Source organism: Zea mays, chromosome 9, assembly GCF_902167145.1.
Source record: "Zea mays cultivar B73 chromosome 9, Zm-B73-REFERENCE-NAM-5.0, whole genome shotgun sequence".
NCBI classification, from domain to species: Eukaryota; Viridiplantae; Streptophyta; class Magnoliopsida; order Poales; family Poaceae; genus Zea; species Zea mays.
The window spans coordinates 13,216,708-13,288,225 of record NC_050104.1 but is presented as its reverse complement, the minus strand read 5'-3'; the positions used below and the strand labels follow the sequence as shown (position 1 = coordinate 13,288,225).

The window sequence follows — 71,518 nt, the reverse complement described above, 5'->3', positions numbered from 1 at the left end:
AGGAAACTCCGCTCCGCCCGACCCAGGGCTTGGACTCGGGCTAAGTCCCGGAAGACGGCGAACTCCGCTCCGCCCGACCCAGGGCTCGGACTCGGGCTAAGTCCCGGAAGACGGCAAACTCCGCTCCGCTCGACCCAGGGCTCGGACTCGGGCTAAGTCCCGGAAGACGGCGAACTCCGCTCCGCCCGACCCAGGGCTCGGACTCGGGCTAAGTCCCGGAAGACGGCGAACTTCGCTCCGCCCGACCCAGGGCTCGGACTCGGGCTAAGTCCCGGAAGACGGCGAACTCCGCTCCGCCCGACCAAGGGCTCGGACTCGGGCTAAGTCCCGGAAGACGGCGAACTCCGCTCCGCCCGACCCAGGGCTCGGACTCGGGCTAAGTCCCGGAAGACGGCGAACTCCGCTCCGCCCGACCCAGGGCTCGGACTCCGCCCTGGCCTCAGACGACGACCTCCGCCTCGCCCGACCAGGGGCTCGGACTCGGCCTCGGCCACGGAAGACAGACTCGACCTCAGCTTCGGAGGAGCTTCCACCTCGCCCAGCCTAGGGCGCAGACCAGCCACGTCAACGGGAGGCGCCATCATCACCCTGCCTCGAGCTGACTCGGGCCGCAGGGAACAAGACCGGCGTCCCATCTGGCTAGCTCCGCCGGATAGGCAATGATGGTGTCCCGCATGCTCTGTGACGATGGCAGCTCTCAGCCCCCTTACGGAAGCAAGAGGACGTCAGCAAGGACCCAACCGCTCCGACAGCTGTCCCTCCGCCAGGCTCCATCGCTCCTCCGATGGCCACGACATCACACCAGCTGGGTGCCAAAACCTCTCCGGCTGCCACGACGGCATGTACTCAGGGCGCTAGCTCTCCCCCGCTAGACACGTAGCACTCTGCTACACTCCCATTGTACGCCCGGATCCTCTCCTTACGACTATAAAAGGAAGGACCAGGGCCCTCTTAGAGAGGGTTGGCCGCGCGGGGACGAGGACAAGACAGGCGCTCTCTTGGGGCCGCTCGCTTCCCTCTCCCGCGTGGACGCTTGTAACCCCCTACTGCAAGCGCACCCGACCTGGGTGCGGGACGAACACGAAGGCCGCGGGATTCCCACCTCTCTCACGCCGGTCTCCGGCCGCCTCGCTCGTCCCCCCTTCGCGCTCGCCCTCGCGCTCGACCCATCTGGGCTGGGGCACGCGGCGACACTCACTCGTCGGCCTGAGGGACCCCCCGGTCTCGAAACGCCGACAGTTGGCGCGCCAGGTAGGGGGCTGCTGCGTGTTGACGAACAGCTTCCCGTCAAGCTCCAGATGGGCAGTCTCCAGCAACCTCTCCAGCCTGGGACGGTGCTCCGTTTCGGGAGTCTTGAGTTCATGTCCTTCGACGGCAGCTACGACATGATACTCCTTCCACCGCCGTGCGACAACGACAATGGCGGCCGACAGCCCGCCCGCCGGCGGCGGAATCGACGACGTCTTCCCTGCGTGGTGGGAGAACAACATTCGAGCTCACCCCGTCCTCTCCCCCATCGACGGAGGAGGAGGCGGGGCAACCAAGGCCAAGCAGGAGGCAGCGCCTCGTCGGCTGTCGAGCGAGTCGACAGCGCTGGCACCCCAACGAGGGGCGCACCAGACATCGACCTCGCGTTTGAGACGAAGACGAGCACCGTCTCCCCGCGACACGCCAATCCCGAGCAAGCGGACGACGCCAGCGCGCTCGCGGAGAGCTTGCTGGACGTCACCCTCGTACCTGAGACGACGGCGCAGTCAGTCCCCGACGTGACTTCATCGCCGCTCGTCGACCAAAAGGTACCGACCGATTCCCATCCTACGCCATTTGGATTCAGCCTCAACCCGCCTAGCGATCTCGCTTTGGCGGACGCTCTCGTAGGGGCGAGTCCAAACCCTCTGGGGTTTCGCATGCGGTCTCCTTGGGACCGGCTGACGGACGTCTCGACCTACGGGCCCTCTGGGTCCGAGGAAGACGACGAGCCCAGCATCTGTTGGGATTTCTCTAGACTTGGCAACCCCAGCTCCATGCGGGACTTTATGACCGCATGTGACTACTGCCTCTCCGGCCGTTCCGACGGTAGCCGCAGCCTCGACGACGAGGACTGCGGCCCAAGCCGTGAATGTTTCCACGTCGATCTAGGGGGTCCCTCCGAAGGCAATCTTCTCGGCATGCCGGAGGACAGTGATCCCCCTAGGCCGGTGCCCCGCGTTGACATCCCACGGGAGCTAGCTGTGGTCCCCGTTCCGGCGGGGGGTCACGGCCCACAGCTCGAGCAAATCCGCGGGGTGCAGGCCAGGCTCGACGAGGGAGCAGGAGCGCTTGAGCCGATCCGCCGGGACATCGGGCAGGCATGGGCGAACCAACCCCCGGCCGGAGAAATACCTCATCTGCCCCAGGGTCTCCAGCACCGCGTCGCCGACGACGTCAGAGTCAGGCCACCACCCGCGTCTAGTGGGGTCGGCCAGAACCTGGCTGCAGCAGCGATGCTCCTCCGCGCGATGCCGGAGCCATCCACCACCGAGGGTCGGCGAATCCAGGGGGAGCTCAAGAATCTCCTGGAAGGCGCCCCGGTCCGACGGGCCGAGAGCTCTGCCTCCCGAAGGCAGGGATACCCCTCGGAACCCCATGCCGCGACTTCCCGATTCATGCGGGAAACTTCGGTCTACACCGGGCGCACGCGCAACACCGCGCCTGCGGCCCCGGGCTGCCTCGGCAACGAGCACCATCATCGCGACCGTCGAGCCCACCTCGACGAGAGGGTGCGCCAAGGCTATCACCCGAGGCGTGGGGGACGCTACGACAGCGGGGAGGATCGGAGTCCCTCGCCCGAACCGCCCGGTCCGCAGGCCTTCAGCCGGGCCGTCTGACGGGCACCATTCCCGACTCGGTTCCGACCCCCGACTACTATCACAAAGTACTCGGGGGAGACGAGACCGGAACTGTGGCTCGCGGATTACCGCCTGGCCTGCTGATAGTCGCCTAGAGGGGGGGTGAATAGGACGAAACTGAAATTTACAAATATAAACACAACTACAAGCCGGGTTAGCGTTAGAAATATAATCAAGTCCACGAGAGAGGGCGGAAAGCAAATCGCAAGCGAATAATGAAGTGAGACACACGGATTTGTTTTACCGAGGTTCGGTTCTCTCAAACCTACTCCCCGTTGAGGAGGCCACAAAGGCCGGGTCTCTTTCAACCCTTCCCTCTCTCAAACGATCCCTCGGACCGAGTGAGCTTCTCTTCTCAAATCACTTGGGAATCAAACTTCCCGCAAGGGCCACCACACGATTGGTGCCTCTTGCCTCAATTACAAGTGAGTGTTTGATCACAAGAAAGAATGTGAAAGAAAAGAAGCGATCCAAGCGCAAGAGCTCAAATGAACACTACAAATCACTCTCTCTAATCACTAGTGCTTTGTGTGGAGTTGGGAGAGGATTTGATCTCTTTTGGTGTGCTTTGCAATGAATGCTAGCTCTTGTATAGTGGTTGGAAGCTGGAAAACTTGGATGCAATGAATGGTGGGGTGGTTGGGGTATTTATAGCCCCAACCACCAAACATGACCGTTGGTGGAGGCCGTCTGTTCGATGGCGCACCGGACAGTCCGGTGCACACCGGACAGTCCGGTGCCCCAGCCACGTCACCAGTGCCGTTGGAAATTGACCGTTGGAGTTCTGACTTCTGGGCCCGCCTTGATGTCCGGTGGCGCACCGGACATGCACTGTTCACTGTCCGGTGCGCCGGCATGGGCGTCTCTAACTTCTGCGCGCGCTGCGCGCGCATTAAATGCCGTCGCAGGTAGCCGTTGGCGCGAAGTAGCCGTTGCTCCGAGGATGCACCGGACAGTCCGGTGTACACCGGACAGTCCGGTGATTTTTAGCGGAGCAGCTGAAGTAAAAACCCGAGGCTGGCGAGTTCCGGAGGCCGCCCTTCCTTGGAGCACCGGACATGTCCGGTGTACACCGGACAGTCCGGTGAATTATAGCGGAGTTGCCTCTAGAAATTCCCGAAGGTGACGAGTTCGAGTTGGAGTCCTCTGGTGCACCGGACCGGTGCCCCCAGACCAGAGGTGCCTTCGGTTGCCTTTAGCTCTCTATTTGAACCCAACTTTGGTCTTTTTAATTGGCTTGATGTGAACCTTTTGCACCTGTATAACTTATACACTAGAACAAACTAGTTAGTCCAATTATTTGTGTTGGGCAATTCAACCACCAAAATTATATAGGAACTAGGTGTAAGCCTAATTCCCTTTCAATCTCCCCCTTTTTGGTGATTGATGCCAACACAAACCAAAGCAAATATAGAAGTGCATAATTGAACTAGTTTGTATGATGTAAGTGTAAAGGTTGCTTGGAATTGAGCCAATTTCAATACTTACAAGATATGCATGGATTGTTTCTTCATTTTTAACATTTTGGACCACGTTTGCACCACATGTTTTGTTTTTGCAAAAATCTTTTGTAAATCTTTTCAAAGTTCTTTTGCAAATAGTCAAAGGTAAATGAATAAGAGTTTGCAAGGCATTTTCAAGTTTTGAAATTTTCTCCCCCTGTTTCAAATGCCTTTCCTTTGACTAAACAAAACTCCCCCTAAATGAAATCATCCTCTTAGTGTTCAAGAGGGTTTTGATGATTAAAGTTGAAAAACTATTTTCTCCCCCTTTTGAACTCAATAAGATACCAATTGAAAAAATGCTCTTGGAAAATACTAAGTTTTTGAAATTGGTGGTGGTGCGGTCCTTTTGCTTTGGGCTCAACCTTTCTCCCCCTTTGGCACGAATCGCCAAAAACGGAATCATTAGAGCCCTTCGAAGTATTTTCTCCTCCTTTGGTCATAAAATAAATGAATGAAGAGTATACCAAAGTTGGAGAGATTCTCGGAGTGACGGCGAAGGATGAGTAGTGGAGTGGAGTGGAAGCCTTTGTCTTCGCCGAAGACTCCAATTCCCTTTCAATATACCTATGACTTGGTTTGAAATACTCTTAAAAACACATTAGTCATAGCATATACAAAAGAGATATGATCAAAGGTATACTTGTGTGCTATGTGTGTAAACTAGCAAAAGAAATTTCTAGAATCAAGAATATTGAGCTCATGCCTAAGTTTGGTAAAAGTTTGTTCGTCAAGAGGCTTGGTAAAGATATCGGCTAATTGATCTTTAGTGTTAATGTATGAAATCTCGATATCCCCCTTTTGTTGGTGATCCCTAAGAAAATGATACCGAATGGCTATGTGTTTAGTGCGGCTATGCTCGACAGGATTGTCGACCATTTTAATTGCGCTCTCATTATCACATAGCAAAGGGACTTTGGTTAATTTGTAACCGTAGTCCCGCAGAGTTTGCCTCATCCAAAGCAATTGCGCGCAACAATGACCTGCGGCAATATACTCGGCTTCGGCGGTTGAAAGAGCGACCGAATTTTGCTTCTTTGAAGCCCAAGACACCAAGGATCTTCCCAAGAACTGGCAAGTCCCCGATGTGCTCTTTCTATTAATCTTACACCCTGCCCAATCAGCATCCGAATAACCAATCAAATCAAATGTGGATCCCCGAGGGTACCAAAGCCCAAACTTAGGTGTATAAGCCAAATATCTCAAGATTCGTTTTACGGCCGTAAGGTGTGATTCCTTAGGGTCGGCTTGGAATCTTGCACACATGCAAACGGAAAGCATAATGTCCGGTCGAGATGCACATAAATAAAGCAATGAACCAATCATCGACCGGTATACCTTTTGATCCACGGTCTTACCTCCCGTGTCGAGGTCGAGATGCCCATTGGTTCCCATGGGAGTCTTGATGGGCTTGGCATCCTTCATTCCAAACTTGCTTAGAATGTCTTGAGTATACTTCGTTTGGCTAATGAAAGTGCCCTCTTGGAGTTGCTTGACTTGAAATCCTAAGAAATATTTCAACTCCCCCATCATCGACATCTCGAATTTCTTTGTCATGATCCTACTAAACTCTTCACATGTAGACTTGTTAGTAGACCCAAATATAATATCATCAACATAAATTTGGCAAACAAACAAGTCATTTTCAAGAGTTTTAGTAAAGAGTGTAGGATCGGCTTTTCCGACTTTGAAACCATTAGCAATAAGGAAGTCTCTAAGGCATTCATACCATGCTCTTGGGGCTTGCTTGAGCCCATAAAGCGCCTTAGAGAGCTTATAGACATGGTTAGGGTACTTACTGTCTTCAAAGCCGGGAGGTTGCTCAACATAGACCTCTTCCTTGATTGGTCCATTGAGGAAGGCACTTTTCACGTCCATTTGATAAAGCTTAATGCCATGGTAAGTAGCATAGGCTAATAATATACGAATTGACTCAAGCCTAGCTACGGGTGCATAGGTTTCACCAAAATCCAAACCTTCGACTTGTGAATACCCCTTGGCCACGAGTCGAGCTTTGTTCCTAGTCACCACACCATGCTCATCTTGCTTGTTGCGGAAGACCCATTTTGTTCCTACAACATTTTGATTAGGACGTGGAACTAAATGTCATACCTCATTCCTAGTGAAGTTATTGAGCTCCTCTTGCATTGCCATCACCCAATCCGCATCTTGGAGTGCTTCCTCTACCCTGTGTGGCTCAATAGAGGAAACAAAAGAGTAATGTTCACAAAAATGTGCAACCCGAGATCGAGTGGTTACCCCCTTATGAATGTCGCCGAGGATGGTGTCGACGGGGTGATCTCGTTGGATTGCTTGGTGGACTCTTGGGTGTGGCGGCCTTTGCTCTTCATCCTCCTTGTCTTGATCATTTGCATCTCCCCCTTGATCATTGTCGTCATCTTGAGGTGGCTCATTTGCTTGATCTTCTACTTCATCAACTTGAGCTTCATCCTCATTTTGAGTCGGTGGAGATGCTAGCGTGGAGGAGGATGTTTGATCTTGTGCATGTGGAGACTCTTCGGATTCTTTAGGACACACATCCCCAATGGACATGTTCCTTAGCGCTATGCATGGAGCCTGTTCTTCACCTATCTCATCAAGATCAACTTGCTCTACTTGAGAGCCGTTAGTTTCATCAAACACAACGTCACAAGAAACTTCAACTAGTCCTGAGGACTTGTTAAAGACTCTATATGCCCTTGTGTTTGAATCATATCCTAATAAAAAGCCTTCTACAGTTTTAGGAGCAAATTTAGATTTTCTACCTCTCTTAACAAGAATAAAGCATTTGCTACCAAAAACTCTAAAATATGAAATGTTGGGCTTTTTACCGGTTAGGAGTTCATAGGATGTCTTCTTGAGGATTCGGTGAAGGTATAACCGGTTGATGGCGTAGCAAGCGGTGTTGACCGCTTCGGCCCAAAACCGATCCGGTGTCTTGTACTCATTAAGCATGGTTCTTGCCATGTCCAATAGAGTTCGATTCTTCCTCTCCACTACACCATTTTGTTGTGGAGTGTAGGGAGAAGAGAACTCATGCTTGATGCCCTCCTCCTCAAGGAAGCCTTCAACTTGAGAGTTCTTGAACTCCGTCCCGTTGTCGCTTCTAATTTTCTTGATCCTTAAGGCGAACTCATTTTGAGCCCATCTCAAGAATCCCTTCAAGGTCTCTTGGGTTTGAGATTTTTCCTGCAAAAAGAACACCCAAGTGAAGCGAGAATAATCATCCACTATTACAAGACAATACTTACTCCCGTCGATGCTTATGTAAGCAATCGGGCCGAATAGATCCATGTGGAGTAGTTCAAGCGGCCTGTCGGTCGTCATGATGTTCTTGTGTGGATGTTGAGTTCCAACTTGCTTCCCGGCTTGACATGCGCTACAAATCCTGTCTTTCTCAAAATGAACATTTGTTAATCCTAAAATGTGTTCTCCCTTTAGAAGCTTATGAAGATTCTTCATCCCAACATGGGCTAGTCGGCAGTGCCAGAGCCAACCCATGTTAGTCTTAGCAATTAAGCAAGTGTCGAGTTCAGCTCTATCAAAATCTACCAAGTATAGTTGACCCTCTAACACTCCCTTAAATGCTATTGAATCATCACTTCTTCTAAAGACAGTGACACCTACATCAGTGAATAGACAATTGTAGCCCATTTGACATAATTGAGAAACGGAAAGCAAATTGTAATCTAATGAATCAACAAGAAAAACATTGGAAATGGAATGGTCAGGTGAAATAGCAATTTTACCCAAACCTTTGACCAAACCTTGATTTCCATCCCCGAATGTGATAGCTCGTTGGGGATCTTGGTTTTTCTCATATGAGGAGAACATCTTTTTCTCCCCTGTCATGTGGTTTGTGCACCCGCTGTCGAGTATCCAACTTGAGCCCCCGGATGCATAAACCTACAAAACAATTTTAGTTCTTGACTTTAGGTACCCAAACGGTTTTGGGTCCTTTGGCATTAGACACAAGAACTTTGGGTACCCAAACACAAGTCTTTGACCCCTTGTGTTTGCCCCCAACAAATTTGGCAACTACCTTGCCGGATTTGCTAGTAAGCACATAAGAAGCATCAAAAGTTTTAAATGAAATAGCATGATCATTTGATGCATTAGGAGTTTTCTTTCTAGGCAACTTGGCATGGGTTGGTTGCCTAGAGCTAGATGTCTCACCCTTATACATAAAAGCATGGTTAGGGCCAGAGTGAGACTTCCTAGAATGAGTTCTCCTAATTTTGTTCTCAGGATAGCCGGCAGGGTATAAAATGTAACCCTCGTTATCCTGAGGCATGGGAGCCTTGCCCTTAACAAAGTTGGATAAGTTCTTTGGAGGGGCATTAAGTTTGACATTGTCTCCCCTTTGGAAGCCAATGCCATCCTTGATGCCAGGGCGTCTCCCATTATAGAGCATACTTCTAGCAAATTTAAACTTTTCATTTTCCAAGTTATGCTCGGCAATTTTTGCATCTAATAATGCTATATGATCATTTTGTTGTTTGATTAAAGACATGTGATCATGAATAGCATTGATATCAACATCTCTACATCTAGTACAAATAGAAATATGCTCAACATTAGATGTAGAGGGTTTGCAAGATTTTAATTCAACAACCTTAGCATGTAACATATCATTCTCAGTTCTAAGGTCGGAAACAATAGAATTGCAAACATCAAAATCTTTAGCCTTAGCAATCAAATTTTCATTTTCTACTCTAAGGCTAGCAAGAGAATCATTCAATTCCTTAATCTTAGCAAGCAAGTCATCATTATTATTTCTAAGATTTGGAATTGAAGCATCACAAACATGAGACTCAACCTTAGCAATTAAACTAGCATTTTCATTTCTAAGGTTGACAATGGTGTCATGGCAAGTGCTTAGCTCACTAGATAGTTTTTGACATTTTTCTACTTCTAGAGCATAAGCATTTTTAACCTTAACATGTTTCTTGTTTTCTTTAATTAGAAAATCCTCTTGGGAATCCAAAAGGTCATCTTTTTCATGAATAGCACTAATCAATTCATTTAACTTTTCTTTTTGTTCCATGTTAAGGTTGGCAAAAAGAATGCGCAAGTTATCCTCCTCATTGCTAGCATCATCCTCATCACTAGAGGTTTCATATTTAGTGGAGGATCTTGATTTTACCTTCTTCCTTTTGCCGTCCTTTGCCATGAGGCACTTGTGGCCGACGTTGGGGAAGAGGAGTCCCTTGGTGACGTCGATGTTGGCGGCGTCCTCGTCGGAGGAGGAGTCGGTGGAGCTCTCGTCCGAGTCCCACTCCTGGCAAACATGGGCATCGCCGCCCTTCTTCTTGTGGTACCTCTTCTTTTCTCTCCTCTTTCCCTTCTTGTCGTTATCCCTGTCACTGTCACTTGATAATGGACATTTAGCGATAAAGTGACCGGGCTTACCACACTTGTAGCAAAACTTCTTGGAACGGGATTTGTAGTCCTTCCCCTTCCGTTGCTTGAGGATTTGGCAAAAGCTTTTGATGATTAAAGCCATCTCCTCATTGTCGAGCTTGGAGGCGTCAATTGGTTGTCTACTTGGTGTAGACTCCTCCTTCTTTTCCTCCGTCGCCTTAAATGCCACTGGTTGTGCTTCGGACGTGGAGGTTTCATCAAGCTCGTTGATCTTCTTGGAGCCTTTGATCATGCATTCAAAGCTCACAAAATTCCCGATAACTTCCTCGGGGGTCATTTGAGTATATCTAGGATTACCACGAATTAATTGAACTTGAGTGGGGTTAAGGAAGATGAGTGATCTAAGAATAACCTTAACCACCTCGTGGTCATCCCACTTCTTGCTCCCGAGGTTGCGCACTTGGTTCACCAAAGTCTTGAGCCGGTTGTACATGTCTTGTGGCTCTTCCCCTTGGCGAAGTCGAAAGCGATCGAGCTCTCCCTCGATCGTTTCCCGCTTGGTGATCTTTGTTAGTTCATCACCCTCGTGCGCGGTCTTGAGGAGGTCCCAAATTTCCTTTGCATTCTTCAATCCTTGCACCTTGTTGTATTCCTCTCTATTTAGAGAGGCCAAGAGTATGGTTGTGGCTTGGGAGTTGAAGTGCTCGATTTGGGCAACCTCATCCTCATCATAATCCTCATCCCCTACCGATGGTACCTGTGCTCCAAACTCAACAACATTCCATATACTTTTGTGGAGTGAGGTTAGATGAAATTTCATTAAATCACTCCACCTAGCATAATCTTCACCGTCAAAGGTTGGCGGTTTGCCTAATGGAACGGAAAGTAATGGAGTATGTCTAGATGTACGAGGATAGTGTAAGGGGATCTTACTAAACTTCTTACGCTCTTGGCATTTAGAAGTTACGGAGGGCGCATCGGAGTCGGAGGTTGATGTTGATGAAGTGTCGGTCTCGTAGTAGACCACTTTCCTCATCCTCTTGTGCTTGTCGCCTTTCCGATGCGACTTGTGAGAAGAAGATTTTTCCTTCTTCTCTTTGTGGTGAGAAGAGGAAGATCTTTTCTCCTTCCGTTTGGAGGAGTCCTTCTTCTTCTCCTTCCTCTTGGTGCGGGACTCTTCCGATGAAGTGCTCCTGTGGCTTGTAGTGGGCTTTTCGCCGGTCTCCATCTCCTTCTTGGCGTGATCTCCCGACATCACTTCGAGCGGCTAGGCTCTAATGAAGCACCGTCCTCTGATACCAATTGATAGTCGCCTAGAGGGGGGGGTGAATAGGGCGAAACTGAAATTTACAAATATAAACACAACTACAAGCCGGGTTAGCGTTAGAAATATAATCAAGTCCACGAGAGAGGGCAGAAAGCAAATCGCAAGTGAATAATGAAGTGAGACACACGGATTTGTTTTACCGAGGTTCGGTTCTCTCAAACCTACTCCCCGTTGAGGAGGCCACAAAGGCCGGGTCTCTTTCAACCCTTCCCTCTCTCAAACGATCCCTCGGACCGAGTGAGCTTCTCTTCTCAAATCACTTGGGAATCAAACTTCCCGCAAGGGCCACCACACGATTGGTGCCTCTTGCCTCAATTACAAGTGAGTGTTTGATCACAAGAAAGAATGCGAAAGAAAAGAAGTGATCCAAGCGCAAGAGCTCAAATGAACACTACAAATCACTCTCTCTAATCACTAGTGCTTTGTGTGGAGTTGGGAGAGGATTTGATCTCTTTTGGTGTGCTTTGCAATGAATGCTAGCTCTTGTATAGTGGTTGGAAGCTGGAAAACTTGGATGCAATGAATGGTGGGGTGGTTGGGGTATTTGTTGGATTACGGGGAGGCTACGCTAGCGCAAAACAAAATTTTTCATCCCCATAATACCAAGAACTACTGCGGTTATAGGTCATGGAATTACCACTAGACGCGCAGAGCAGCGGAAGCCGTCTCGATGTAGACGAACGCGTCGAGCAGTGCCGTGCAGTCGCCGGCGTCCTTCAAGTCCTCGCGCGGTTCGTCCAAGTGCTCCAGATGTAGCACCTCTGAGGTATCCACACGTACAGGGAGGAAGCGCCGCGTACCGAACTGCTAGGTTCGCGACGGCGGCTTGGCGAGGGCGAGAGGTGGGCGGCGGCTGTCAGTTCGCTGGTGGCGAATTAGGTTATCCTTAACCGCGCCCCCGCCCCTCATTATATAGGCGTTATGGTGGGCTTCTGACGCCGAGGCCCATCATTAACCCTAAAGCCCAGTCTAATTTCGGATCTAATCCGAATTAGGCTTCCTTCCCCTTAAGTGTGTGACCCTATAGGTTCACGTACAAATAGACATAGCCCGAGTACTCTTACTTGGCCCAATAATTGACAGCGGCCTCTAGCAAGACATGTCAACTCCTATGTGTACGTAAAGATCATATCAGACGAACCATTGCGACATTACGTACATGCTGTTCCCTTTGTCTCACGATATTTGGTCTGGCTCTAAGCTGACCTCTCTTTCTCGATACTGTGAATTGGAATCCTTTCAATGGTTAACTCTTAACCCTAGCACGGCCATGCATTTCTTGATCCAATCACTCGAGGGGCCCAGAGATATCTCTCTCACAAAGAGAGGGACAAATTCCATCTTGACTGACCATGCCTCACAGCATGCTTCCTGACAAACCCAAAACTACCTTTATAACTACCCAGTTACGAGATAGCGTTTGATAGTCCCTAAGTAAGTCAATTCACATCTTGAGAACATGCGACAATCTCAGGTCTAAGGATACAGTATTCATGTTGCAAGAAGAGAACTATATTACAATATCTCACGTTGGGTCGGTCCAGCCTCATGTCATACATGCGCCCACATTATTAGTTTAACATCTTCATGTTCATGACTTGTGAAATGTAGTCATCAACTAATACATGTGCTAGTCATCGACTCTGACTAGGGACATCATTTAGAATAACCATATAAGTAAAGAATCTCACAAACAATTCACATAATTGCTAATCAATACAAGGTGCCTTCCATGGATATTCAATTAAGCAATATATATATCATGGATACAAAGAAATATGCTCATCTCTATGATTATCTCTAGGGCATATTTCTAACAGTATTTATAGCCCCAACCACCAAACATGACCGTTGGTGGAGGCCGTCTGTTCGATGGCGCACCGGACAGTCCGGTGCACACCGGACAGTCCGGTGCCCCAGCCACGTCACCAGTGCCGTTGGAAATTGACCGTTGGAGTTCTGACTTCTGGGCCCGCCTTGATGTCCGGTGGCGCACCGGACATGCACTGTTCACTGTCCGGTGCGCCGGCATGGGCGTCTCTGACTTCTGCGCGCGCTGCGCGCGCATTAAATGCCGTCGCAGGTAGCCGTTGGCGCGAAGTAGCCGTTGCTCCGAGGATGCACCGGACAGTCCGGTGTACACCGGACAGTCCGGTGATTTTTAGCGGAGCAGCTGAAGTAAAAACCCGAGGCTGGCGAGTTCCGGAGGCCGCCCTTCCTTGGAGCACCGGACATGTCCGGTGTACACCGGACAGTCCGGTGAATTATAGCGGAGTTGCCTCTGGAAATTCCCGAAGGTGACGAGTTCGAGTTGGAGTCCTCTGGTGCACCGGACACTGTCCGGTGTACACCGGACAGTCCGGTGCCCCCAGACCAGAGGTGCCTTCGGTTGCCTTTAGCTCTCTATTTGAACCCAACTTTGGTCTTTTTAATTGGCTTGATGTGAACCTTTTGCACCTGTATAACTTATACACTAGAACAAACTAGTTAGTCCAATTATTTGTGTTGGGCAATTCAACCACCAAAATTATATAGGAACTAGGTGTAAGCCTAATTCCCTTTCACCTGCCAACTGGGTGGAACGGACGACGACAACCTCATCATCTGCAACCTCCCCTTGTTCCTCTCCGACACCGCTCGCGCCTGGTTGGAGCACCTGCCTCCGGGGCAGATCTCCAACTGGGACGACCTAGTCCAAGCTTTCGCCGGCAATTTCCAGGGCACGTACGTGCGCCCCGGGAATTCCTGGGACCTCCGAAGCTGCCGGCAGCAGCCGGGAGAGTCCCTCCGGGACTACATCCGGCGATTCTCGAAGCAGCGCACCGAGCTGCCCAACATCACCGACTCGGATGTCATCGGCGCATTCCTCGCCGGCACCACCTGTCGCGACCTGGTGAGCAAGTTGGGTCGCAAGACCCCCACCAGGGCGAGCGAGCTGATGGACATCGCCACCAAGTTCGCCTCTGGCCAGGAGGCGGTCGAGGCAATCTTCCGAAAGGACAAGCAGCCCTAAGGCCGCCCATCAGAAGATGCTCCCGAGGCGTCTACTCAGCGCGGCGCCAAGAAGAAAGGCAGGAAGAAGTCGCAAGCGAAACGCGACGCCGCCGACGCAGACCTTGTCGCTGCCGCCGAGTACAAGAACCCTCGGAAGCCCCCCGGAGGTGCCAACCTCTTCGACAAGATGCTTAAGGAGCCGTGCCCCTACCATTAGGGGCCCGTCAAGCACACCCTTGAGGAGTGCGTCATGCTTCGGCGCCACTTCCATAGGGCCGGGCCACCCGCGGAGGGTGGCAGGGCCCGCGACGACGACAAGAAGGAAGATCACCAAGCGGGAGAGTTCCCCAAGGTCCGCGACTGCTTCATGATCTACGGTGGGCATGCGGTGAATCCCTCGGCTCGGCATCGCAAGCGAGAGCGCCGGGAGGTCTGCTCGGTGAAGGTGGCGGCGCCAGTCTACCTAGACTGGTCCGACAAGCCCATCACCTTCGACCAAGCCGACCACCCCGACCACGTGCTGAGCCCGGGGAAATACCCGCTCGTCGTCGACCCCGTCATCGGCGACGTCAGGCTCACCAAGGTCCTTATGGACGGAGGCAGCAGCCTCAACATCATCTACGCCGAGACCCTCGGGCTCCTGCGTGTCGATCTGTCCTCCGTCCGGGCAGGCGCTGCGCCCTTCCATGGGATTATTCCCGGGAAGCGCGTCCAGCCCCTCGGACGACTCGACCTTCCCGTCTGCTTCGGAACGCCCTTCAACTTCCGAAGGGAGACTCTGACGTTCGAGGTGGTCGGGTTTCGAGGAACCTATCACGCGGTACTGGGAAGGCCGTGCTATGCGAAGTTCATGGCCGTCCCCAACTACACCTACCTGAAGCTCAAGATGCCGGGCCCCAACGGGGTCATCACCGTCGGGCCCACGTACAAGCACACGTTCGAATGCGACGTGGAGTGCGTTGAGTACGCCGAGGCCCTCGCCGAATCCGAGGCCCTCATCGCCGACCTGGAAAGCCTCTCCAAAGAGGTGCCAGACGTGAAGCGTCACGCCGGCAACTTCGAGCCAGCGGAGACGGTTAAGGCCGTCCCCCTCGACCCCAGCGACGACACCTCCAAGCAGATCCGGATCGGCTCCGGGCTCGACCCCAAATAGGAAGCAGTGCTCGTCGACTTTCTCCGCGCAAACGCCGACGTCTTCTTGTGGAGTCCCTCGGACATGCCCGGCATACCGAGGGATGTCGCCGAGCACTCTCTGGACATTCGAGCCGGAGCCCGACCCGTCAAGCAGCCTCTGCGCCGATTCGACGAGGAGAAGCGCAGAGTAATAGGCGAGGAGATCCACAAGCTAATGCAGCAGGGTTCATCAAAGAGGTATTCCATCCCGAATGGCTTGCCAACCCTGTGCTTGTGAGAAAGAAAGGGGGGAAATGGCGGATGTGTGTAGACTACACTAGTCTCAACAAAGCATGTCCGAAGGTTCCCTACCCTCTGCCTCGCATCGATCAAATCGTGGATTCCACTGCTGGGTGCGAAACCCTGTCTTTCCTCGATGCCTACTCAGGGTATCACCAAATCAGGATGAAAGAGTCCGACCAGCTCGCGACTTCTTTCATCACGCCATTCGGCATGTACTGCTATGTCACCATGCCGTTCGGCTTGAGGAATGCGGGTGCGACGTACCAGCGGTGCATGAACCATGTGTTCGGCGAACACATTGGCCGCACGGTTGAGGCCTACGTCGATGACATCGTAGTCAAGATGAGGAAAGCTTCCGACCTCCTTTCCGACCTTGAAGTGACATTCCGGTGTCTCAAGGCAAAAGGGGTCGAGCTCAATCCTGAGAAGTGTGTCTTCGGGGTCCCCCGAGGCATGCTCTTGGGGTTCATCGTCTCCGAGCGGGGCATCGAAGCCAACCCGGAGAAGATTGCAGCCATCACCAGTATGGGGCCCATCAAGGACTTAAAAGGCATACAGAGGGTCATGGGATGTCTCGCGGCACTAAGCCGCTTCATCTCACGCCTCGGCGAAAAGAGGTCTGCCTCTGTACCGCCTCTTAAGGAAGGCCGAGTGCTTCACTTGGACCCCTGAGGCCGAGGAAGCTCTCGGGAACCTGAAGGCGCTCCTCACAAAGGCGCCTATCTTGGTGCCTCCAGCTGCCGGAGAAGCCCTCTTGGTCTACGTCGCCGCGACCACTCAGGTGGTTAGCGCCGCGATTGTGGTCGAGAGGCAAGAAGAGGGGCATACATTGCCCGTTCAGAGGCCAGTTTACTTCGTCAGCGAAGTACTGTCTGAAACCAAGATCCGCTACCCACAAGTTCAGAAGCTGCTGTATGCGGTGATTCTGACACGGTGAAAGTTGCGACACTACTTCGAGTCTCATCCGGTAACTGTGGTGTCATCCTTCCCCCTGGGGGAGATCATCCAGTGCCGAGAGGCCTCGGGCAGGATTGCAAAGTGGGCGGTGGAAATCATGGGCGAGACAATCTCGTTCGCCCCTCGGAAGGCCATCAAGTCTCAGGTCTTGGCGGACTTCGTAGCCGAATGGGTTGACACCCAGCTATCGATGGCTCCGATCCAACCGGAGCTCTGGACCATGTTTTTCGACGGGTCGCTGATGAAGACGGGAGCCGGCGTGGGCCTACTCTTCATCTCGCCCCTCGGGAAACACCTACGCTATGTGCTACGCCTCCATTTCCCGGCGTCCAATATTGTGGCTGAGTATGAGGCTCTGGTCAATGGGTTGCGGATCGCGATCGAGCTAGGGGTCCGGCGCCTCGACGCCCGCGGTGACTCGCAGCTCGTCATCGACCAAGTCATGAAGAACTCCCACTGCCGCGACCCGAAGATGGAGGCCTACTGCGATGAGATTCGGCGCCTGGAAGACAAGTTCTACGGGCTCGAGCTCAACCACATCGCTCGGCGCTACAATGAGACTGCAGACGAGCTGACTAAAATAGCCTCGGGGCGAACAACGGTTCCCCCAGACGTCTTCTCCTGGGATCTGCATCAACCCTCCGTCAAGATCGACGACACGCCCGAGCCTGAGGCGCCCTCGGCCCAGTCCGAGGTACCCTCGGTCCAGCCCGAGGTACCCTCGGCACAGCCCGAGGCGCCCTCGGTTCAGCCCGAGGCACCCTCGGCCTCCGAGGGTGAGGCACTGCGCATCGAGGGGGAGCAAAGCGGGGCCGCGCCTGATCGAAACTGGCAGACCCCGTACCTGCAATATCTCCAACAAGGAGAGCTACCCCTCGACCGGGCCGAGGCTCGCCGGGTGGCACGGCGTGCCAAGTCGTTCGTCTTGCTGGGCGATGAGAAGGAGCTCTACCACCGCAGCCCCTCAGGCATCCTCCAGCGATGCATCTCCGTCGCCGAAGGTCAGGAACTCCTGCGGGAGATACACTCGGGGGCTTGCGGCCATCACGCAGCACCTCGAGCCCTTGTCGGGAATGCTTTCCGACAAGGATTCTACTGGCCGACGGCGGTGGCCGACGCCACTAGAATCGTCCGCACCTGCGAAGGGTGTCAATTCTATGCGAAGCAGACCCACCTGCCCGCTCAGGCTCTGCAGACGATACCCATCACCTAGCCCTTTGCTGTGTGGGGTCTGGACCTCGTCGACCCCTTGCAGAAGGCGCCCGGGGGCTACACGCACCTGCTGGTCGCCATCGACAAATTCTCCAAGTGGATCGAGGTCCGACCTCTGAACAGCATCAGGTCCGAGCAGGCGGTGGCGTTCTTCACCAACATCATCCATCGCTTCGGGGTCCCGAACTCCATCATCACCGACAACGGCACCCAGTTCACCGGCAGAAAGTTCTTGGACTTCTGCGAGGATCACCACATCCGGGTGGACTGGGCCGCCGTGGCTCATCCCATGTCAAATGGGCAAGTAGAGCGTGCCAATGGCATGATTCTACAAGGGCTCAAGCCTCGGATTTACAACGACCTCAACAAGTTCGGCAAGCGATGGATGAAGGAACTCCCCTCGGTGGTCTGGAGCCTAAGGACAACGCCGAGCCGAGCCACGGGTTTCACGCCGTTCTTCCTAGTCTACGGGGCCGAGGCCGTCTTGCCCACAGACCTGGAATACGGCTCCCCGAGGACGAGGGCCTACAGCGATCAAAGCAACCAAGCCAGCCGAGAAGACTCGCTGGACCAGCTGGAAGAGGCTCGGGACAAGGCCTTACTACACTCGGCGCGGTACCAGCAGTCCCTGCGACGCTACCACGCCCGAGGGGTCCGGTCCCGAGACCTCCAGGTAGGCGACCTGGTGCTTCGGCTGCGACAAGACCCCCGAGGGAGGCACAAGCTCACGCCCCCCTGGGAGGGACCGTTCGTCATCGCCAAGGTTATGAAGCCCGGAACGTACAAGCTGGCCAACAGCCAAGGCGAGGTCTACGGCAACGCTTGGAACATCCAACAGCTACATCGCTTCTACCCTTAAAATATTTTCAAGTCGTTCATATACCTCGCACCCACGCAAAGTTTAGTCATCAAGGAAGGGTCGGCCTCGCCTCGGCAAAGCCCGACCCTCCCTCGGGGGCTAAAAGGGGGGCAACCCCCTCTGTGTCGAAATTTTCCTCGAAAAAAGTATCTCTTCTGCCAGAATATCTTTCGTGCTTTTTGACTACTTCGAAAAGTGGATTCTGAAAACGACGGAGTACACGTAAGCAGCCAAGGCTGACCGAGCCGAGGGACTCCTACGCCTCCGGGATACGGATACCTCACTCATCACCTTCTGCGATAAGTAACTCGCGTTCGGATAAAGTGATTCCGCGGACCGAACAAGTCTTCACGTTCGGAAGCTCTTCTGCCAAAGCGATCCTTCGAGCCTTCTCGACTGAGTCGGTGACAGGGCCTCATGGACGGGTGAAGGTGCGCGTAAGCGGCAAGGCCGACCGAGCCGAGGGACTCCCACGCCTACGGGATACAGATACCTCACTCATCACCTTCCGCGAGAAGCAACTCTCGCTCGCACAAACATCCCTGTTACCAACAAAAAAGTCCAGATACTCGAAACAAGAGGAAAAGAGACGCAGCTTTACAACACAGCGAGGGTGTGTGTTCTGGCCTCGGCGGCCGCAGAAGGCACACGCTACAAGACAATCTGATCCTGCAGGCTCGGGTCTTGACGCCGGAAGGGGGCAGTAGCACCCTCGGCATCGACAACACCTTCAGCGAGGTCTGACCTAGCCTCGGACGGCGACGCGGTCCGAGGATCTCCACTCTGAAGGACGACGTCATTGCCACGCCCGGGCAATCGCTGCCAGGGACTTCTCCGGGAATCTGGCCCGAGCAGGCGGCTCGGCCGGTTACCCCTGGGGCCTCGGCCAACCATCTTCCGAGGGCGCCAGCCCGACCCGAGGCCTCAGCTGGTCGACTCCGGCGTCGGTCCCGCTAACGGACAACCCGGCTAGGCTCCGGCCAACCAGGTTTCATTTTCGAGCCAACTCCGCCTCTGTTCATACTGATATCACTACCCCTGGCCTCGGCTCGTCGAAGAGCGGCCAAGGGGTTCCTTTAACTAAGCTAGAGGAGCCTCAGACGACAAGGCCGACCGAGCCGAGGGACTCCTACGCCTCCGGGATACGGATACCTCACTCGTCACCTTGACACGGGGCGACTCATGCTTGGTGAAGCGGTTCAGATAATCAACAGGCGAGTCTTAGTGCTCGAAAATGAGGAAAAACACGGCTCCGTGCCAAAATTACATACATGTTCGGGCCTCGACAGCCACGATGAACAAAAACACTGGCATTCGAAGTGCCATTACAAACGGAACTCCGGTTCCCCCTCCGCAGGTACGAACAACCCCACTCCATGGGGAAGGGCCTGCGGAGCAACAGAAGACCGACGAATGGCGCGCCGTCACCCGCTCCAGCAGCAGCGACGACGACGACTTCTGCTCCGGGGGGCCGAACAGCGGCAGCGCTGACCTCAGGGCGGATGCTGCTGCCAGGAGGCCCCCGCCCATGCCCAAACTCGTGAGGCAAGGACGGGCAGAAGGCCGTAGAGTTGGAGGTCGATCCGTGGCCGGCCCTGGCTACCTCGCCGGCGGAGGAACATCTTCCAGCTGCCGTGGCAGACGCCGGCGCCGCGAGCGGCTCCGAAGCCACTCGCGTCCGAGAGCCGGGCACGGTGCAGCTGCCGGCGCCACGGACGACGACCGCCCTTCCCTCCGATCACTGAGTGAAGGAGCGGGCCGCCGCCCACGTGGGGGCCGACCCCAACTCGGCACACTCCCCTCCCCAGCCCTGGTGATGAAAATCCTTGAGGCCGAGGGAGGGGCAGAGGCCGCAGCCCGGCTCGCTTTCCCCCACCAGCAAGCTGGAGGTCACCATCTTGGGTGACCGCCGGCGGAGGGGTGCAGCCGGGCTGCAAGATGAAAATCCTTGAAGCCGAACGATGGCTGAAAGGTACCAACTCCCACAGAGTTGCGTTCCTCCAACGATGAGGCGAAAAGACGGCGGGTATCCCCCATCCGGGGGCTTGGAAGGTGGAAAGACACGATGCATAAGGGAGCGCGAAGACGTGGTCGCCTTCCGAAGGGGGTCACCCTCCTTTTAAAGGCAACTCTCCCTACTTGCGTCCTCAGCCGTCACGGGCTGAGTCTTCTCCAACACGCTCCAAGGCCCTCCCCTGCGGCGCGGGGGCCGGGTCCCACATGTCATGCAAGCCGGCTCAGAGCAGAAGAAGCCAAACCGCCGCGCGCGGTACACACGACCGCCCAGCGGTTACAAGTGACCCTCCACTTTTGCCCAGACCAACGGGCGAAAGGAGCGGACAGCCATGCGGGCGGCATGCAACCGCGCTACGTGGGCACGCTTCTCCGACTCCCGACACGCCCAGCATGGAGGCCCAGGCCCACGCGTCACGCAACCGGCGCGCCGGATGCTTCATGCAAGAAACTGCACCGCCACTTGCGCCACCACGCCTCCTCGATTGCAGAACCAATACCACGACTCGAGGCGACCCAGCGCACGACCTAGCAGCGCCAGCCTGGCGTGGCGGTCAATGCGGTCAAAAATGGGCCGGCAGTAATGACGCTGGCAGGCGGGCGGGAGCAGCGGTCACGTCTTCAGCCAAGCTCACGTCTCATCCGGGGGCAGCAAGAGAACCCCCTCTCACGGCGTGAAGACAACGCGCCCGTGACCCGTTCCTCGAACGGCTCGCGCACGCGCAACGGCCGTCCCGCCAACCACTCGCCCCGTCGCATTAACTCCGCGGCGGGACAGGCGGCGCCTCTGGCAGGAGAAGCGGGCGACGCTTCGCCTTCGCCATAATAACCGCACCAAAAAAAAGGTACGCCACGTCGTTCGATTTCGTACCCTTTTCCTTTTTTCCTCTTTCTCTCTCTCTCTCTTGCAACAGGGACCGGGAAAGGGGGATACCCCGAAAAGGATCCTTCCCCGTGAAGGAACCGGGCTCCGAGCCTCCCTACTGATCAGAGGTTCGAAGGCTGGCCCCCCGAAGGGTTCGACAGCCACCTCAGATCGCGTGGGCCCTACACCCACTACTGGTCAGAGGTTCGAAGGTCGGCCCCCCGAAGGGTTCCACGGCCGCCTCAGGCTACTCGGGCTCCACACCCATTACTGATCAGGGGTTCGAAGGCTGGCCCCCGAAGGGTTCACAGCCGCCTCAGACGCCGAGCGAGGGATGACCAGGGGTACGTTCGATACATAACCAAGGCTCGGGCTGCGCTCCCGAGGTACCCTAGGACATTTCCGAGACCAGCGGGAGCGATCTTGTAACGGAATCCCATCGGAGGGAGGCATCGAGCCCTCGGACCCCGTCGCTAGGGGACCGGGTCTGGCAGATCACCCGCAGGTACTTTTGGGCGTGCCTCTGGGCCCCTAGCCGACCCCTAACGAACGGGGCACGGACGTCCACTCGGATTACCCGCTTGCAGCTCACCGGAGACACCATGTTCGGCGCCCATCGAGGGCAACATGGCGCTTTCCCCCCCTCCTTGCGAAAAGGCGACGCAGGGGCGTATGTAAAAAAGCCGAGTCTGTCCCTGATCGCCCTCTCGCCCTGTGTAGAGGCTCGGGGGCTGCTCTCGCAAACCTGGCTCCGGCCGAACCGTTGACAGCGTCAACATACCAGCCCGAGAACTTGGGACCCGACCGTACACCCGGGCTACGACCAGCTCGCATGAGGGAACAACCAGACTAGCCGAAGCATTACGCGAGGCATTAAGACCTCGAAGGAGTGAAACCACTCCTCCGAGGCCTCGGGGGCTACACCCGGCGGGTGCGCTCGCGCGCACCCACCGGAACAAAATGCAACCGAGAAAGGCTGGTCCCCTTGCAAAAAAGTGCGACGAAAGCCTCCAAGCGAGTGCTAACACTCCCTTCGAGGCTCGGGGGCTACTGTCGGGGACCATAATTAGGGGTACCCTCAAGGCTCCTAATTCTCAGCTGGTAACCCCCATCAGCATAAAGCTGCTAAGGCCTGATGGGTGCGATTAAGTCAGGGATCAGTCCGTTCGAGCGACTCGATCACGCCTCGCCCGAGCCTAGCCTCGGACAAGGGCAGCCGACCCTAGAGGATTTCCGTCTCGCCCGAGGCCCCCCACCGACGGCGAACATATTTCCGGCTTGCCCGAGGCCCTACCTTCGCTAAGAAGCAACCTTGACCAAATCGCCGCACCGACCGACCAAATCGCAGGAGCATTTAATGCAAAGGTGGCCTGACACCCTTATCCTAGCATGCGCCCCCTGGCAGAGCCGAAGTGACCGCCGTCACTTCGCCGCTCCACTGACCGGCCTGACAGAAGGACAGTGCCGCCTGCGCCGCGCCGACTGCAGTGCCACTTGACAGAGCGAGGCTGACAGGCAGTCAGGTCCTGCAAAAGGCACCACAGGAAACTCCGCTCCGCCTGACCCAGGGCTTGGACTCGGGCTAAGTCCCGGAAGACGGTGAACTCCGCTCCGCCCGACCCAGGGCTCGGACTCGGGCTAAGTCCCGGAAGACGGCGAACTCCGCTCCGCCCGACCCAGGGCTCGGACTCGGGCTAAGTCCCGGAAGACGGCGAACTCCGCTCCGCCCGACCCAGGGCTCGGACTCGGGCTAAGTCCCGGAAGAGGGCGAACTCTGCTCCGCCCGACCCAGGGCTCGGACTCGGGCTAAGTCCCGGAAGACGGCGAACTCCGCTCCGCCCGACCCAGGGCTCGGACTCGGGCTAAGTCCCGGAAGACGGCGAACTCCGCTCCGCCCGACCCCAGGGCTCGGACTCCGCCCTGGCCTCAGACGACGACCTCCGCCTCGCCCGACCAGGGGCTCGGCCTCGGCCTCGGCCATGGAAGACAGACTCGACCTCAGCTTCGGAGGAGCTTCCACCTCGCCCAGCCTAGGGCGCAGACCAGCCACGTCAACGGGAGACGCCATCATCACCCTGCCCCGAGCTGACTCGGGCCGCAGGGAACAAGACCGGCGTCCCATCTGGCTAGCTCCACTGGATAGGCAATGATGGCGTCCCGCATGCTCTGTGACGACGGCAGCTCTCAGCCCCCTTACGGAAGCAAGAGGACGTCAGCAAGGACCCAACCGCTCCGACAGCTGTCCCTCTGCCAGGCTCCATCGCTCCTCCGACGGCCACGACATCACACCAGCTGGGTGCCACAACCTCTCCGGCTGCCACGACGGCATGTACTCAGGGCGCTAGCTCTCCCCCGCTAGACACGTAGCACTCTGCTACACTCCCATTGTACGCCCGGATCCTCTCCTTACGCCTATAAAAGGAAGGACCAGGGCCCTCTTAGAGAGGGTTGGCCGCGCGGGGACGAGGACGAGACAGGCGCTCTCTTGGGGCCGCTCGCTTCCCTCTCCCGCGTTGACGCTTGTAACCCCCTACTGCAAGCTATAGGTGTACATTCGGGCCACCCGGCCCGGCCCGGCCCAAGCCCGAAAAGGCCCGTATTGTTTGAATTTCGGGCCGGCCCGGCCCGTTTGAATTTCAGGTCGTGCCGGGCCGGCCCATGGGCCTAGCCCTCGGCCCACGGCCCGGCCCGTAATTGCTTAAACGTGCCGGGCTCATTTCGGGCGGCCCGAAATTATAAAAGCCCGAAATTCACATTAGGGCCCGAAATTCAATTTTTGGCCCGAAATGCAGTTTTTGGCCCGAAATTCACATCAGGGCCCGAAATTCAAAACAAATTTAGTAAGACAAATAAATTTGACTAAAAGCAAACTTAATAATTGTATTAAGTTACTGATGCTATGCAATGACTACCTCGTTTACAAATCATTTTGTTAGAAAGAAAAAGAGTATAATCAGCTCTAAATAAAGTTCGTAAGTTCAGTTTATTATCTAATGTTCATAACAAAAATAAAATTACATCACATACTCTAACTCAAAGCTACAAAAAACATCTAACTAACATTATCTATAGATTTGTGTTCTTTATCAAGTACATGAAAGTGTGGAATGAAGTGTGATTTTAATAAATATATGGGCCTTTTCGTGCCTCTATATGGGCCATTTCGTGCCTGCCTTAAACGGGCCGTGCTCGTGCCCGCCCATGGGCCCTGACCTCGGCCCAAACCCGGCCCGATATATCGGGCCGTGCCGGCCCGGCACTAAAATATTTCGTGTCGTGCCGTGCCTGGGCCGTGCTTTTTTTACCGTGCTTCGGGCCGGCCCATCAGACCCGGCCCAAATGTACACCTGTACTGCAAGCGCACCCGACCTGGGCGCGGGACGAACACGAAGGCCGCGGGATTCCCACCTCTCTCACGCCGGTCTCCGGCCGCCTCGCTCCTCCCCCCTTTGCGCTCGACCCATCTGGACTGGGGCACGCGGCGACACTCACTCGTCGGCCCGAGGGACCCCCGGTCTCGAAACGCCGACAATAAGTGTTATTATTCTCTAAAATAATGTTATAACCTTTTTTATCAAAATAGTATTAAAATGATAAAAAGATGTTAAAATACTATTTTAAAGAATAATAACACTTATAAATATTTTATGGAGAAGCTTATATTAAAAGTATCATAAAAAAAAATATATGCTGCTCTGCACTTCCGCAACCGTGCGGCCAGTCTGGCAGTCCCGCTGTCCTCCAAACGTCGCCTATCTTCCCGCGCCCGCTCGTGTATCCGTCTCTAAGCCAACTCCAGCAACACCGTCACCGTGTGTGTTTAGACTGATACATTGTTTGTAGAGAGAATTTTGAAATAGAAAGTTTGATAAAGAGTGAAATAGAGAGTCGCTGGAGATAATAGTCGCCCGCAACCCATTTGAAAATCACGCCGTGTTGGCGTGTAATCGGCGATTCGGCGGCCGCCGGGCGGTGGCGATGGAGGTGGGTGACCTGCACAAGGTGTGGGAGGTCCGTGCGCTCAAGATCAAGCCCGACGCGACCGCCGCGCGGGCAACCCTCGACCGCGTTGCCAGGCAGGTCCAGCCCATCATGCGCCGCCACAAATGGCGCGTCAAGGTCCTCTCCGAGTTTTCGTAAGCGTCCCCACGAACCCTAACCCTAACCTCCCTTCTCCCCCTCCACGCCTCCCGATCGATCGATTGATGGACCCCGTGCGTGCGGGGGGTGTGATTGATCAGGCCGCGGAACCCGAGGCTGCTGGGGCTCAATGTCGGCGCGGGCGTCGAAGTCAAGCTGCGGCTACGGCGCGCCGGCCGCGACCATGACTTCATCCCGTACGAGGAGGTGCTCGATACCATGCTACACGAGCTCTGCCACAACGAGCGCGGGCCCCACGATGCGCAGTTTTACAAGCTCTGGGACGAGCTCCGCAAGGTGCGTGGGCTGCTCTGGCTTTATTGCTGCTGCTTACACAATGTGGGATACCGGTGGTTGTATATATTGGCGTGGAATGGTTGTGCTCATGGGCACAAGTGAATGCATTTCTCTGTTTTGTGCTACTCCAAGTCTCCAAGACAATCTTTACCCCTGAGGCCCTGACTGAATGATTCATTCACATGTCAACAATCTTTACTCCAAGTCTCCAAGAGATTATTTGTGATGATGCTGCACTTAGAATTTTAGAGTGATTTTTAGTTCTACTACATGTAACCTAGATTATTATTTGATTGGATGTCCTACTATGGTTACCAAAAAACTAAAATATGCAGAACTTGTTTTTTTTTTTCTCTGTGCAACATCCAAACTTAATTAAATGGGAACAACTTTGTCTCTATCAATATATATGATTATTACTCCACATCTATCGTGAACTGACAACTCTATTAATAATGGTTTGTACATTCTGGAGATGTTGGGAGTGGAGTGGGCAGTGGGGAGAAGACCTTTACCTGTGTTTGCCAAAAAATAACGCAAAATGAGGGAATCCAAATCAGAATGAAGATGTAGTGAGGACACTGGACTATATCTGTAAGAAAGTTGTGGCAATTGACAAGGTCTTTGGAATGGAGTTTTACTTGTGCTGAAATCCTTACAAAAACAAACACAACTGATATGTTTCAGGATCACAGTTTCAATCACTAAATTGATCTTAACTAAGTTTGTATTTGGTAACATGTAAGATTGAGGTAGTGAATCTGTAATTTACTTTGACTGTACTTGAGTAAGCTTTGTTGTGTCTTTGTACCTTGTATGCGACCAAGTACATCTAGTTCTATCATTTGTAGTTTTCTTTGTTTCAGTTTTGTGCTCTTGAATGCAATTTCGGTTTTGCTCATGTGGTGCCATATTTTTAATAATGATCCTTCTGTTGTTTATGATAAATCTGCCAGGAATGCGAAGAACTTGTTTCAAAGGGTATCACTGGAACAGGACAAGGGTTTGATGGCACGGGAAGGCGAGTTGGTGGATTTACTGTACATCCACCACCACCATCTCTGCGGCAAGCTACGTTAGCTGCTGCACAGAAGCGGGCAAGGAATGGAGCTCTATTGCCTTCTGGACCAAGAAAGTTGGGTGGAAACAGTGAAATTATGAGTGCACTTAGTCCAGTACAAGCTGCTGCAATGGCGGCTGAAAGAAGAATGTATGATGATTTGTGGTGTGGATCACATGATCAATCTGCTATTGATGATTCGGATGATGTTATTATTCTTCAAGAGTCGCCAAATTTGACAAGGGATGAAAAAGACAAGGGTAGCTGCTCCAACACTTCTGCACAGCCCAGCACTTCTTCTAGAATTCACATAGCAGCACGAGATGATAGGACAACAAGTGATGCACTTGATAGTTCAAAGTGGGAATGTGGTGCTTGCACACTTCTGAACCAGGCAAGTTTTATAGTGCCGAAATAAAATCCATTTCACTACAAAACTGTGAGTTTATTCATGTATTAGGGTTCATTTTTTACTCTATATAAAATTTATAGGAGAAACCTCTTATATGTTATAGTAGGACAAATGGATATTTTTCATTCTGATCCATTTAAATGACCTTTGGAATTGATCCATTTCGTTTACACGTATGCATATGTTGAACACGATAACACTGTAGCATCTTAGTTAAATGTTCTGTTTATATTAGAGTATGCATGTTTGAGCTTTAGATGTGTATTTATTGTGGTCCTTGTTGATAAGTTCTGAGCAAGCTCTGTTGGTGAGGGTATGGATGTACAGCTCTAGGGCCTGTTTAGCAGAGCTCAAGAGTTCAGTTTCAGCTCTGTTTTACTGTTCCACAGCTCCACAACTCTATCTGTAGATTTACTCTGTCCGTGTGGGTGTTTGTCTGGCAGGTTAGCTCCAGATCTTGAATGAAGCCAGAAAGGGGGAATTAACATTACTGCCCCTGCCAAACAAGCACCTAACATGTAGTTTTTAGTACCTTTCTTGTAATTACTGCAAATTCCTCCTATATTTTCTCATTTTTTTTTCTTGAGCTTATAGTAATTTGCAAGTCACATCATGGATAATCGAAGTCAAGGGGTAGATTGAACTATCAAAATGTTTGGCATTTCCTGTAATGTATAACTCCATTCATAATAGCAACATACATGGCCTAGTATTGAACTGCATGATAACTGTATGCCTCTTTAGTTTTGGGAAACCTGCCTTTTCTGATATATGGAGAGAGTTTCTATCTGCAGGTTTCATGACTTAGAGCATCTCCAAGAACTACCCCAAAATCTCCCCTAAATCAAGGTTTTTTTTTGGAAAAATACAAAAACGTGTCTCCAACAGGTTCCCTATAGTGCTCCCAACTTTTTCATAGCCCTTAAAACTCCCTGATTTGTAGCTACAAAAGAGGAATTTTTTGGGCTTCCCAGAAACACAATATGCTGCCACCCACACAACCTCGCCGTCCGCTGCTGGCAGTGCCCCCCCGCTATCCGGCATCTACCATCGCACGACCCTCTACTAGACCTACATCGTCGGCCAGCCCTCTGTTGTCACTTGGCCTCACCGTTGGTCCTCCCTCACCGACCATGCCTGCCCGCCTACCATCAGCGAACTTTGATGGCGGCGCAATTTTGGTCGTTGAGCAAACTTCAAAGCCGCGGAAGAAAAAATACGCCATAGAACATATCAACGTGGGTCCAAGACTGACCAGACCTAGTTTAAAATATTTATATCCACTTTTAAGGGAACTGTTGGAGTTGCAGAGATGGTTAAATTCTACCCCAATAATTTTTTATATGCCCCTTATAACTGATTTTTAGGAGTCATTTTCTGGGGAGCTCTTGGAGATGCTCTAACTAGGAGACTAGTGTACTGGTCAGTGGTCATCACCTCTATTTAATTTGACTATACACAAGCCAAATTTCAATATAAGCTACCAAAATCACCAACAGAGTTCCATCCTTGCAAGCTGTTGGAAGTTTCTTTTGTCCCAGAAAAAACATTACATTGTAGTCACATTTGCTTGCTTAACTATACAACAACAACAACAACAAAGCCTTTTTGTCCCAAGCACGTTTGGGTAGGCTATTTGCTTGCTTAACTATACTTTTCTCATTTTTTTGGAATATACTTGTGGACTCTATTGGGGTTTTAACTCTAGCCTGCCCCAACTTGCTTGGGATAAAGGGCTTTGTTGTTGTTGCTGTTGTTGTATACTTGTGGTTTAGTCTTACATATAGTCTTGACTTCTTCCATAGTTTTTTTCCTACTACACATTTTACTTAAGGTTATTATCATGCTTTTCTCTAACACACTGCGAAATTTGAACCTATGCAGCCTCTGGCACCAATCTGTGAAGTTTGTGGTACAACAAAACCTAAAATTGCAAAGGCGAAGTACACAACTTGGTCTTGTAAATTTTGTACTCTAGAGAACAGCACTAAACTTGACAAATGCTCAGCATGTGATCAATGGAGATACTCATATGGGCCACCTGTAGCCACATATGGCCCAAGCTATGATTGAGATAACAGTGAAGGCCACAATAGCACAGTAAGTAATCCAGAGAACTGTGTCAGGTTTATAATCACCTTTTAACTTTTTCATATGTACTATTCAGTATTCACCTTTTATTTTGTTGTGTTGAAGCGCATATCATTTATACTGACCTGTTGGATTTACAACAGCCACTAGTGTTCTGCACATCTTATTTCTCAATATTGCTTTGTTACTTCCAATTAATCTTGGGTGCTTGCATGCCCAAATGAGACATTATGCTAGATTTTATTCTGGTGTATGCACCCAAGGCAAAAGTATCCATCTACATAGTGGCCCTTCATCTGATACTTTATTTTTGCATTAGTATGGGACACACTATGACTAGCACTTGTTATTTTGCTTGGAGCTTTTAGTAAGCTTCCTTTTGTTTTCTAGGCTATTTAGTTCTATCATGTCCCCATACTTGCACCTACACAAACTGATTTCTTGATTAAGGCCCTGTTCCAATCTTGCGAGATAAACTTTAGCAGCTTTTTTTTAGCTACTTTTAGCCATTTGTAATCTAAACAGGAGAGCTAATGGTGGTAATTAAAACTAAACTTTAGCACTTCAATTCACATAGCTAAAGTTTAGCAGGAAGCTAAAGTTTATCCCGTGAGATTGAAACGGGGCCTAAACTGCATGTTTGCACTTTGCACATCTGAAATGAAATATAAGCTACTTAACACGCATACAATATTCTTGGAAATAAGTCTTCACTTGTAATGTATATATCAATGTACAAAGCTGCAACCCCTTTTAGTTAACTAAGGGGGTGCTTGAATGCACTAGAGCTAATAGTTAGTTGGCTAAAAATTGGTAGTGAAATTAGCTAGGTAACAAATATCTAGCTAACTATTAGCTAATTTGCTAAAAATAGCTAATAGTTGAACTATTAGGCCCCGTTTCAATCTCACGGGATAAACTTTAGCTTCCTGCTAAACTTTAGCTATATGAATTGAAGTGCTAAAGTTTAGCTTCAATTACCACCATTAGCTCTCCTGTTTAGATTACAAATGACTAAAAGTAGCTAAAAAAAAGCTGCTAAAGTTTATCTTGCGAGATTGGAACAGGGCCTTAGTTAGACTGTTTGGATGTTTATTCTAATTTTAGCAGCTAACTATTAGCTCTAGTGCATTCAAACATGTCCTAATACTGGTTGGTTCAGCATATAGCTTTACCTGATCGTCATTTGAATGTTCAGTTTCCTGCATTTGCTTCCACTGCAATAACATTTGAAGAGTCACCCTTATCATGTGGTTCTAATAATCATTTCATGTGGTTCTTACAGGACGACACTTCTGAGCAGGCATCTGCTGCATTGTCGATATAAGTTGTGTTATCTGCAACAGTTCTTGCTCTATTACTACTCATGTCATATCAGGTTTCATAGGTCTGGAAAAATCTGATACCTGTTAAACTGGTAGTACTATTTAAGCGACCCTCTTTTGTGGACGTTGCTTGGAGCAATCCACGGATTGGTAAAATGAAACAATCGTAGTCCATGTCTGTTAACGTTAGCCCCAAGCCCAGGGCATGCAGCATTGCAGCCTCTGAACTCGTGTTTCGTGTCTCGCCGTCTCGGTGACAGGTAACAACTCGCACCTAGGGCACACCGGCGAATTGGTCTTTATCTGTTCCGACGTCGTCGACTCATGTTGCCGTGGGGTGAGGAAATTTATTACGTCAATTAATGTAAGGTTTATTACAAGTATCTGCAATGCTCTTTTTAAAAGAATTTGCCTGCTTGTTAGACCAGCTTTAGTAGATAGTTTTATGGTCTTCTCGAAGCTGTCATATCATACATAATGAAATGAAACTAGGATGAAATATCTATTCATTATGTAAAAATTCATTCTACAATACACGGATATTCACGGTTCAGAGAGTTGTTAACCGTGCTCTAAATTTTACAATCATATTTATTTTTGAACTAAATTTTAATAAGAGACTTACTTTATTGTGAAGAAATATTTGAATCGTGATCCATTACCATCCTTAGATTCTCTTCTTAAATTCGCTTACATGTAAAGAAACACCTACATAGCAACCTATTTAATGTAAATGAAACTCATATAAAACTCTTACTAAGATTAACCTTAGGGCTCTTTTGTATTGAAGGATTATTTCCTGAATCTTTCTTTTTTTTCTGTGTTTTTGAACTAATTTCTGTAAAATTTCTATGCTATTTCTGTAAAATTCCTGTGTTTAAAAAAGCCCTTAGATCTGTCCCAGAAAATCCGGAGCCAAAGCTGTTGCATCTGCTCTTCATTCCTCTTAACCCAAACATGCCCTTAGGGCTTTGCGTCATCATTGGAATAACCAAGTACAGTGTATTTGTATCATCCTCGTTGAAGTTCTGTAGTTTGCAGCCGAAGAGCGACGAATGTCGCAGGGTCGCCACTGGCTGGTACCGCATGGTCAGGTTCATGTTTATCTTGCTAGCACTCACCCTGCCACCCCTGGTCTGAAGACATCCCCCATTATCCCCGTGTAAAGAAACTGGAAGGTGAGGTCGAAAGGTTCTTCAGTTCATTGATCTTTGCCATCTTTCTGGACACAGGTGCGTGATCGCGTATAACTCTTTTAACGCACGTGGTCTGGAAGGTGTGCAGCGATGACCTTTACAGCTTCTTTCGGTAGAGTTTTGTGCCTTATAGTCAATGATCACAGGTAGATCACCAAAGACTTCATGTGTTGACACGTCGCGTCGTCCAACCTTTCTGCTTAGCTGATCGTTCGAATTTCGAGCACGTGAGGTGATAGCGGGCTTGGGTTGCAGGTGCGCGTTGCAAGATTCTCCCTGAACTAGGATGATTTGAACCTGAGATTTTTACCGTTTTAATCAACACGCGCGCGCCGTGTATTGGGGGCTTGTTGCTTGGTGATGACATGATTATCCACGTTTCTCTACTTAATTGTTACGCGTTGCTAATTAATGTATAGTTGACAAACTGGTTGAATAATAATTTGTTGAAGACTCTTTAGCTGTAAAATCAGTTCGTCTATTAGCTCTTCTGTGGATGCATTAGAGCTGATTGGAGTTTAAAAAAATTAGCTAGATAATAATCAGCCTTGATATCGAGCACGCCTTTATTAATAACAAAAAATAAATCGTGTGTCGCTAGCGTGGTACAATTTTTGTGGATACCAAATCCTTGGGAAGTCAGGAAGGCACGTAGGAGGACCGTGTACGAACGGGAAAGAGGTACTACATGTACGGGTCTTATTTACCAAAACTGTATCATGGGGAACAGTCGGACGGACAGTGCCCCCAAAATCATTCGTAGCATGCTTCATTAATCACGGTACGGCGCGGCAGCAGCAGACGGTGAAGGTCAGCACGCCACGGTGCGTCTCCAACGAGGCATCGCGTCGCATCTCCACTCGTCCTCCAGCTGCTGGGGTTGCCGTCACCGTCAGGCGAGGTCGTCGCCTCGTGAGGAACAGGAACTCGATATTGCTTGTGCTTCCCGGTGGCCTCCGCGTTCGGTGTCCCGTCCCGTTCTCCAACCTGATGAGCGATCAGGCACTGTTCTCCAATAAACGGGCACCGCACGACAAACCCCGAGCGGCAGTGGGGAGGAGAAGAATCCAGACGGAGTCACGCAGACGCCATCACTACTACCACACCCGGCCTAACGAACTCCTCCCCACCCCAAGCCCCGCCCAGAGCGACCCACGCACCACGCCATGCGCCCGGGCGGCCTCCCGACCCAGCAGCCCGGCACGCCGGGCCGCGCGCGCCGCCGCCCGGATCTCACCCTCCCCATGCCCCAGCGCGAGGTCGCCACCTCCCTCGCCGTCCCGCTCCCTCTCCCGCCAGCCGCCGCCTCCGCCGGGGGGCCCACCCCGCCGGGCGTCACCGCGCCCGCCCCCGCGGCGCAGCAGCAGCAGCAGCCGCCCCCGCTCGCGGAGCTGGAGCGCGTGCGCCGCGTCGGCAGCGGCGCGGGCGGGACGGTGTGGATGGTGCGGCACCGCGGCACGGGGCGCCCCTACGCGCTCAAGGTGCTGTACGGGAACCACGACGACGCGGTGCGGCGGCAGATCGCGCGCGAGATCGCCATCCTCCGCACCGCCGAGCACCCGGCCGTGGTGCGGTGCCACGGCATGTACGAGCGCGGCGGGGAGCTCCAGATCCTGCTGGAGTACATGGACGGCGGGTCGCTCGACGGCCGCCGCATCGCCGCCGAGCCGTTCCTCGCCGACGTCGCGCGCCAGGTCCTGTCCGGGATCGCGTACCTCCACCGCCGCCACATCGTGCACCGCGACATCAAGCCCTCCAACCTCCTCATCGACTCGGCGCGCCGCGTCAAGATCGCCGACTTCGGCGTCGGCCGCATCCTCAACCAGACCATGGACCCCTGCAACTCCTCCGTCGGCACCATCGCCTACATGAGCCCCGAGCGGATCAACACCGACCTCAACGACGGCAGCTACGACGGCTACGCCGGCGACATCTGGAGCTTCGGCCTCAGCATCCTCGAGTTCTACTTGGGCAGGTTCCCCTTCGGGGAGAACCTCGGCAGGCAGGGCGACTGGGCCGCGCTCATGTGCGCCATCTGCTACAACGACCCGCCCGAGCCACCGCCCACCGCCTCGCGCGAGTTCAGGGGGTTCATCGCCTGCTGCCTGCAGAAGAACCCGGCCAAGCGCCTCACGGCCGCGCAGCTGCTGCAGCACCCCTTCGTCGCCGGCCCGCACCCGCAGCCCCTCGCTGCTCCTCCCCCGTCATGACCACACCACCATTTCGGCGGGTTGGGAGTTGGGACCAAAGTACGGATCTCGTCTCAGTTTGGCCTCCCTCCCTTGGCTGCAGGCAGTGTGGGACTCCAATCAATCCGGCGTTCCCTTGGATACAATACACGGATCTGATCCCTGATGTATCAAGGGAATTTGCTGGCCAATTTCGGGTTCTATCCTCCATCATCGACGTCCGCATCCATCCATGGTTGCTTCTGCTGCAGTTAAGGTCTCCTACCAATTTTGAGTGCTGTGTCCATCTCCAATTCTCCATCATCAATTCATCACCACGGTCGTCCTCAACCCGCTCCTCGCTGCTGCGATTTAAGGTTTCTTTCTCCTTCCTGTTGTTTGATGCTCTTTTCTTTTTTACTTCCAGCGATGATAGCATAACGAGAAAGAGAAAAAAAAAAGGTGTGTACAAATGATTTTGTAAAAGATCATATCATATGTCAAGTACAGAGAGAGGTCCACTTGCTACCGATTTTCATTGTTCGAAAAAGGTTTGCTTAGAAACTTAGGGGGTGTTTGGTTCTGTGGACTAAAGTTTAGTCCGAGTCACATCAAGCGTTTGACTTTCAAATAGGAGTATGAAATATAGACCCAACCAACTGTACTAGATTCGTCTCACTTTTTAATCTTCAGCTGAGAAATTAGTTTTATAATCCGACTACATTTAATACCCCGAACGGAGGTTCAAACATTCGATGTGATAGGAGCTAAATTTTAGTAGGGGCAAACCAAACACCCCCTTAAACTTCTCCTTTTTTTATACATATCTCCAATCTCCATGTAGCAGAGCAGAGCTGTCACATGAACTGGCAATTGCGCTAGGCTGCTAGCAGCTCTCTGTGATATTCTTGCCGCATAATTGAGCGATGATGATTGAACAGACGACGACGACGACGACGACGACGACGATAATACTGCTGCCGCAGCTGGCCAGCTGCTGCTTGATAGGTTCTTGGATTCCTTTATCCGGATATATGATTTGCATAGAGCGAATCTGGAAATGCGAATGGAACCAACTTTAATTAGTTCCGTGTCTCTCTCTTGATGTTGCTCCTGAAATCTGAACCATGCCTTTCTCTCTCGCTAAATCCGACCTGCCTTTCTTAGCCCCGGCGGCAAAGGTGGTGGTGCTGGCGATTGGCATGCCGATGTTCTCTTTTGTTTCCTGATACTTGAGAGATCGACTATCGGCACGTGGGAATATATCATGGTAGGCGGTAGGCGCATGTGAGACGCGGAGGAGTGAAACGTGCGTTGCACTTGCACCGGGTAGGAGTGTCAGGCTTGTGATGTCCATGTTCGCCTGTTCTTTTACCCGGGTCGTTTGGATTATTGGAATTGAATTCTATTCTAATAATAAATTAAATAATAATTTAGGTATCTATCAATTAAGCTAATTTAGTTTTATGCAAAATATATTTGTATACTATTATTAACAAGATATTAGAGGAGTGTGACGAAAAGTGTCATGTAAGTTACATAGTAGAAATAAATTTTACTAATGTATAAAATTATTTCTCATTCTCCCTCCTATAAATTTGAGATAGACTTATATCTGAACTTTGGAAAGTGATGGAATGTCAAATTCTAAACTAAATAAGTTATTTTATTGAGTGAATTCTAATTTCTTTAAAATGAAGGGATCTAAATATCCAGTGAGTAGAAACAGAGAGGGTGAGAGAAAAGTCTGGCAAATGTGGCTAGCCCCCTCAACCTCAACTCAAGAGCGTCGTCCTGGCAAGTGGCACTAGTTGGTGGAGATGATATAGGGCCGGTATGTTTCGGCTTCTAGCCATGAGAATCGGCTTTTGGCCACCAAACCTTTTGCTTCTTAGTCCATTTCTATGAGATTTATTTCCATAAAAATCATCTAAATCAACGTAAATGCATAATCTATTGAGGCTGTCGCAACGAAAGAAATCTGTACAAACTTCTTTATCTTCCTATAAGCTTCGTGATATCCAGATTCTTGTGACAGCTAAGAATCTAGATTTTTAGAACAACTCTTTAGAAAAAAAAACTATGCCAAATACTATGCATACCAGCTTGGAAGGAGCCCTGGCCTGCCCTCCTCTGCCCAGCCAGCGCATGCAACTCGTGTCTTCTCGCAATTCCAGTAGCAGAATAGAAGATGCCAATCAAGAGAATCCTTGCACAAGCGATACCAGAACTCGTGACACAGCACGCCGATAAAATAAGGGAGTTGCTACACCTTAGTTTTCTGAATATTTGACAACAACTCGCAAGGGACAACTTGTACAATTAAAGGGAGATTGCTAATTTAAAGACGCACATCCGTCTCCAACATGTATAGGTATAGCGCAGCTGCCGCTGGTTGCTTCGACGTTTTCTATTTGCCTCACCTGTCACCTGTGCATGGTTACTTGCGCTATAATAATAATAATAATAAAATTCAGACATCTAATATATAGGACAAGTACAAAATTAATGGGTATAAAAAAGAACACGAGGAGGTAGAGGGCCCTTTGCTGTCACCGAGCAGAGGCTTCAGCGAATAAAAAAAAAAACTCCGAAGCACCATACAACCCAACAGAGAGTTTGATTGAGTACAGAAAGCAAAACACGATCAACAGCGGATGGAAAAAAAAGTAACATTAGAAACCGGCACGGCGGCACCTAGCTCATGCACAGGATGACAGGAGTGCTACTTCCACTCAGTTTAGAGTTCCTTTAAAAAATTTTACAACTATAATAAACAACTTTTTATACCAAATTAACAATAAAAGCACATATTATGTGAGTAAAAGAACACACGAGACATAGTGTTTCGGTTTTTTTTTGCTAATTTTGGTTGCCATAAGCTGCCACAGACTGTCAAACATCCAACTTTTCAATCCACTTTTATGAGAATCGTTTTGATAAAAATCGTTCAAAAACAACGTGAACATATAATCGATCAAGTTGTCGCAATAGGACCGTAGAGATGTTTAATGCTCATCCTCTTGCGCTCTCGCTCCATTCTAATAAACTACGTATATACATAGCTTAGTTTGGCATTGTTCTATATCAAATTTCTCAAACTTCAATCAAATCGATATAAAAAGTGCACCGTATCTAAACAAATAAATTAAGGACAATCGTGCGAATATCCCTATTTTAGGGTGTAACGGTAGCTTTGCGTCTTTTTTTAACTTTGTGTTTTTGTCCCTATTTTTCAAAACAATTATACTCTTTCTTTTATCAAGACTTAACACCGTTAAGTACAATTAACAGAGTGGGGTCATACAACAATTTCGTTTTAGAAAAACAAGGTTAAACATGCAAAGTCCAAAAAAAAACAAATATGTATTTATACTTTGAAACAAGGGCACTGACACAATTATCCTATATTAAAAACATTAAACGGAAAAGTAGCCTTTGAACTTACCAATCAATGTCACTTAGGCTCATAAACTTTAAAAATATATTTATAAAATTTAAAACTTGTTAAGTAGTGCATCAGACGTCTCTAAACTTATTAAATGGTGTAGGTGTACTGTAGTTTCATTTCAAGACTACATCGACTACCTTGGTGCATCATTTAATAAATTTAGAGACTATAAACACGATTTCATATGATGTAAACCTTATTGGGAGCGAGGCGGAAAGGCCGGATCTATTGGCCTGTGGGCTGATTTCCGGTGAGAAACAGATAGTATTTAACTATATACATTTATAGCCAGAAACAGATAATAGTGTAAATACAAATTATATACATCAAATGTATATGTAAACTAAAATTTGTAAAAAAAAAAGTCGGGTATTCTTGGAATATCCGGGCATCACTACAGACCTGTCTATAGAAGTAAGGGGCTGTATGAGTATGATGCAGAAAAGGTCAGATTAGACTAGTCCAAACTCTAGAGACACGGGCTGAACAACTCACGAGACTTTGGACCAGCAAAGAAGCCGAATGACTCTTTTGAAAACATGAGTGGACTGGACCTGGCCCATCCATTCACGAAAATTACAATATTATATAGCTCCCATTCTGAAATATGATGATAACGAAACTGAGGAAACACATCGCAGTCGCAGATGACAGAAGCCTAATCAATGACTTGGCATGTCAGACATGAACATTATAGCTCAACCGGAACTCGTGACAAGGACGGCTGGTTCCAAGAGCTTGAGCACGACGGGGAGCCCTTTCGACGGCTGCAGCGTGAGGAAGTCGGCCGGCGCGTGCACGTACTCTGGCGCCACCCGGAACGTGAAGCGCCGCAGGATGAGCGCCAGCGTGGCCTTGGCCTCCAGCATCGCGAAGTCCTGCCCGATGCACGACCGCGGGCCCAGGGAGAAGGACAGCAGCGCGTTCGGGTGCGTCGCGGCCCTGCCCATGCCGTCCCGGAACCGGAACGGGTTGAACGCGCCGGCGTCCGCGCCCCACACCTCCTCGTCGCGGTGGAGCATCGCGATCGGGATCAGCAGGAGGGTGCCCTTGGGCACCTTCACGCCGCAGAGGTCCGCGCCCGCCGTCGCCCGCCTCGCGATCAGCGGCACCGCGCCGTATAGCCGGAGCGTCTCGTACAGCACCATGGTCACCTGCGAAACAACAGCATAAGGCCGCCGCCGCCGCACTCACCCCTGCTAGCTAGCTCAAGCTTAAGGCGGAAGGGGGCTCACGAGCTTGAGCTTGTTGAGGGCGTCGCCGCTGAGGGGCACCTCGGCGCCGCCGCACTCTCGGACCACCTCCTCCCTGAGCCGCTGCTGCCACTCGGGGTGCGTGCCGAGGAGGAACATGGCCCAGGTGAGGAGGTGCGAGGTCGTGTCGTGGCCGGCGAAGAAGAAGGTCTTGCACTCGTCGATGATCTCGTCCATGCTCATGGCCTGCTGCTGCCTCTTGCCGCCGCCGTCGCCGGCGTTGGCCTCCAGCATGAGGCCGAGCAGGTCGCTGCCGTACCCCTTCGCCTCCTTCGCGGCGGCGAGGCGCTCGTCGATGATGGCCATGAGCGTGCCCCGCACCGTGCGCTCGAGCTGCCACCGGCGCACGTTGGCCTTGGTGGGCGCGTACTGCGTGCCCGGCACGCGCATGCCGCTGTTGATGGAGGCGAAGGCGATGAACTGGAGCTCCCGCTGCGCCAGGAACACCTCCTTCCCCTGACGGTAGCTGCTGCCGAACGCGGTGTGCGAGATCACGTCGGCGGTGAGCTCCGTGAACTGCTGCCCCACCTCCACCGTCACCTCCGGCTCCCCCTCCTCCCCGCTCGCCGCGGCGCGCGCCTCCCACCCCCGGATCACCTCCGCCGCGCACGCCGCCATGGCCCCCGTCATCGACTTGAGCTTGTCCATGGCGAACGCCGGGTGCACGACGCGGCGGTGGCGCGACCAGTCGTCGCCGTCGGTGAACACGAGGCCCCTGCCCATGAGGGACAGTATGGTGGGCCCCGGGTCCGTCTTGCCGTACAGCCCCGCCTTGTCGAACAGGACCCGCTTCACCATGTCGTGGCTGCCCACGAACAGCGCCGGAGTCGAGCCGGACCACGTCAGGAACACCTTGCCGTAGAGCGACACCCACGCGCGGTACTGCGGCATCACGCGCGCGATGTAGTCGTGGGAGGCGAGGTCCAGCGTGTCGCCGCTCGTCGCCGCCCGCATCGCCTGGACCTCCTTGCCGTTGCCCACCAAGACCCTGTACGGCGGCCCGCGGATGCCCTGCCGCGCGAACGCCCTCGCGACGGCGTACGGCCGCCACACCAGGTGGGCCAGCGCCGTCCACAGCCTCGTCACCAACACCACGGCGAGGGCGGCGACGACCAGCGCTACGCCTCCCGTGCCCATGTCGAGCGAAGAAGCAAACTGCAACCACAACTGCGCTGTGCGCTGTGATGTCGTCGTCGTCGTCGAAGACTCGAAGTGCGGGTGCTAGTGTCACTGTGTTTATATATGTTTATATTGCGTGGTGTGATTCGCCATCATAAAATACGTGTCGACGTTGTGACAGCTACGCGCTTGGAGCTTTTGTCGCAGCGACCGGGCGCTAAGTACAAGGCAAAAGCTGACGTGCGACACGGCCTTGCGAATGGACAGGCGCAGACTTCAAGCGATCTCGCACGACGGCAGCCGGCAGCCGGCCTTTCGTGAGATCACAGATGACTCTGGCGACCATCTCTGCATTCTTTTTTCACAGATAGTCATATAAGTACTGTATGTTTTTTAGCATATATTCACTCTGTCCTTTTTTTTATTTTACACCATTTAATTTAAAAATAAACTAGCAGACAACAAATATTTAAAACGGAGGTGGCAATGAGTGATCAGCTTGTGAGCAAGACTAGAACGCTCTAGGAATTATCTACCGTTCAGACAGAGGGGATGACCGGATGAGATCGTCTTCGCCGTATATATAAAGTTTTTATTGAAAATGTTTGGGGGCATGCGTATGGCTAGGGTCATTTTCTTAATGTCGTTGTTATCTCCGCCTTTTCTATCGTAACATGTGTGTTAAAATATAGCATGCATAAGTTACAGTAGACATGCTTTATAATAAAGTATAAAATACTCTGCAAGCATGACAATATTATTTGTATGGTAAGGTACTGAGGTTTACCTATAAAATGAATAAACATACATAATCTAGAGTTAGATATTTATATAGGAAGAATGTAGAATATAGACATATGGCAACACCACGTGAGCCATTGGCAACTATATATATATGGTAGGTTAGGTGCTGAATATAGCTTGAAACCTTATTGTTGCGGCTATTTCTGCACAATTGGTTCGAAGCCCATTGATGCTGAGCGTAGCTTAGATCCTAATGTGCGATATCATGTAATTAGCTAAGTAATACGGTAACTAGATGAGTGCCCGTGCGTTGCAACGGAACCATATAATAATACGATAACTTATGTACATATGTGTTATATTGTTATAACTTATAAGTATGTGCCCGTGCGTTGCGACGGAAGTAAAAGATTTGTATGAAACATTGATATGGAACGACAAACATCATTATAATATGCAAAATCCGTGTGGAAAACATTATCAATATCATACAAATTATTTCTAAAAAGTTAATTTAGAATTTTTAATTACATACAAATGTGTCGACAACCGTACACTAACCAGCTAATCCTTTTTAGCGATATCGATAAGTCTCTGTTATGTTTGCATGGATGTCATATCGGCGTGAATTGTCCTCATAACATAACAGATCAATCACAAAGTTCCTTCGAAGAATCTTTGCATCCTACAAACAAAGACATAAGAGAACAAAACGTATTATCTTGTAGAACGAGGTAGCTGGAATGTATGTTTTGAACATAAAACGAACGTACTACACTCACCCCAACAAATTCCATTCGTCTGTCATTCCCCCACATGGTCATAGCTTGTATAACGAGGTAGCTGGTATTAAACCTATAGAATAATGTTTGGCCAACTATGTTTTATACAATGATTATCAAAGAAAAATTTAAATTGCTGAGAAGGTGGTACAAAGAAAATACCCTCTTAAGTCAATTGGAACACCAGTCTGAATTGTATGTTCCCACTTAAAGATATCCTCCGCCCATCCAAAACGTTTCTTGCTGTAAGCAATCTTATATTTCTTTAAGACCATGATAATCGCTTCTGCGAACCTCTTGTATAGCATGTGTTTACATCAATCTTGAGTCGGTGTAAAGTCGATAAAAGTCACATGCTTTTTAACATGATCTATTACGAAAAGGGTGTGACATCCGTTGAATTTCCATGGCATAAGAACCTGCAAAATATCGGTCATTAGGATTACAAATAACTATCCTTTATAAATACATTCGAAATGAACACATACTTACATATCTACAACCTGTGATATAATAATTCATTGATGGCCAACAATCGGGTGATTTGGCTAACTCTTCTGTTGTAGGATCCTGATGGTACTTTGGAAGTTTACCAAAACCAACCATTCTCTGGATAGTATATATACATGTCCACATGAGGATTAGATGTAGATACTATACATTAATACGTTAATGATTGGAAACAAACTTACCTAGAAACGCATGTCCATATAATGCTTTCTATTATTTATGATTTCTCCTTTCGGCCTACGTGACTCTTTATTGGCAAGCAGCTGAACAACCATGTCAAAACATCTTAGAATCATATCTTGATTTATCGTTAATATGTTTTGCAGGTCTTTGACAGATATTTCTATCTTAAAAGGATTGAAACTTTGCACCCATGTCATCCTGTAATGTAGCATGACGAAAGTCTATATCAAGAATCTAAGTAGTTGGTATACATAAAATAGATAAATCAATGAGCACTTACTCTAGTGTCGTATCGTCTTCTATTGCCATGATACAATCACATAAAACATCTATTGAATCAGCTTTGGTCACCGGCATGTCCTTTGTGGAAAGACTAACCATTAAAAAGTCATTGGTGCACCCATCGATAGAGACTTTTACAGGAGCTCTTTTATCCCAATCATCAATAAACCACCTTTGCAAGTCTGCTTGAGTAATTGAGCCTTCATCATCTTCATACACTACTTCGCTATCATCAAGCACGTGGAGTAGTTTCCTCTTCTTAGAATATGTTGGGTTTTCTAATATCTCAACATCTGATGGGCTTCCAGAGTCAACTTCTTTTTTCATTTTTGTATAATAGACACCCCCTTCTCTTATTCAGGTCTGAAGATAGTAATATAGCAACCATTTTTTTCCTGAAGTGTGACATGTCATCCTACAAATAAGAAACAATTATTTAGCATTATATATGTAACATTGACTGTAGATGTGCATATATGTCGTAGTAGTAATAATATACCTGGGTAAAATTGTCAGACAGTTCATCCTCTGTCCAGTATTCGATATAGTTCAAAAGAAAGAGACCACATGAATAGCTACAATATACATTAATATCAACATAAAGATTAGTATGAATGAAGAAATTGGTAAAGAAGATTTTAGGGCGTACCTATCTGTCTGCTTTGCATATCCCATGTCTATTTCTCTGAGCGGCCAAGAAGCAACTTGGAGGTCTGGTCACCTGTGGTTTTTTAACTCCTTACGTTGAGATATCATATCAATTTGTCTTTGCAGTCCTTTAATCTTTATATATTGTAAAACAAAATTAGAGATTGGGATAAGTTAATAGTGAATTCATAATTGTTTAGTTTGTGCATACTCACAGAGTCAGTGAGGTCTTTGCGGTCTTGTGAAGTACCAAGTGAATCGAGCACTTGTATCTCCATATTTCTTGCATGGATCACGACAAGATACCAGTGCGTCTCTCGAATGTTTATCGGAATAAACACCTACAAAACAGTTATAAATACTTGCATAAGGATAAAATACATGTAAACACTAACTGTTCAGACTGCAAACTCATATGTACCATGTCATGGTCTAGGTAAAGTAACACCCTTCGTTCAGTGCTACATATTTGTGCCATGTCTTTAATTGGATATAGCTCCTCTGTTTTAATTTCAACATCACCATCTCACTTCAGGAAATTGAACTGGAAAGCATTTTCTATGTGAACGCGACCTCCAGATCGGCACTTTAGATGCTTTTGAGCTTTTATCAAATTTATGTAATAGTCTATAACCTGCAAGTGTGTAAGTTGTGGTTAAAAATACTAGGATGAGTAAAAAAACTTATAAATAACAAGGTCGCCAAATCTAAAAAATAAGCATGGATTACCTCGTCACCTAAATATGTGTTCGGCTGAAATAAACACTCCATCCACTTCCTTTCAACAAAGGCATCATCAATAAGCACGACTTCTACCCTTGGTTCACAAGGGATTTCCTTAATAAAATTGATGAGGGTAAGATCACCTTGCGTGCAAATATAGTCTAGGAGCAACCAGTCGTGAGATAAAACTAAAATTAGTAATTACAAAAAAATACAAATTGATTCATACAGAACTACGAAATTATAATACCTTCTCGAACTATTGCGGTTGCCACCAATTTTTTTGGCTTGTTACAAGACAAGCCTACAAATAGAGATTCCATTCTCGCGGGACAAAAACCTACATTCATAAGGTATAATATAGGTCAGTGACCGTGCTTCGCCATGCATAACAAATTGTTAGATGCATAAAAATTTATATTGCTAATATCACAAATGATCCAAAACTCAACAATACTTTAAGACAGTATGCATGCAGTAAGAAGGTTGATGATTATAAAAAATTATGCGGCTCTAATAAAAACAATTGTAGCATGCAAACATGACTTGATAATACACCAGACTAATCAAACAGAAGACGAACATCATCCTATTAGTTTGTTAGCTGAACATGCAACTCTTACCATGGGTCTAGTTTGTTAGGACCTCTTTGTAGACGATGTTCTTGGTATATGTCCCACAATCTACGATGGGGTTTTTCTTTACACCCTTCCTTGACTTTTTCCTCCCATCGACGGCTGGGATGACAAGAATCTTTATGTTCGATCGGGCTGTCGCTCTAGATAGAGCAACATATAGTTGGCCATGAGAGAACACTGGTTCAGGCAAGTATACACCAACATTAGGAATAGTCTGACCCTGTGCTTTGTTAACCTTCATTGCAAAGCTAAGCCGTATAGGAAACATCTTTCTTTTGAACTGGAAAGGGAACATCTCTTTATCGGAGGGACACAGAGGTATACGCGGTAGGAAAATCCGTTTTCCAACGTGTTGACCCAGTACAATCTCTGCGTCAATGCTATTTCTTTGGAAGCCACGAACGACCAGCCTGGTGCCATTGCAAAGTCCATTTGCAGGGTCTATATTCCGGAGCAATATAACAGGACATCCAATCTTGAGCTTCAAAACATGAGGTGGCAGCCCATTAGGCGTCAATGTGTTTAGGAACTCAGGTGGGTAGTAGTTATGGGGATCATCCATGGCGCTATCGAAACTATGGTACACCATATGCTCCCCTTGAAAACGATCAATCATATTAACATTTATCATATCCACCCAACCGTTCCGTGTTGACAGTTTCGCCCTCAAGCAGCAACAGCAGAAGAAGGCCCCATAACACCCTTGTTATGAGGTACTTCAAGGAGTTCAAATCCCCAAGATTCAAGAGTTCTACCCTCATTCTTTTTAAGTGGGGTAGTGTTCCAGTAAAGTTCCTGCTATGGAGAAAAAGAAGAAGGCCTGTAGCAAGCTTGTGGAGGACCAGATCATCGAAGCATATAAGTTTCTGGATGAGAGGTGGTCACCCAAGTTTCGTTGATGAAGCACCAGAAGACCAATCAAGGAAGGAATCCATGAGGGAGTTCGCAAGAGAAAGGTTTATGTGTTGGCATCGATGCTTCCTCAATAAGCTAGCTGCCAAGCGAAAGCTGAAGCCTAAAGATGATCTTTGAGTAGCCAGAATCAGCATTTGCAATCGGCAACCAGATGCTCCTCAAAGGCCGGATTTTGTTGAAGTTCCATCTCCTCGAAGAGTCTGCAAAGTGAAGATATGTAGCTGAAGTAAAGCTATACCCATAACCCTTCTGAGCCAAATCTCGAGGACGAGATTCATTTTAAGTGGGGTAGATCTGTAGCATCCCAAAAATTCAAATCTTGAAAATTTCTCAGACTCCCTCTAAATTCAAAATGAATTTCAAATTTCGTTTCAAAATGTTTGTTTGCAAGTTGATATCAACAAATAAATTATAGTGGTCTATATTCTCTCCAAAATCCTCCTCAAAATATCCTACAAATATTTCTCCAGTGACCACCCTCAAATTCTTTTTAGAAATACTGCCCATATATTTCTACAGTGACCCCCCTCAAATTCTTCTAGAAATACTGCCCAGACATTTCCCGAGTAATCCCCTTCAAGTTCTTTCCAGAAATACTGTCCAAATATTCCACCGATATATCTCCAAGTATTTTCCTCTTGAGAAATACCTTCAGAATCATTTTTCAAGTCCCTATAAATATTTTCTTCATAACTTTCCTCATGCCCATACGTATACGTATGCCTCCAGTGTCATACGGTGAGCTCTACAAGCTAATCTCACTTATACAAGACAAATACATGCTAATCTCCCACTAATCCTCTCATCCTCCCACTAATCCTCTCATCCCTCCCCTAACCCCCCACCATGGCTATAAATAGAGGGGCAAGGGCCTCCTCTCATCCCACCCCAAGTCATTTCATGGCAACTCTCTTCCCCCCCACACACCCACTCCATGTTCCACACAAGCACACACTAGCATAAGGATCGTTCGGTCGTTCTTCGATCGTTCGTCCACCTGTTCTTAGTTTGTTCGTTCGTTCGTCCGATCGTCCGATCGTTCGTCCAATCGTTCATGGTTCGTTCGTCCGTTCGTCCTATCGTTCGGTCGTTCGTCCGTTCGTTCGTTCAAATAATCTTTGTTCAGCCGTTATGCTGCCGAAATTCCGATCGTTCGATCGTTCGTTCATAGTTCCTATTCATCGTTCATCGTTCGTTCATAGTCCCTATTCATCGTTCGTCCAGATAATCTGTGTCCTGCCGTTATGCTGCCGAAATTCCGGTCGTTTGTTCGTCCGATCATTCGATCGATCGTTCGTTCGTTCATAGTTCCTATTCATCGTTCATCGTTTGTTCATAGTTCCTATTCATCGTTCATCGTTTGTTCATCGTCACTATTCATCGTTCGTTCATACAAACTATTCACCATTACTATTCATCGTTACTATTTACCGACACTATTCATCATCATTACTATTCATCGATGATATCTATAATTACTTTTTCGTCGTCACTATTCATCATTACTATTCATCGTTACTATTCATCGATCATCCGATCACCCCAAATTTCAACTACTCATCCATCATGCTGTCCAGTCCACCTAAGACCATATTCCAGTCATACGAACTTCGGTGACTGTGATTTTCCTTCCAGTAGGGAACCTCCCATCTGGTCACCCATCCTAGGTTTCTCCAAGTTGAGCATGCTTAACTTTGAGATTCCTTTGAACCAGGCTTCCAAACTCAGATTCCAATAATTCTTGTTTCTAAATTCTTATCAAACTATTCCCTATCCAACCATGTCATCCCTTAAGCCTGGTCCATATTCCAGAAAACTCCCAAAATACTCTTCTCCCATATTCTGCCTATAACTCTCTTGTTCATACTAAGTCAGACGATTCATTCGTCACTATTCTCACCAACAGTGAACTTCACTATGCTACACCACATACACTCAGCTATAAATGCACCCAGCTACCCTCTCCCTCTCCACACACACTCAACACTCTCAGCCAAGGCAAACACCCCACCCACTCAGTTACTCCGCTCTGCCGGCTACACGCATAGTGTCGCTTCGCCTCCAGTCCACCCTCCTGGTAAGCACCTCCGCTCCACCACCAGTAATATCACAACACCACATGACACAGATTCTACTCAAGACTCTACCCATCTATATATCACTATTCTGACCACTATACTAAATATTTGTTGGTATACTTGCTGGTTTGTATGTTTGCTTGTTCATGTTGCATAGTTATCGGAGCGTTCGTGCCGTCTCGTGGAGGCCAGATCTGCAAGTCTACGCCAGGAGGTGGAGCCAGAAGCCAGTTCCGCGAGCTCTCCTTCCCCCTTCGCCAGATAAGCACGGCAAGCTCACTTGATCCCTTTGATGCATAAATTACCTATGATTTTTCAACCACAACCCTCAGCCTGTTATTTTATGCATGATATGATTTTGAGACAAGTTATTATGGCCACCTAGCCGCTTGCCGCAGTCAATCCTTGATATATTTGTTACAAATGATTTGAGTAAAGGTGTGAGTTTTCAAAAGAAAATGCTTTTCAAAATGAGTATGATGAAGTGTTTTCACCCTTATCACCTTTGAGTAGGGATGATCAGGGACTCCCTGGTTTAGGGGAGGGCCTCAGGTTTTGGCTCAGCTGGTTTAGGTGTGAGCAGAAGGATTGTCCCCCTCATATAAGGACCTGTTTGTCATCCTTCACTACCTGTACTCATGATAAGTACAACCACTCGAGACTGTGGGGCAGTCACTCAATCTGAACTCGTACGGTTCAAACCCAGGGTTATGAAGGCTGGGGAGCACCAGGAGGATAAGGAGGGGGAATGTTTTGTCCGGTTTGGGCATAGCAGTGGCCTGACTCCTTCCGGTATAACCGTTAAGGTAGGGACGTGCGAGGAAAGAAAGAGATTCGGATTTGGGTCTCACTAGCTATGAGATTGCAGAGCCGGACTAGTGGGTAAAGTGTATACCTCTGCGCAGAGTTCAAACCTATTCGAATAGTCTGTGTCCACAGGAATGGACGAGTCTGGTGTGGTATGACAATTAGTGTTTTGTTTTCCAAAAAAGTGCCTTTTGAAAAGTGGTTTTAAAAGGTCCGGCGGTTGAGCCGTGAGCTATGGTGGACGGGAAGTCCATTAGCTGTTTTTGAAAATGAAAACTAGTGGGAAACTACTGAGATACCTGGATGGTTTAGTCCATGGGATTTTATTCTATATTGAAAAACTTCTTGCTCCTTTGGGAGAGGATGCGCTTTGAAAAATACAAAATGTTTTACAAAACAACCCTGCATAAAATATTCATGTTTCTGCAAAATATCCTGAGCTCCACATATTCCATGCATTATATCTGATTTCCCCATTCCGTGGGTGAAGGTGGGCTGCTGAGTACGTTTGTACTCACCCTTGCTTATTTGTTGTTTTTCAGAAAAAGGAGATCGGGTAAGAGTTACGCCTGTTCCCAACCTTGCCTGTGGCTGTTGGACCGCTGATTTGCTTCGCTGTGTATATCGGGCTGCTTCAGCCCCACTCTGATGATATGTCCTGAGTTGTGGACCAACTCTTAAAGTTGATCGCCACCTTTATAGGTTTGTCTCGTTTAAGCAGACCTGGAATCATCTGATGTATAAATGTGTTTACTAGCCTCCTGGGACTAGTAATTGTATCACATTTGAGTCCCAGAGGATTGGGGACGCTTCAGGTGGTATCAGAGCTGTTAGGTTGGCCACAGGACGTAACCCTTAGCCTGATCTAAAAGTTTTTGAGTCAAAATTATTTTCTTAAAAAAATTCTTGCTCTCATCCCTCCATTTCAAAAATGCTTTCCCCCTTTCCTTCTCTCAGAAGTCAGATGGAGGTTCGCTGCCAAACCAGCTTTTGCCAGAATAAAGATGGTTTCTCCAAGTTGTTGAGAGCATGCACAGTCCGCCTCGGAATCAGGAGCCAGCTAGAGTATGATGGTCGTGAATTCGTCAAGCATGGCACAGAGACGTGTGTCATGACTGTATACATTGGATCCAGTCCGCACCATGTGGAATGGAGTGTCACTACTGCAGGGCACAGATTCAAAGACACATGTCAAGTCGTCGCTCGCAAGGCATTGAGGGCCCTGTGTCAAATTTATGAAGAAGAAGTGGCCGACACCCCACTCAGATTCTTTCCGCCCTTTCAGAGAGACCGTCCCGTTTGGATGGCTAGGATGCATGCATTGGAAGGTCAGCAGCTGCTTGAGGATGACCCCACAGTCATGTACCTCACTGCATACCTGCTCACCCTGGATGCACAGTATGATTTTTTGGCTCGGCACCACCGTCAGATGATTGCTCGAGCAGAAGATGCAAATAAGCGCAACCGTAAGCTCCATGTGGATCTCACCACAGCTCAAGCCCGTGCAACTGCCTTGGAAAGTCGTGAAGTCATTGCTGTTGAAGCCCTAAAGCAAGCCAAGGATGAGCACGTCCAGAAGTTGATGGAGGCCTCCTTGGTAACCCGCAACCAACGTAGAGCCCTGCAGATCCAAGAGCCCGCTTCATCCAACCCAGTTCAACCTATAAAAGCTGAAGATCCCGAGATTCTTGAAGGTCACCCGATCTCTATTAGAGGAGAGAAGAAGGCTTGGGAACTCCCGAAAGGAGCCATAGTCTTGGAAGGAATTCCAGTCTTTCCTCAGGCTATGGATAAGCAGAGCACCTCGAGTCCTCCCAAGATCCCCCGCTAGAGTTGTTTGAGCCCCTCACCATGAAGAAGATTCAAGCACCCTCCCTTGAGATCAAAGAAGAAGCCGCAAGCACCCCGCCAGCACCACCGCCCTCTAAGGAGCTACAAGAACCAATCCCGCTTGAAGAAGAGTTCGACCCCGTCTTGCCATCTCAGTTGCCGCCAGAAGAAGTCATCAACATTAGCTCCCTCTTGACCCATCCAGGAGATGTCTCAGATTGAAGTTGTGCGCCAGCCTTGCCAGAAGAGAAGCTGCCTGGTCTGAAGTTAGTTATGCCCAGTCCTCTGCATGCATTGGGTAGTGAATTTTTTCTTCACTTTGGCTAGAGCCCTGCATGTATGAGAGGTAACCGTGTAGCCTCGTGTTTTGAAAAACTCTAATTGTGTGGCCCCCTAGGGCATTTCAAAATGGATTTCGCTTGATGTTTTCTCCCCTTTTGAGTGCATATGTGATGCTTTAACGTTAGTGCTCATATGTTGCATTTAGCATAATTCTCAATTCAGGAGCCAAGCAATAGTAGTTATGCTTAGCCCCCGAATCTGAGTAGTCTGTGCTTTGGAAAAACTCTATTCTTTCCTTATTCAAAACATTTGATTTGTTTGTGCTTATCATTGCTGAGCTTGTGTGTTTTCTTTCTTTTAAGAAAGGTTTTCTCTAAAAACATAGATCACAAATTAGATCCAATCCTCACCTTATTCTTCCATTCTCATCTTAACCCATCTCAAGAGAAAAGCACCTTACCCAAGAAGATACCGGAAAGCTTACCCTTGAAGCATTGAATAAGCTACAGAAGAAACCTATCCGCCAGTCAGTCAAAAGGACCGACCGTGAGAATCAAAGCACTGCCCCTGAGTCAAAGTAAACAGGAAAAGAGGATAGAAGAAGTTATTACCATATAGAGAGGCAAAGATTCTTGGAAGCAGAGACCACAAACATCAGGGTCATTGACCCCACCACTCACCCGTTCCCCCCATGCGTGCCCCGCCTCCAACCACCCCCACCTTTGCAGCGCACCCACCACCGCCATCGTTGCCGGCAACAGGCCCTCCCTCCCCATGTCGCGCTTGCTGTCGCGTGGCACCTGCTCTATCACCATCACTCCACACCCCCCGAGCACCACCATCAGTGTTGCTCGCCTATAAACCCCCTAGCTCCCTCAGTTCCCATCCCAAGCAAAGCACACACCTGATAAAATACCCTCTGTCAAATCGCAAGCAACTCCATTTTCCACTCCCTCACCCCTAAGATCACAATGCTTGGTGATTCTTGGGTTGAAGACTATTGTACATGGTTCATAGTCTTTGGTTTCCTCCTCTGTATGATGGTAATACTCTTTGATAGAATCCTCCAGTGGGAAGAGCAAAGAGAAAGAAAGAGGCAGTGAAAAGTGAAAAGTGAGAAGTGAAAAGAAGATAGTGAAGAGAAGATGAGAAGAAGGTTGTCCCAGAATCAACCCTGTGTCAGTCATTTCTCCGCAGCCTGCTCAAGCAGCAACAGCAGAAGAAGGCCCCATAACACCCTTGTTATGAGGTACTTCAAGGAGTTCAAATCCCCAAGATTCAAGAGTTCTACCCTCATTCTTTTTAAGTGGGGTAGTGTTCCAGTAAAGTTCCTGCTATGGAGAAAAAGAAGAAGGCCTGTAGCAAGCTTGTGGAGGACCAGATCATCGAAGCATATAAGTTTCTGGATGAGAGGTGGTCACCCAAGTTTCGTTGATGAAGCACCAGAAGACCAATCAAGGAAGGAATCCATGAGGGAGTTCGCAAGAGAAAGGTTTGTGTGTTATCATCGATGCTTCCTCAATAAGCTAGCTGCCAAGCGAAAGCTGAAGCCTGAAGATGATCTTTGAGTAGCCAGAATCAGCATTTGCAATCGGCAACCAGATGCTCCTCAAAGGCCGGATTTTGTTGAAGTTTCATCTCCTCGAAGAGTCTGCAAAGTGAAGATATGTAGCTGAAGTAAAGCTATACCCATAACCCTTTTGAGCCAAATCTCGAGGACGAGATTCATTTTAAGTGGGGTAGATCTGTAGCATCCCAAAAATTCAAATCTTGAAAATTTCTCAGACTCCCTCTAAATTCAAAATGAATTTCAAATTTCATTTCAAAAGTTTGTTTGCAAGTTGATATCAACAAATAAATTATAGTGGTCTATATTCTCTCCAAAATCCTCCTCAAAATATCCTACAAATATTTCCCCAGTGATCACCCTCAAATTCTTTTCAGAAATACTGCCCATATATTTCTCCAGTGATCCCCCCTCAAATTCTTCCAGAAATACCGCCCAGATATTTCCCGAGTAATCCCCTTCAAGTTCTTTCCAGAAATACTGTCCAAATATTCCACCGATATATCTCCAAGTATTTTCCTCTTGAGAAATACCTTCAGAATCATTTTTCAAGTCCCTATAAATATTTTCTTCATAACTTTCCTCATGCTCATACGTATACGTATGCCTCCAGTGTCATACGGTGAGCTCTACAAGCTAATCTCACTTATACAAGACAAATACATGCTAATCTCCCACTAATCCTCTCATCCCTCCCCCTAATCCCCCACCATGGCTATAAATAGAGGGGCAAGGGCCTCCTCTCATCCCACCCCAAGCCATTTCATGGCAACTCTCTTCCTCCCCACACACACCCACTCCATGTTCCACACAAGCACACACTAGCACAAGGATCGTTCGGTCATTCTTTGATCGTTCGTCCACCTGTTCTTAGTTTGTTCGTTCGTTTGTCCGATCGTTCGATCGTTCGTTCGATCGTTCATGGTTTGTTCGTCCGTTCGTCCGATCGTTCGGTCGTTCGTCCGTTCGTTCGTTCAAATAATCTTTGTTCAGCTGTTATGCTGCCAAAATTCCGATCGTTCGATCATTCATCGTTCGTTCATAGTTCCTATTCATCGTTCATCGTTCGTTCATAGTCCCTATTCATCGTTCGTCCAGATAATCTGTGTCCTGCCGTTATGCTGCCGAAATTTCGATCGTTCGTTCGTCTGATCATTCGATCGATCGTTCGTTCGTTCATAGTTCCTATTCATCGTTCATCGTTCGTTCATCGTTACTATTCATCGTTCGTTCATACGAACTATGCACCATTACTATTCATCGTTACTATTCACCGACACTATTCATCATTGTTGGGGACTTGTTCTCAAATGCTATGAATTAAGAACAAGGCAACACAAAAAAGGGGTTAAATGATTAATGTCCTTCGTCCTTCGAAGCATTATTCCCTCGGGATATAATGATCTTCGGACGAACGTCATGAAGGACATACCTTCATCATTACGGCATATGATAGTGAAAATGTGAAACACATGAAATACGAAAGATATCATGAACATCTATATATCATTATTAGCCCATTTCTATTTTATTAACATGGAAAAATAGAAATGTCATTAAATTACAAGTGTACCTTCGGCTTGAAAGAAAGCAAAAGTACAAGCGTGACACAAAAGCAAATGCCAAGTCAGCGTGAACAGTACGGGAGCACTGTTCATCTATTTATAGGCACGGGATGCAGCCCATGTAAAATTACACCCATGCCCTTTACATTTGCTAATAACTCTATAGTAATCCATCGAGGTCTAAATAGCCTTTTCTCCTTTAAGTCGGTTTCCTTTTCTGCTATCACGCCGAAGCTCTCCTGCAAACAGCTTCGGCTCTACGCCATCCTTCGTATTCTTTGTGCTTCTTGATACTGTGGTTTTGACCTAAGTCCGAAGGTACCTGTTCATGTATCATACTCCAGAAACATTGTTAAATCATATTTTTGAGGACCTTCGGAAGCCGAAGGCCCCCAACAGTAGCCCCTCGCAATATTAATTTGTTAGAATGATAAATTCAGATTGCGATATGGACGAAGGACTTAAGCCGAAGGTCCGAAAAAACACCTTCCCTTTGCTAGAATAGCAATAGTCAATGACAAGCGGGGCCCTGCCACTTGCAACGTATTGGGCGTATAAATAAGAGCGCACCGCGAGCATATTTAGCATGCTTTCTTGCCGCCTGCTCTTGCCTTCCTAATTTTTAGTTCTTTGCACACCAACGCTTGCCTAGCTTTTTAGATTTTCTTTAGCTTCGGCTTTAAGAGCACGCTTTCAACATTTCCGAAGATGTCTCAAGACAAAAAAGCTATTGCTGAAACGAAGCTGAGCCTTTCTGAGGAGAAGAATCTTGGCTTTATTGAATCAATAGCAAAGACAAATACAAAGAAGATTACTAGGGAGATTTTAGAAGGTTTATCTGAAGATACTAGAGATAGTGACAATTATGATGTGGAAAGTGGCGGAGAAGACTCCGAAGATCGACCCTGGCGACCAAGTCATACAGTTTTTGGAAAATCAACTATTAAACAGAGTCATCTCGATAATATGAGGGGAAGATATTTTCGGGACATGTCTATTGTAAGGGCTGATGACGGAGAGAGGACTGTGCCTACTCCCGAAGAGAATGAAGTTGTGATCTTCCGAAGCTTTTTTAAAGCTGGGCTTCGGTTTCCATTAAGCAAATTTGTGGTTGAGGTTTTAAAGATCTATCAAGTCTACCTTCATCAAATTACACCCGAAGCAATCATAAGAATGGGAATCTTCGTCTGGGCCGTGAGGAGCCAGGGCTTAGAGCCAAATGCAAAAAGCTTTTGCAATATGCATGAATTGTTATATGAGACGAAACCCTGGGGCAAGGAGCAGTATCATAACAATTTTGGCTGTTATAGCTTCATCGCTCGCTCTGGCTCGAGCTGTCCCGTGCCAACCTTCCAGAAAAGATGGCCTGGGGACTGGATGAAGGAATGGTTTTACGTGAAAAACGATTTAAAGGCACGAGAAGACATCAAAGATATTATCATGCGTCCTATCTGGCAGCGCTTCGGCCTTAGGAAACCGAAGATGGAAATTGATGATGCAGCCGAAGAATGCCAAAAGGCCTTCGGCATAGTCTGCTCTTTCATCAGAACGAGGGATTTAGTCTAGGAGCACATAGCTTTCAGAGTGTGGCCTCTTGAAGAGCAATGGGAAATGCCAAAGGAAACCATCAGCAAGCCTGACGAAGGTGGACTGGTTAGGTTGAAATACACCTTCAGATACGAGGGTAAGTTTATTGAGCCAGATGATGATTGGCTGAAATGCATCGAAGCTACAAGCGACGAACTGCTTGGACCATATTCAAAGACAGAAGATAACGCTCTATCTGCGACCTTCGGAGGGCAGAAAAAGAAGAGGCTGAATAGAGTTTTCGATGCTATTGGGTTTATGTACCCTGATTACCGCTACCCACTGAAAGGGCAAAAGCGAAAAAGCGCAACTTCTGGAAAAGGCGATACTTCGGTTGCTCTAAGTGAGGCTGCGCCAAAGAGGAAAAGAGTGAAGGTCCTTACTCACCGACCACGCTTCATCGAACCGGCCTTGGTGCCCAAATTTGGTGGTGAGACCTCTACTGCTACCGAAGCCAAAGAGCCTACACCTTCGCAGAAAGTTAACAAGCTGACTGCAACGCCGAAGGCTGAAAGAATTGAAGAGCCAAGAGCTGAGAGGATAAAGACAACAGAAATTTTAAGTCCTTTGGCAGAAGTTGAAGTACCAAAAAGCCAAAAAGGTCCAGCAATGACCCCCAAAATAAAAAGGATGGTTAATGTACTGGATGTATTGGAGACAATAAAGTCTACTCCGAAGAAAATTGCCGAAACTCCCAAAGTGCAAATTGAAGCCTTTGGTGCCGAAGCTACAAAGCACCAAGCTGAGACTGAAGCTGGGCCTTCAGAGCCCGCCAAGGTGAAATCTTTGGAAACCAAAGAAACAGAAGCAGCAGAACAAATTTTGGCTGAAGAAACTGGCATTGCCGCCCCGAAGCATTTTCCGAAGCTTTCAATTATATTTTACGACATGCTTCGGGGAAAAAGTTGACTGAAAAAGAAAAGCAGGATGCTCAGTTCTATGCCCAAAAATTGAAATATCCAAAGGGGCGTTGATTTTCAACGGCAGCGGAGAAGAAGATTTCTTGTATTGTCTCCCAGACAGCAAGGAGATCTCTGTCTGCTGGGAGATGGCAAGAAGCTTCGGATTCCCAACACTAGAAGACGAGCTCTCAGTGTTGTCAAAGGATGAATTGGCCGACAGCTTAGCGTACAACAGCTTAAAGGTGAGAAAATAAACTTTTTGTGTGCTTAAAAATTTGTGTGCTTATTTTTTAATACCACATTCCTTTTGCAGGGACTTATTCTTAGCAATGCCCTCAGAGCGCAGAAAAGCGCTGAAGACGAGGGATGTACCATGGCGTTGAATAACCTTCGTTCCGAAGTGATTGAGCTAAGGAAAGAAGGTCTTGAGAAAGATAAAATATTAAACTCATTGCTTAATAAAATAAAAGAAGACGAAGCTACTTCCAAGGCCCAAGCTGAAGCCCAGAAGTGCGAAATTGAATATCTTTAGAAACAACTGGCTGAAGCAAAATTAAAGTGTGCAATTGCCGAAGCTGACCGAGATGCCAGCGATTATTGGAAAAATCATTGGGAGAAAACAACTGCAGAACTTCGGTCTTCAAAAGAAAGATGTTATGAAAAATCCATGAAATGTGTGGAAACAATTAAGACTAGTTTCGCTAGCGTCGGCGCGTATTCGAATGAAGGCAATTTCGTACTGGGAGATCCCGAAGGTCCAATTGAATGGATCAACGGTGAGGCCGAAGCTTTTGAAGAAATTTTGAGTGGCCACGGGGACATATGCGCCTTCTCGGGTGCTAGGGGGATTGCCGCTATCTTGGAGAGGAGAGGCTGCGAACATGTGAAATCCTTGCCGCAGACCGAGGCTACCTTATGCATCAAAGGTATAAAAGACCCCTCGGCCGAAGCAAGTTTGGTTGGTGGAAAATTTTTCACCGACATCTGGGAAAACGGCGGTCGGGAGATGTCTCAAGAAATTATAAGGAAAAGTGAAAAAGGTATTCACGATGCTAGAGAAGTAGCAAAGGCCGCTGAGAAAAGTGCGGATCTTGAGAGGCGAATAGGTATTAATTAATAGCTTTTGACTTTATGTTCTAATTTTAAAACTTCGAACTTATTTATGGTTTGCATCACAACCGCACTATCTCCTTCCCCAGAGCCCGCCGAGCAATTGGCGGACCCCAAAGCAAAGGAGGATGATGAAATTATAAAAATGGCCGAAGCTATTATGGATAAAGTTGTTGATCAACTATTAAACGAAGCTGTAGAAGTAGTTTTAAAAGAAGATTAGCTGTTATTGTAAAGACATTTGAAATGTAATATTTGCTGGACAATGTGTGTAATATTTTATAATTTTGAATGTAATATATAAGCTGTTTATAATTCAACTCTTTACGATGCATGAAACTTTACGTACATACCGTTTTTGAGCCTTCGGCGAAAAAACACCTTCCCTTCTTGTCGGGGACCATAATTAGGGGTACCCTCAAGACTCCTAATTCTCAGCTGGTAACCCCCATCAGCATAAAGCTGCAAAGGCCTGATGGGTGCGATTAAGTCAGGGATAAGTCCATTCGAGCGACTCGATCACGCCTCGCCCGAGCCTAGCCTCGGACAAGGGCGACCGACCCCGGAGGATTTCCGTCTCGCCCGAGGCCCCCCTCCGACGGCGAACATATTTCCGGCTCGCCCGAGGCCCTGCCTTCGCTAAGAAGCAACCCTGACTAAATCGCCGCACCGACCGACCAAGTCGCAGGAGCATTTAATGCAAAGGTGGCCTGACACCTTTATCCTGACGCGCGCCCCCCGGCAGAGCCGAAATGACCGCCGTCACTTCGCCGCTCCACTGACCGGCCTGACAGAAGGACAGTGCCGCCTGCGCCACACCGACTGCGGTGCCACTTGACAGAGTGAGGCTGACAGGCAGTCAGGCCCTGCCGAAGGCACCATAGGAAACTCCGCTCCGCCCGACCCAGGGCTCGGACTCGGGCTAAGCCCCGGAAGACGGCGAACTCCGCTCCGCCCGACCCAGGGCTCGGACTCGGGCTAAGCCCCGGAAGACGGCGAACTCCGCTCCTCCCGACCCAGGGCTCGAACTCGGGCTAAGTCCCGGAAGACGGCGAACTCCGCTCCGCCCAACCCAGGGCTCGGACTCGGGCTAAGTCCCGGAAGACGACGAACTCCACTCTGCCCGACCCAGGGCTCGGACTCGGGCTAAGTCCCGGAAGACGGCGAACTCCGCTCCGCCCGACCTAGGGCTCGGACTCGGGCTCAGCCCCAGAAGACGACGAACTCCGCTCCGCCCGACCCCAGGGCTCGGACTCCGCCCTGGCCTCAGCCGACGGCCTCCGCCTCGCCCGACCCGGGGGCTCGGACTCGACCTCGGCCACGGAAGACAAACTCGACCTCGGCTTCGGAGGAGCTTCCACATCGCCCAACCTAGGGCGTAGACCAGCCACGTCAACAGGAGACGCCATCATCGCCCTACCCCGAGCTGACTCGGGTCGCAGGAAACAAGACCGGTGTCCCATTTGGCTCGCTCCGCCAGATAGGCAATGATGGCGCCCCGCGTACTCCGTGACGACGGCGGCTCTCAGCCCCCTTACGGAAGCAAGAGGACGCCAGCAAGGACTCAACCGCTCCGACAGCTATCCCTCCGCCAGGCTCCATCGCTCCTCCGACGGCCACGACATCACACCAGCTGGGTGCCAAAATCTCTCCGGCTGCCACGACGGCATGTACTTAGGGCGCTAGCTCTCCTCCGCTAGACACGTAGCACTCTGCTACACCCCCCATTGTACACCTGGCTCCTCTCCTTACGCCTATAAAAGGAAGGACCGGGGCCCTCTTAGAGAGGGTTGGCCACGCGGGGACGAGGACGAGACAGGCGCTCGCTTGGAGCCGCTCGCTTCCCTCTCCCGCGTGGACGCTTGTAACCCCCTACTGCAAGCGCACCCGACCTGGGCGCGGGACGAACACGAAGGCCGCGGGATTCCCACCTCTCTCACGCCGGTCTCCGGCCGTCTCGCTCTCCCCCCTTCGCGCTCGCCCTCGCGCTCGACCCATCTAGGCTGGGGCACGCGGCGACACTCACTCGTCGGCCCAGGGACCCCCCGGTCTCGAAACGCCGACACTTCTTTTCATGCTTCGTGAAGAATATCCATATTCCGTAAAATATACAGTTTCCGAAGAAACATTATGCTTTGTGAACAATGGATCTCCTTTTTCATATCAATGTGACGAAGCTGTATTTCTTGAAAACTTATTTTGTGCCTTGGCACTTCTTCGAAACAATCTCCGAAGCTCAATATTGTAGATCAACATTGTCTATCTTTCCGAAGGTCAACATTGCATCCCCTTCTTGTGCCATTGATGCAATATGATGTATGATGCTATGCTATGCACATGATGTAATGATGTAATGACATGCAAAATGATATTTGCGCTGGAGGCCCACACACATTCCCCAGTGGAGCATACAATTTATTTTTTTGGTCTATCAGCGTTGACTTTTTGCTGTAAGCCTCCCTTAGGAGCTTCTTCGCCTTTTATTTCGGCGGTATCAGCGTTTATTTTTCGCTGTAAGCCTCCCTTAGGAGCTTCTTCGCCTTTTATTTCGGTGGTATCAACGTTTATTTTTCGCTGTAAGCTCTGCATTCCCTTTGGAACAACTTTTGAGCAGAAAACTTACACTGCGTCCCCTTAAGAACGACTTTTGTTGCTTCGACAAAAACTTGCAGTGCATTCCTTCGTCAAGACCTTTAGAGCTTCGTCGATGTTTGAAGAAGGTATATTCATTATGATAATGATGAAGCAATTACAAGAAATTGAAAACAAGAAAAGAACTAAGTTTTCAATGATTGCTCTTTATTGAAAAGGTAAATGATAACAAATGTAAAAGCTGTTTCAGAGGTAGGATATATCTTAGTAGATGTGCTTCGATTCTGGCAGAGTACTGTTGACTGTGCGAGTTTCGGACTGCTCCCTAAAGTCTCGCTGCTGGTGATTGTGCTGGCTCCCTTCTGGCTGCTGGCCTTGGGGATAAGCGGGTTGCATTGGTGGTGGAGGTGGGGGCTGTTGCCAAGATGCCTGAGGTTGGCTTGCCGAAGCAACAGAAACTGCAGGATGGTTACCCACATACTCTGGAATGTATGGTGAGTGGTACGAAGCAGTATGCATAACCTGCTTCGGCTGGCTCTGTTGGGCTGTAGCTTCTGCTATCTCCTTCTGTTTTTGAATGGTAACAAGGCACATCCTGGTAGTATGGCCCTTGTCCTCACCACAGAATAGGCAGTAAATTTTCCTTGGTTGATCCCCAAACCTTCCTCCGAAGCCCCTGGCGCCTCTGCCCCTTGGAGCTGGGGGCCGAGGATAGTTCTGTTGCTGCCCTGAAGCCTGGGAGGAATACTGCGGTCTTTGTTGCTGACTTCCCCTATTGCCATTCTGAGTAGAATGGATAGATCTGACGTGCCTAGGGTGGATTCTCCCTCCGAAGCCCCTAGTCATTTTAGAGAACCTGTAAGCTTCCTCCCTTCTTTGCCGAAAGTCATTATCTGCTCGGATATATTCTTCCATCTTCTGAAGCAGTTTCTCCAAGGTCTGAGGGGGTTTCCTGTCAAAGTATTGGGCTGTAGGTCCTGGCTGAAGCCCCTTAATCATGGCCTTAATAACAATTTCATTAGGCACCGTTGGCGCCTGTGCCCTCAGTCGTAAGAACCTTCGGACATAGGCCTGAAGGTATTCTTCATGATCCTGAGTGCACTAGAACAAAGCTTGAGCAGTGACCGACTTCATCTGAAACCCTTGAAAGCTGGTGATGAGCATGTCCTTCAGCTTTTGCCACGATGTGATTGTTCCTGGCCGAAGAGAAGAGTACCAGGTATGTGCAACATTTTTGACTGCCATGACAAAGGATTTTGCCATGACTGCAGTATTGCCACCATATGAAGATATGGTTGCTTCATAGCTCATCAGAAATTGCTTTGGATCTGAGTGTCCGTCATACATTGGGAGCTGAGGTGGTTTATAAGACGGGGGCCAAGGTGTAGCCTGCAGTTCTGCTGACAGAGGAGAAGCATCATCAAAAGCAAAATTTCCATGATGGAAATCCTCATACCAGTCATCTTCGTTGACGAAGCCCTCTTGGTGAAGCTCTCTGTACTGGGGCCTCCGGTTCTGCTCATCTTGCGTAAGATGACGAACTTCTTCCGAGGCTTCGTCTATCTGCCTTTGTAGGTCAGCTAGCCGGGCCATCTTTTCTTTCTTCCTTTGCACTTGTTGATGCAACATCTCCATGTTCCTGATTTCTTGGTCCAAATCGTCCTCTTGAGGCGTTGGACTGGTGGCCGTCCTCTTCTGGCTTCGGGCTTCTCGAAGAGAAAGGGTCTCCTGGTTCGGGTCCAGCGGCTGCAGAGCAGTAGCCCCTGTTGCTGAAGGTTTCTTTGGCGGCATGACGAAGGTCAATGCTTGCCGAAGGTGGTCAAAAAGGGTTCACGGGAGGTGGGCGCCAATGTTGGGGACTTGTTCTCAAATGCTATGAATTAAGAACAAGGCAACACAAAAAGGGGGTTAAATGATTAATGTCCTTCGTCCTTCGAAGCATTATTCCCTCGGGATATAATGATCTTCGGACGAAGGTCATGAAGGACATACCTTCATCATTACGGCATATGATAGTGAAAATGTGAAACACATGAAATACGAAAGATATCATGAACATTTATATATCATTATTAGCCCATTTCTATTTTATTAACATGGAAAAATAGAAATGACATTAAATTACAAGTGTACCTTCGGCTTGAAAGAAAGCAAAAGTACAAGCGTGACACAAAAGCAAATGCCAAGTCAGCTTGAACAGTATGGGAGCACTGTTCATCTATTTATAGGCACGGGATGCAGCCCATGTAAAATTACACCCATGCCCTTTACATTTGCTAATAACTCTATAGTAATCCATCGGGGTCTAAATAGCCTTTTCTCCTTTAAGTCGGTTTCCTTTTCTGCTATCACGCCGAAGCTCTCCTGCAAACAGCTTCGGTTCTGCGCCATCCTTCGTATTCTTTGTGCTTCTTCATACTGTGGTTTTGACCTAAGTCCGAAGGTACTTGTTCATGTATCATACTCCAGAAACATTGTTAAATCATGTTTTTGAGGACCTTCGGAAGCCGAAGGCCCCCAACAATCATCGTTACTATTCATCGATGACATCTATAATTACTTTTTGTCGTCACTATTCATCATTACTATTCATCGTTACTATTCATCGATCATCCGATCACTCCAAATTTCAACTACTCATCCATCATGCTATTGAGTCCACCTAAGACCATATTCTAGTCATACGAACTCCGGTGACTGTGATTTTCCTTCCAGTAGGGAACCTCCCATCTGGTCACCCATCCTAGGTTTCTCCAAGTTGAGCATGCTTAACTTTGAGATTCCTTTGAACCAGGCTTCCAAACTCAGATTCCAATAATTCTTGTTTCTAAATTCTTATCAAACTATTCCCTATCCAACCATGTCATCTCTTAAGCCCGGTCCATATTCCAGAAAACTCCCAAAATACTCTTGTCTCATATTCTACCTATAACTCTCCTGTTCATACTAAGTCAGACGATTCATTCGTCACTATTCTCAGCAACAGTGAACTTCACTGTGCTACACCACATACACTCATCTATAAATACACCCAGCTACCCTCTCCCTCTCCCTCTCCCTCTCCACACACGCTCAACACCCTCAGCCAAGGCAAACACCCCACCCACTCAGTTACTCCGCTCTGCCGGCTACACGCATAGTGTCGCTTCGTCTCTAGTCCACCCTCCTGGTAAGCACCTCCGCTCACCACCAGTAATATCAAAACACCACATGACAAAGATTATACTCAAGACTCTACCCATCCATATATCACTATTCTGACCACTATACTAAATATTTGTTGGTATACTTGCTGGTTTGCATGTTTGCTTGTTCATGTTGCATAGTTATCAGAGCATTCGTGCCGTCTCGTGGAGGCCAGATCTGCAAGTCTACGCCAGGCGATGGAGCCAGAAGCCAGTTCCGCGAGCTCTCCTTCCCCCTTCGCCTGATAAGCACGACAAGCTCACTGGATCCCTTTGATGCATAAATTACCTATGATTTTTCAACCACAACCCTCAGCCTGTTATTTTATGCATGATATGATTTTGAGACAAGTTATGATGGCCACCCAGCCACTTGCCGTAATCAATCCTTGATATATTTGTTACAAATGATTTGAGAAATGGTGTGAGTTTTCAAAAGAAAATGCTTTTCAAAATGAGTATGATGAAGGGTTTTCACCCTTATCGCCTTTGAGTAGGGATGATCAAGGACTCCCTGGTTTAGGGGAGGGCCTCAGGTGTTGGCTCAGCTGGTTTAGGTGTGAGCATAAGGATTGTCCCCTCATATAAGGACCTGTTTGTCATCCTTCACTACTTGTACTCATGATAAGTACAACCACTCGAGACTGTGGGGGCAGTCACTCAATCTGAACTTGTACGGTTCAAACCCAGGGTTATGAAGGCTGGGGAGCACCGGGAGGATAAGGAGGGGGAATGTTTTGTCCGGTTTGGGCATGGCGGTGGCCTGACTCCTTCCGGTATAACCGTTAAGGTAGGGACGTGCGAGGAAAGAAAGAGATTCGGATTCGGGTCTCACTAGCTATGAGATCGCAGAGCCGGACTAGTGGGTAAAATGTACACCTCTGCGCAGAGTTCAAACCTATTCGAATAGTCTGTGTCCACAAGAATGGACGAGTCTGGTGTGGTATGACAATTAGTGTTTTGTTTTCCAAAAAAAAGTGCCTTTTGAAAAGTGGTTTTAAAAGGTCCGGCGGTTGAGTCGTGAGCTATGGTGGACGGGAAGTCCATTAGCTGTTTTTGAAAATGAAAACCAGTGGGAAACTACTGAGATACCTGGATGGTTTAGTCCAGGGGATTTTATTCTATATTGAAAAACTTCTTGATCCTTTGGGAGAGAATGTGCTTTGAAAAATGCAAAATGTTTTACAAAACAACCCTGCATAAAATATTGTTGTTTCTGCAAAATATCCTGAGCTCCACATATTCCATGCATTATATCTGATTTCCCCATTCCGCGGGTGAAGGTGGGCTGCTGAGTATGTTTGTACTCACCCTTGCTTATTTGTTGTTTTTCAGAAAAAAGGAGATCGGGTAAGAGTTACGCCTGTTCCCAACCTTGCATGTGGCTGTTGGACCGCTGATTTGCTTCGCTGCGTATATCGGGCTGCTTCAGCCCTACTATGATGATATGTCCCGAGTTGTGGACCAACTCTTAAATTTGATCGCCACCTTTATAGGTGATAGTCGCCTAGAGGGGGGGTGAATAGGGCGAAACTGAAATTTACAAATATAAACACAACTACAAGCCGGGGTTAGCGTTAGAAATATAAACGAGTCCGAGAGAGAGGGCACAAAACAAATCCCAAGCGAATAAGCAAGTGAGACACGGAGATTTGTTTTACCGAGGTTCGGTTCTTGCAAACCTACTCCCCGTTGAGGAGGCCACAAAGGCCGGGTCTCTTTCAACCCTTCCCTCTCTCAAACGGTCCCTCGGACCGAGTGAGCTTCTCTTCTCAAATCAAAGCCGGGAACAAAACTTCCCCGCAAGGGCCACCACACAATTGGTGCCTCTTGCCTTGATTACAATGGAGTTGTGATCACAAGAACAAATGAGAAAGAAAAGAAGCAATCCAAGCGCAAGAGCTCAAATGAACACGGCAAATCACTCTCTCTAGTCACTAGGGTTTTGTGTGGAATTGGAGAGGATTTGATCTCTTTGAATGTGTCTAGAATTGAATGCCTGGCTCTTGTAAGTGGTTGAGAAGTGGAAAGCTTGGATGCAATGAATGGTGGGGTGGTTGGGGTATTTATAGCCCCAACCACCAAATGTGGCCGTTGCTGGGAGCTCTCTGTTCGATGGCGCACCGGACAGTCCGGTGCACACCGGACAGTCCGGTGCCCCCTGCCACGTCATCGTTGCCGTTGGATTCTGACCGTTGGAGCTCTGACATGTGGACCCGCCTGGATGTCCGGTGTACACCGGACATGAACTGTTCATTGTCCGGTGCAACGGTATGGGCGCGCCTGCCGACTGAGCGCGCAGAGCGCGCATTAAATGCGCTTGCAGGTGACCGTTGGCGCGGAAGTAGCCGTTGCTCCGTGGTTCACCGGACAGTCCGGTGCACACCGGACAGTCCGGTGAATTTTAGCGGAGCGGCTGCCGCGCGAACCCGAGGGTGGCGAGTTCCGGAGGCCGCGGTTCGTTGGCACACCGGACATGTCCGGTGCACACCGGACAGTCCGGTGAATTATAGCGCGCCGGCCTCCGCGAATTCCCGAGGGCGAAGGGTTGAAGTCGAAGTCCTCTGGCGAAGGGTAGAAAACGAAGTCTACGGGCGCACCGGACACTGTCCGGTGCACACCGGACAGTCCGGTGCCTCCGGCCAGAGGTGCCCTCGGTTGCCTTATTGCTCCTTTGTTGAATCCAACACTTGGTCTTTTTATTGGCTAGATGTGAACCTTTTACACCTGTATAACTTATACACTAGAGCAAACTAGTCAGTCCAATATTTGTGTTGGGCAATTCAACCACCAAAATTATTTAGGAACTAGGTGTAAGCCTAATTCCCTTTCAATCTCCCCCTTTTTGGTGATTGATGCCAACACAAACCAAAGCAAATATAGAGGTGCATAATTGAACTAGTTTACATAATGTAAGTGCAAAGGTTACTTGGAATTGAGCCAATATAACTACTTACAAGATATGCAAGGAATGTTTCTTTCTTATATAACATTTTGGACCACGTTTGCACCACATGTTTTGTTTTTGCAAATTCTTTTTGTAAATCCATTTCAAAGATCTTTTGCAAATAGTCAAAGGTAAATGAATAAGAGTTTGCAAAGCATTTTTAGGATTTCAAATTTTCTCCCCCTGAATCAAATGCTTTTCCTTTGACTAAACAAAAACTCCCCCTAAAAGAGATCCACCTCTTAGTGTTCAAGAGGGTTTTGATATATCATTTTGAAATGCTACTTGCTCCCCCTTTGAACACAATAGGATACCAATTGATAGATACTTCTTTGAAAATACTAAGTTTTTGAAATTGGTGGTGGTGCGGTCCTTTTGCTTTGGGCTCATTTCTCCCCCTTTTTGGCATGAATCGCCAAAAACGGAATCGTTAGAGCCCTTGAAGTAAGTTCTTCCTCTTTGGTCATAAATGAATGAGTTAAGATGTTACCAAAGACGAAATCCGGTCCTTTTGCTTTTGAGCTTTTATTCTCTCCCCCAAGGATGAAGTCCTTTTCTTTGATGCTCATTTTTCCCAAGGAATAGAGAGTTGCTCGGAGTGATGGCGAAGTATGAGTTACGGAGTGGAAGCCTTTTTCTTCGCCGAAGACTCCAATTCCCTTTCAATAGACCTATGACTTGGTTTGAAATAGACTTGAAAACACATGAGTCATAGCATATAAAAGAGATATGATCAAAGGTATTCAAAAGAGCTATGTGTGCAAGCTAGCAAAAGAAATTTCTAGAATCAAGAATATTGAGCTCATGCCTAAGTCTGGTAAAAGATTGTTCATCAAGAGGCTTGGTAAAGATATCGGCTAATTGATCTTTAGTATTAATGTAAGAAATCTCGATATCCCCCTTTTGTTGGTGATCCCTAAGAAAATGATACCGAATGGCTATGTGCTTAGTGCGGCTATGCTCGACGGGATTGTCGGCCATTTTGATTGCACTCTCATTATCACATAGCAAAGGGACTTTGGTTAATTTGTAACCGTAGTCCCGCAGGGTTTGCCTCATCCAAAGCAATTGCGCGCAACAATGTCCTGCGGCAATGTACTCGGCTTCGGCGGTGGAAAGAGCGACCGAATTTTGCTTCTTTGAAGCCCAAGACACCAAGGACCTTCCCAAGAACTGGCAAGTCCCCGATGTGCTCTTCCTATTAATTTTGCACCCCGCCCAATCGGCATCCGAATAACCAATCAAATCAAATGTGGATCCCCGAGGGTACCAAAGCCCAAACTTAGGTGTATAAGCCAAATATCTCAAGATTCGTTTTACGGCCGTAAGGTGTGATTCCTTAGGGTCGGATTGGAATCTTGCACACATGCAAACGGAAAGCATAATGTCCGGTCGAGATGCACATAAATAAAGCAATGAACCAATCATCGACCGGTATACCTTTTGATCCACGGACTTACCTCCCGTGTCGAGGTCGAGATGCCCATTAGTTCCCATGGGTGTCTTGATGGGTTTGGCATCCTTCATCCCAAACTTGGTTAGAATGTCTTGAGTGTACTTCGTTTGGCTAATGAAGGTGCCCTCTTGGAGTTGCTTGACTTGGAATCCCAGAAAATACTTCAACTCCCCCATCATTGACATCTCGAATTTCTGTGTCATGATCCTACTAAACTCTTCACATGTAGACTCGTTAGTAGACCCAAATATAATATCATCAACATAAATTTGGCATACAAACAAGTCATTTTTAAGAATTTTAGTAAAGAGTGTAGGATCGGCTTTTCCGACTTTGAAGCCATTAGCAATAAGGAAATCTCTAAGGCATTCATACCATGCTCTTGGGGCTTGCTTGAGCCCATAAAGCGCCTTAGAGAGCCTATAAACATGGTTAGGATACTCACTGTCTTCAAAGCCGGGAGGTTGCTCAACATAGACCTCTTCCTTGATCGGTCCATTGAGGAAGGCACTTTTCACGTCCATTTGATAGAGCTTAAAGCCATGGTAAGTAGCATAGGCCAATAATATGCGAATTGACTCAAGCCTAGCTACTGGTGCATAGGTTTCACCGAAATCCAAACCTTCGACTTGTGAATACCCTTTGGCCACGAGTCGAGCTTTGTTCCTTGTCACCACACCATGCTCATCTTGCTTGTTGCGGAAGACCCATTTGGTTCCTACAACATTTTGGTTAGGACGTGGAACTAAATGCCATACCTCATTTCTAGTGAAGTTGTTGAGCTCCTCTTGCATCGCCACCACCCAATCCGAATCTTGAAGTGCTTCCTCTACCCTATGTGGCTCAATAGAGGAAACAAACGAGTAATGTTCACAAAAATGAGCAACACGAGATCTAGTGGTTACCCCCTTATGAATGTCACCGAGGATGGTGTCGACGGGGTGATCTCGTTGGATTGCTTGGTGGACTCTTGGGTGTGGCGGTCTTGGTTCTTCCTCATCCTCCTTTTCTTGATCATTTGTATCTCCCCCTTGATCATTGCTATCATCTTGAGGTGGCTCGTCTTCTTGATTTTGCTCTTCATCATTTTGAGCCTCATCCTCATTTTGAGTTGGTGGAGATGCCTGCATGGAGGAGGATGGTTGATCTTGTGCATTTGGAGGCTCTTCGGATTCCCTAGGACACACATCCCCAATGGACATGTTCCTAAGCGCTATGCATGGAGCCTGTTCTTCACCTACTTCATCAAGATCAACTTGCTCTACTTGAGAGCCGTTAGTTTCATCAAACACAACGTCACATGAGACTTCAACTAGTCCAGTGGACTTGTTAAAGACCCTATATGCCCTTGTGTTTGAGTCATAACCAAGTAAAAAGCCTTCTACAGTTTTAGGAGCAAATTTAGATTTTCTACCTCTTTTAATAAGAATAAAGCATTTGCTACCAAAAACTCTAAAATATGAAATGTTGGGCTTTTTACCGGTTAGGAGTTCATATGATGTCTTCCTGAGGATTCGGTGAAGATATAACCGGTTGATGGCGTAGCAGGCGGTGTTGACCGCTTCGGCCCAAAACCGGTCCGATGTCTTGTACTCATCAAGCATGGTTCTTGCCATGTCCAAAAGAGTTCGATTCTTCCTCTCCACTACACCATTTTGTTGTGGCGTGTAGGGAGAAGAGAACTCATGCTTGATGCCCTCCTCCTCAAGGAAGCCTTCAATTTGAGAGTTCTTGAACTCCGTCCCGTTGTCGCTTCTTATTTTCTTGATCCTTAAGGCGAACTCATTTTGAGCCCGTCTCAAGAATCCCTTTAAGGTCTCTTGGGTTTGAGATTTTTCCTGTAAAAAGAATACCCAAGTGAAGCGAGAATAATCATCCACTATTACAAGACAATACTTACTCCCGCCGATGCTTATGTAAGCGATCGGGCCGAATAGATCCATGTGGAGTAGCTCAAGCGGCCTATCGGTCGTCATGATGTTCTTGTGTGGATGATGGACTCCAACTTGCTTCCCCGCCTGGCATGCGCTACAAATCCTGTCTTTCTCAAAATGAACATTTGTTAATCCTAAAATGTGCTCTCCCTTTAGAAGCTTATGAAGATTCTTCATCCCAACATGGGCTAGTCGGCGGTGCCAGAGCCAACCCATGTTAGTCTTAGCAATTAAGCATGTGTCGAGTTCAGCTCTATCAAAATCCACTAAGTATAGCTGACCCTCTAGCACACCCTTAAATGCTATTGAATCATCACTTCTTCTAAAGACAGTGACACCTGTATCAGTAAAAAGACAGTTGTAGCCCATTTGACATAATTGAGAAACAGAAAGCAAGTTGTAGTCTAAGGAATCAACAAGAAAAACATTGGAAATAGAATGGTCAGGAGATATAGCAATTTTACCCAATCCTTTGACCAAACCTTGATTTCCATCCCCGAATGTGATAGCTCGTTGGGGATCTTGGTTTTTCTCATATGAGGAGAACATCCTTTTCTCCCCTGTCATGTGGTTTGTGCACCCGCTGTCGAGTATCCAACTTGAGCCTCCGGATGCATAAACCTACAAAACAAATTTAGTTCTTGACTTTAGGTACCCAAACTGTTTTGGGTCCTTTGGCATTAGATACAAGAACTTTGGGTACCCAAACACAAGTCTTGGAACCCTTGTGTTTGCCCCCAACAAATTTGGCAACTACCTTGCCGGATTTGCTAGTAAGCACATAAGATGCATCAAACGTTTTAAATGAAATGGCATGATCATTTGATGCAATAGGAGTTTTCTTTCTAGGCAACTTGGCACGGGTTGGTTGCCTAGAGCTAGATGTCTCACCCTTATACATAAAAGCATGATTAGGGCCAGAGTGAGACTTCCTAGAATGAATTTTCCTAATTTTGCTCTCGGGATAACCGGCAGGGTACAAAATGTAACCCTCGTTATCCTGAGGCATGGGAGCTTTGCCCTTAACAAAGTTAGACAAATTTTTAGGAGGGGCATTAAGTTTGACATTGTCTCCCCTTTGGAAGCCAATGCCATCCTTAATGCCAGGGCGTCTCCCATTATACAGCATGCTACGAGCAAATTTAAATTTCTCATTCTCTAGGTTGTGCTCGGCAACTTTTGCATCTAATTTTGCTATATGATCATTTTGTTGTTTAATTAAAGCCATATGATCAAGAATAGCATTAACATCAATATCTCTACATCTAGTGCAAATAGAAACATGCTCAACATTAGATGTAGAGGGTTTGCAAGATTTAAGTTCTACAACCTTAGCATGCAACATTTCATTCTTAGTTCTAAGGTCGGAAATAGTAGCATTGCAAACATCAAAATCTTTAGCCTTAGCAATTAAACTTTCATTCTCTAATCTAAGGCTAGCAAGAGATACATTCAATTCATCAATCTTAGCAAGCAAGTCAATATTGTCATCTCTAAGATTGGGAATTGAGACATTACAAGCATGTGAATCAACCTTAGCATTTAAGATAGCATTTTCATTTCTAAGGTTGTCAATCATCTCACGACAAGTGCTTAGCTCACTAGATAGTTTTTCACATTTCTCAATTTCCAGAGCATAAGCCTTTTTAACCTTAACATGTTTTTTGTTTTCTTTAATTAGACAATCCTCTTGGGAATCCAAAAGGTCATCCTTTTCATGAATAGCACTGACCAATTCATTCAATTTTTCTTTTTGAGCTATGTTAAGGTTGGCAAAAAGAGAACGTAAATTATCCTCCTCATCACTAGCATTATCATCACTAGAAGATTCATATTTAGTGGAGGAGTTAGATTTAACCTTTTTCCGTTTGCCGTCCTTTGCCATGAGGCACTTGTGGCCGACGTTGGGGAAGAGGAGTCCCTTGGTGACGGCGATGTTGGCGGCGTCCTCGTCGTCGGAGGAGTCGCTTGAGCTTTCGTCGGAATCCCATTCCCGACAAACATGGGCATCGCCGCCCTTCTTCTTGTAGTACCTTTTCTTCTCCTTTCTTCTCCCCTTCTTGTCGTCGCCTCGGTCACTGTCACTAGATATAGGACATTTAGCAATAAAATGACCGGGCTTACCACACTTGTAGCAAACCTTCTTGGAGCGGGACTTGTAGTCCTTCCCCCTCCTTTGCTTGAGGATTTGGCGGAAGCTCTTGATGACGAGCGCCATTTCCTCATTGTCGAGCTTGGAGGCGTCTATTGGTTGTCTACTTGGTGTAGACTCCTCCTTCTTCTCCTCCGTTGCCTTGAATGCAACGGGTTGGGCTTCGGATGGGTCGCCAAGCTCGTTGATT

At 48.4% G+C, this 71,518-nt stretch overlaps 3 protein-coding genes across 3 annotated transcripts; 2 read left to right on the top strand and 1 right to left on the bottom strand.

Moving 5' to 3' along the window:
* Nucleotides 1-25,115: 25,115 nt before the first annotated feature.
* On the top strand, nt 25,116-31,149 carry LOC100383072 (DNA-dependent metalloprotease WSS1). The gene is made up of 5 exons (XM_008660960.3): nt 25,116-25,533; nt 25,639-25,834; nt 26,791-27,288; nt 29,191-29,406; nt 30,683-31,149. The coding sequence occupies exons 1-4, from the start codon at nt 25,376-25,378 to the stop codon at nt 29,377-29,379; spliced, it is 1,041 nt and encodes a 346-aa protein (XP_008659182.1). The 5' UTR covers nt 25,116-25,375; the 3' UTR covers nt 29,380-29,406; nt 30,683-31,149.
* Nucleotides 31,150-32,896: 1,747 nt separating this feature from the next.
* On the top strand, nt 32,897-34,356 carry LOC100383746 (putative MAP kinase family protein). Its single transcript, NM_001176382.2, has one exon. It carries the CDS (start codon nt 33,085-33,087, stop codon nt 34,126-34,128), a length of 1,044 nt encoding a protein of 347 aa, NP_001169853.2. The 5' UTR covers nt 32,897-33,084; the 3' UTR covers nt 34,129-34,356.
* A 3,759-nt stretch (nt 34,357-38,115) lies between these two features.
* LOC100501672 (putative cytochrome P450 superfamily protein) lies at nt 38,116-39,989 on the bottom strand. Its single transcript, NM_001196349.1, has 2 exons — nt 38,773-39,989; nt 38,116-38,691 (listed from the first exon to the last, which is right to left on the bottom strand). The coding sequence occupies exons 1-2, from the start codon at nt 39,925-39,927 to the stop codon at nt 38,236-38,238; spliced, it is 1,611 nt and encodes a 536-aa protein (NP_001183278.1). The 5' UTR covers nt 39,928-39,989; the 3' UTR covers nt 38,116-38,235.
* Nucleotides 39,990-71,518: the final 31,529 nt, after the last annotated feature.

Bases quoted from the DNA above. Each gene is read 5' to 3' on its own strand.
- LOC100501672 (NM_001196349.1), bottom strand. From the start codon at position 39,927: ATGGGCACGGGAGGCGTAGCGCTGGTCGTCGCCGCCCTCGCCGTGGTG. The intron at 38,692-38,772 runs GTGAGCCCCCTT...GTTGTTTCGCAG, and splicing joins CCCTCAACAAGCTCAAGCTC to GTGACCATGGTGCTGTACGA.
- LOC100383072 (XM_008660960.3), top strand. From the start codon at position 25,376: ATGGAGGTGGGTGACCTGCACAAGGTGTGGGAGGTCCGTGCGCTCAAG. The intron at 25,534-25,638 runs GTAAGCGTCCCC...GTGATTGATCAG, and splicing joins AAGGTCCTCTCCGAGTTTTC to GCCGCGGAACCCGAGGCTGC. The intron at 27,289-29,190 runs GCAAGTTTTATA...GAACCTATGCAG, and splicing joins CTTGCACACTTCTGAACCAG to CCTCTGGCACCAATCTGTGA.
- LOC100383746 (NM_001176382.2), top strand. From the start codon at position 33,085: ATGCGCCCGGGCGGCCTCCCGACCCAGCAGCCCGGCACGCCGGGCCGC.